General features: G+C 39.8%; 2 protein-coding genes and 1 long non-coding RNA gene across 3 annotated transcripts; 1 reads left to right on the top strand and 2 right to left on the bottom strand.

Annotated features, from left to right (window-relative positions):
* Positions 1–37,068: 37,068 nt before the first annotated feature.
* Positions 37,069–37,675, bottom strand: LOC140951061 (uncharacterized). The gene is made up of 2 exons (XR_012167236.1): positions 37,568–37,675; positions 37,069–37,531 (listed from the first exon to the last, which is right to left on the bottom strand). It is a non-coding gene; the product is annotated as an uncharacterized lncRNA (long non-coding RNA).
* A 5,845-nt stretch (positions 37,676–43,520) lies between these two features.
* On the top strand, positions 43,521–53,764 carry LOC140949453 (protein O-mannosyl-transferase Tmtc4-like). The gene is made up of 13 exons (XM_073398614.1): positions 43,521–43,688; positions 44,636–44,692; positions 45,367–45,438; positions 46,388–46,467; positions 46,933–46,984; positions 47,945–48,000; positions 49,068–49,131; positions 49,407–49,484; positions 49,639–49,753; positions 50,965–51,015; positions 51,869–51,981; positions 52,947–53,016; positions 53,613–53,764. Exons 2-13 carry the CDS (start codon positions 44,675–44,677, stop codon positions 53,762–53,764), a joined length of 921 nt encoding a protein of 306 aa, XP_073254715.1. The 5' UTR covers positions 43,521–43,688; positions 44,636–44,674.
* A 5,705-nt stretch (positions 53,765–59,469) lies between these two features.
* LOC140949452 (thrombospondin-type laminin G domain and EAR repeat-containing protein-like) lies at positions 59,470–62,748 on the bottom strand. The gene is made up of 2 exons (XM_073398612.1): positions 62,727–62,748; positions 59,470–60,497 (listed from the first exon to the last, which is right to left on the bottom strand). Exons 1-2 carry the CDS (start codon positions 62,746–62,748, stop codon positions 59,470–59,472), a joined length of 1,050 nt encoding a protein of 349 aa, XP_073254713.1.
* Between the last annotated feature and the right edge of the window lie 9,341 nt (positions 62,749–72,089).

Raw genomic sequence — 72,089 nt, 5'->3', positions numbered from 1 at the left:
AAGCCCCAGGGGGGTAGGCCGAGAAAGCCTGCCCCGTCTTAGGCTCAGCGATATATTGAAAGCCTGATTCATTAAATGAAAGCACTCTATTCTTTAAGCAGAAAACAAAAGCTTTTCATGGCTAGAACCTCACTAATTTGGCGCATGTTTTTCACCTTATATTTTCTTAGCTCGCAAAGACTTGTCCCTTTATTCAAAGCCCTATTTAGTTCTATTCATGGCTAGACCTTAATCATAATAAGTTGAGACAGTTTATGGTACAACTGTGCCTATTGGCCGTACTTTGAGACACTGTCTGACTATAAAGCTTTGCCGGTGCCACTCCTAGTCATTATGTCGTCAGCTTGCACGAAAGCAATCATTTAAAGTAGTTTTGTTATGGCTCGTCCACGTTCCCAGCCCGCGACATTGCGTCAAAGTACCGACCTCTCAAAGCTTTCCAGCGAAGTATTCCGGCTTCGCTTGCAACAACTGAATCTTCCTGTCACGGGAAACCACGCCCGCCTGGTCGAAAGGCTCCGTTCGGCGAATGGAACCTGCCAGCTCTCTGCGCCCACGCGAAACAAACGGGCTGATGGTCGAGTGGCTAAGAGGTCATCCACCTCGTCGAAGCGCTCCCAAAAGGCCGCACGGAGTCTCAATCGTCAATCCACACATCCAACTTGGCTTCCGAACCTCAAGATCGAGATCAAGTCTTGGACCACTTCCTAGAGGAGGAGGAGTCCGCGACAAGCGACCTTTTGGTGGATTTAAACGCAGAACCCATGCAGTCCATGGAGTTGATTGATGCTGTTTCTATCCCGGCTCAACAAGCGGCGATCCAGGACACGTTTTCGTCGACTGTTCAAGCAGCGTTTCAATCGCTCCCACACAACGACGTTATCCCGCCTGCTTCCGCGTTTTCCAGCACTCCAAGTCCTCGTGTTTCTTCTGTGGCGTCTCCGAACGGCCTCAATCGTCCCTTGGACAAAGCACTCGAGGATAAAATACTCCGCAGTGAGTACGTAGATTTCTCTTTACTTTTGCCAGAAACACTGTACCAGACCCAGACCCCCGCCCTACAATTGCGTTATGAGGACTCGCCCCCAGGCTCCTTGGGCTGCCCGCTTACTGTTGTTAAACGCAAGAAACCAATTGTAGACTCTTCAAAAGTGGTTGGACGCGTTTATGGCGTACATGCTGGTCATCGTCACGGCCTACCCCAACCGGGCGGTGGAGCTCATAAAGTATCAGGAGATCATTAGCTGCACAGTAACTAAGTTCAAGGGCTTAGCGTGGTACACATACGATGAGCACTTTTGACGCCGTGCAGTTGGCGATCTTACCATCGCATGGGATAGAATAGATGTTGAACTTTGGACGGTGACCTTTACGGGTACCGCTAAGCCCCATTGTTCTATATGCTCTAGCCCCTACCACTAATCCGATGACTGCCCCCACCAAGAACCCAGCAAAAAGCCTCGCCGGTCTGCCCTCGTTTGCTTCGATTTCAACAAACCCTCGGGGTGTCAGCGTCGTACCTATCACTTCCCGTACAATTGTCGCCGCTGTGGATCCAGTAGTCACGCACTCTTCAATTGCCCCAGCTCCAAACAGCATGCCACAAGCACCAAATCAGCAATCCCCGGGCGATCGCAGCAAAAAATAAAGTGGAAGAGCGCCAGCGGAAGCAGAGCCCAACAGTGTCCACCCCTCTTGATGTAGATAAATTAGCGCTTGAATTAGTTAATCACCGTAATCGATCTTTTGTTGATAACTTAGTTAATGCCCTCAGGTACGGGACTCGCCTGGGTCACCTTGGTCCTCAAAAATTCCGGGTATCCAATAACTTGATCTGCGCTTCCCAACACCCCGAGGTTATCACCGCGAATTTAAGCAAGGAAATGTCGTTGGGTAGGGTTGAGGGCCCCTTTTTCTCGCCCCCACTCCCCAATTACCAGTGCCATTCTATCGGCGTTGTGCCAAAACAGCACTCCACGGAATGGCGCACTATCTATTACCTATCCTATCCCCCGGGTGACAGCGTAAATGATCATATTATTCCAAAGGACCCCTGCTCTCTCCAGTATGTACAGGTAAACGACGCAATAAGCATTCTGAAGTCTTTGGGTCCCGGGACGTACATGGCTAAAACCGACCTTAAATCTGCGTTCCGTATTATGCCTATTCACCAGGATGATTGGAACCTGTAGGCTATTTATTGGCAATCACTTTACTATGTAGATCTGTACCTCCCTTTTGGTCTCCGCAGTTCACCCTTCCTCTTTAATCCAATTTCTGATGCCTTAGAATGGATCTTAAAACACAACTACGGCCTGGGTCATGTTATCCACATCCTGGACGACTTCTTCATCGCAGAGTCTTCTAAGGTGGTCTGCTTAGAGAACTTAAGTACCCTTTTAAAAGTGTTGAGGTCCCTCCGGGTACCAATACTAGCAGCCAAAACCCTGGGCCCCTCCCAAGACTTGGAATTTATGGGGATTGTGCTCGATAGTACCCGCATGGAAGACAGGTTGCCGGAAGATAAGCTACCTCGGATTAGTCAGCTCCTTGATTTCTTTAGCGCCTGCCGCTCATTCCGTCTAGTGGACCTCCAGTCCCTTATCGGCACCTTGCAATTTGCCCGTAAAGTAATGGTCCCCGGGCGAACCTTTCTCCAGCGCATGATCAATCTCACCAGGGGTGTTCCCAGCCGTTTTCACCATATCCGCTTAAACAAGCAATTCCAACGGGATATTACCATGTGGAAAGTATTTCTCACCCAATGGAACGGGTGCCTCTTCTTCCTTGATTCCTCTGTTACCTCTTCCCCTGACCTTGAATTGTACACAAATACAGCTAGCACCTTTGGTTTCGGGGGTATTTTAATGGGAAATGGTTCCAAGGGCACTGGCTGCCTCACCTCCTTATTAATAAGAAGACGGGGATTAGCATTGAATGGCAAGAGCATTTCCCTATTGTTATCGCTTGCGCCCTCTGGTACCCCCATTTTGCGGGTAAACGCCTTCAATTTTGGTGCGACAATGAAAGCATTGCGGCTGTTATCAACTCTGGTGACTCAAAAGCTTCCCGGGTGATGGACCTGGTCCGTTTTTTGGTTCTCATTTCCATGAAACACGACTTCTTGGTACGGGCCCGCCATGTTCCGCGGGTAAATAACGGAATTGCTGACTCCCTCTCACGTTTCCAGGTCAAACGCTTCCGGGATCTCGCACCCAATGCAAATCAGACCCCTTGTTTCATCCCTCCTTCGTTCATGACCCTCTGAAGGATGAAGTCATAAGGTAAGCTAACTGGGCCTTATCATGGAACACCAAACACACCCTTACATCCGGAGAAAAGCGTTTTATCTCATTTTGCCTTATGAAAAGACTTACATCTCCAACAGGTGATATTTTACCTGCCTCGGAGGGTACACTTGTCCATTTTGCATCTTATTTAGTTTGCACAGTTCGACATTGCACAATCAAGATATACTTAGCAGCCGTCAGGAATCAGTTTCAGGTTACAATGACCCCTTACATGGCAAGCTGCTTTTAAAAAAGATTTTAAGGGGCGTTCTTCGTTACCAGTGTTGTCCTCGTATAAGTCGTCAGCCGGTCACCCCCCGGGTCGCGTTAGTTACCCGTGCCGTCCTTGAGAGCTGGTTGGATGTTCGGGATTTTTCCACGATCTGGGCTGCATTTACGCTAGCCTTTTTCGCCTTTCTTCGTTGTAGCGAGTTTACGTCCCCTGGGGCACGTAATTTTAGCTTTTATTTTAACCTCACCGTTGATTGCGTGACTTTCTCACCAAGTCTGGCTCGCCCGCAGCACATGCTTCTCAAACTTAAATCGTCTAAAACTGACAGTTTTAGACAGGGGCAATCTCTCGTTGTAGCTCGGTGCTCTTCTTTATTGTGCCCTGTTTCCGCTATGCAACGGCATTTTATGCTTGCCCAGCCTCGGCCTGGGCCCCTTTTTTACTTTCAGTCTGGTCGCCTTCTCACTCGGTCCTCTGTTACGCATTTACTTCAGGATTCTGCTCGCTGTGCGGGACTCCCATACGCGAGTCTAAAAGGTCACAGTTTTCGTATGGGCGCCGCGTCTGCTGCGGTCGCTGCGGGCTTACCAGACTGGTTAATAAAAGTTTTAGGTCGTTGGTCCTCGGACTAATATCAACTGTATATTCGCACTCAAGAAACAGTCTCGCTTTCTGCTGTTCCCAAAATGGCTCGTGTGTCAGGGAACTTTATTAAGTTTTTTGTTGTTGCATGGGGGGGATGCATTGCATGCATCTGTGGCGGTTAAGTCTGCGTTGCGACTTTCCTGAAGCCTGTGGCATTGCTTGTGTCTTGCCATCTTTTGAGCTATTCCTTTGCCTTAATCTTGTCCGATCCAGCCTGTGCGGCGCTGGGAAAATAAGAAAGGCTCTGCCAAGACTCTTGTCCTACCCCACGGTAGTGAGGCGATAAGTAAGGCTTGTGTTTTTTTGTGCGCATAACCCGAAGTCGCTATAACCTGCCACAGGGCTGTGTCCCCCCCTTATTACGCCATCATGTAGTTGTTGTTTGTTTAGCCTGCGTGCGTCATTTACATGCGTGACGTTTGCATGCGTATCTTACAAGCGGAATAGTGACATTAAGTTATTTAAAATTGTTTATATAATAATATGTCAAGATTCTCCCTTGGGTCTTTCCTGTAGAGCTAATTAGTATTCTACTATGGGCTTGTGAATTCGCATAATTAACTGACTAACGGTGCGTGAAACTCTGAGACTTTAAAAGTTTTTCATTTCCTCGAGATACAAAGGAGAAAACGGTTCTGAAATAGCCACGTGTCTTCGGCCTTCGGCCGAACACGTGTCGGCCTGCCGCCGACGAAACGAAGCTCCCCGACGCACGCGAAAAAAACCCTTTGGTACCCAGGTTAAGCTACGGCAGGATCAAGGTAGGTGTGTTTCAAAAGTTGTTCAGTGATGGTACAGCGGGTTCTTCGTAATACACGGTAAGTCTTCGGCTATTTGAATTTGTGTTTACCAAATTTTAAGGTAACGGAGTCATTTCATGAGGTGTTTTTGCCATATGTTGTGGTTACACAAGTTCCTTTTTTTATGTAAATGCCTTCTCATCACGACTGGATCTTATAATTACAGAGGACACGAGTGTACAAGCTCACTTAGCCAGCTTTTGTCCTCGCCGAAGCGTAGTGGACAAGTTCCACTGTCAACAAGTGACAGTGCAGCAAGAGAAGAGTTTTTAACATTATATAAGCTTTAAAATGCCTGTAACCCTTTTAATCTGACCGCATATTATTGGAAAAAAATGTTCCACTTCCATTTATAGTACAGGCCTTTAATCACAATTTGATATAGTTATTTTGTTTGCAGTCATAGAAACCACGACTCCTACATCTCCACCAGAAAATTCCACTGGCATTAACAAAGTTATTTACATTTCACTTGGTGTCACGTCCGCTATTTTGCTGTTGTCGGTCGCTATTTTCGTTCGGTGCTACAGAAGAAAGAAGCTAAAGACTATTGAAAGGTTTGTGGAGCTCTGCTAATGCGTGGCTCGCGGTTTTTCTATTTGCTTCTTTTTTGACTTTTTTCTTTTCAGTGGTTTGTAAAGTAAGAGATTCAGGTGGGCGAAAGCTAAACCGAGGAAGAAAAAGAAATGATAGGGAAGGGGACGAAGGGAGAAATAAGTTAGAAAAACCTCCTATACTAAACCCCTTGAGATTTTTAAAACGCTCCTTCTAGTTTTTATGAAAGGATGACGTGACACGTTTTGAGGTCTGACGTCAGCCGACAAAATGTCGCGCCAAACTTTTTTTTGTTTACGATCGGTTAATTAACAATTAATGAATGGGGCTGAGAATCTTATGAAGAATTATAGGGATCGAGGAGGGTGTTATTCGTCGAGGCCAAAGGCCGAGGCGGATAAAACCCTCCGAGCTGTCCATAATTCTCCATCTGATACGAAAGCCGGCGAATTCAATAATTGTTTTATTATTTGTTATTATTCCTAGTTTAAAAACATAGCTGAAACATGCTTACCTGCATCGATGTTAGATTCACCTTCAACACTGTACGTTTAGGTTTCTCCAGCTCCGCAAATACTCTCCAAATAGCAGATGGCACCCTTCGAGTTGTCTTCTTGCTGTTTTTGCCATGTTTTTAGCTATTATTTCGCCTAGTTCCAGCTGTAGTTCTTACTCTTGAAACGAGTGAAATGTCCGCCTTTTTTTTCACAACCAAAACAACTCAATCTCGTCCCCAGGTCTTCTCGGTTGAAGGTACCTTAACCTGTAGAGGGCTGCATTTTTGACGTCATTTCCTCGTTAAACACAAAATTCTTCCAAATTTGGGCATCAGTAACTGGTTATGGTGAATTATGAGTGTACTTTTAGCCAATCAGAATCGGGGAAATATTTTGAATGAATAATTGCGCTTTTCTGATAATTATTCTCTCCCTTCGCCCCCTCCCCCATCGTTTTCTGTTTCGACCTCGGTTCAGCCGTGTTCGCGCGGCTGTCACTCTCACTTTCCAAGCCACAAAATAAAAAAACATACACCATAAACACTGAAATAAATGTAACACTAAGGAAAGCTTTTGTTTTGTCCTTTTATTTAAACGTAGCGATTAATCTTCGCTCCCCGTAACGTTATTGGCCAAATTACATCACGTGTCAACAAAACCGACGTAGTGCACCTGCCAAGATGACAGATAACATTAACTAGAAGTCAAAACCATTACTTAATTTGCAATTCTTCTGAAAAATAATCAAAGAACGTTTCCTTGTCGAAAGATGCATGGAAAAAAAAAATGGAAAAATCCTAAGAATAGTCTGATAAAGACGAATTTTGTTTTTAGATACGCCTAAAGTGAATTAGAATTAAATAAATTCTTTTTTTTTTTGTAGTCACTGTTTGTAAAGGATGGTGGCCTTGACTGGATCGTCCCATTAAAGAAAAAAATCAGTTTATTTTATCCCCACTCGGCTTTTCTGAACAAGCTCTCTTTTTCACGAGGAGAGCATCTCAGCCTTGGACATTATCCTCCGATGCACAAGTAGCCAGGTGCAATAATTTTTTGTTTTTGGTAAAGTTTACAGATATGCGAGTATATCTTACTCATGATATTGTGCTCAGCGTAGTAATCCGGCATTTTCCCCCCTTTTTCTAGGTCACCTTATTCACAACTGGACGAGATTACTCCTCCTGACATGTGGGAAATTCTGCCTGAGCAAATAGAGTTTGAGGAAGAGCTGGGGAGAGGAGAATTTGGAGTTGTTTACAAAGCAAAATTTAGACAGAGAGATGAGATGGAGGTGTTGGACAATGCGGAGGCTTCAAAATGGCCTTTATCATCCGCAAAGAAGGCAGCACAGGTGGTGGCTGTCAAAGTTTTACGTGGTAAGAAATACTGACTGTTATCTCCATTATGATAGACAAAGGCATAAAGTCTTAAGTGCCTTTCAGTCCTCTTCAGACTACTGTAAGAACCCTTTTGGATTAAAGTAACTCTCCGGGAACTTTAATATCTCAAAGAAAATTTAGCAGAAAAAAAAACTCGGCCCTTTTCAAAGGCGTGATCGCATGACGTTAAAACAAATCACACCACCTAAAGACATTACATTTTAAAAATTGGGATTGTCTCTCGTTAGTGAAGAGCACGGCAAAGTTGGAAATGTAAGTAATTTGTGGTTTCTTTATTCACTATGTAAGTGTGGAAAAAATAAATTAAGGCTGTTAAGTTCCAAAAAAGTAGGTTTTTAAAGCCTACTAGCTCTAAACAAATGCATCTCTTACGAATTTACATTTCCCCAAAACCCCCCCCAAAAACGTAAATTAATCTGCAGAGCCTGAATTAAAGCCAATAATGAAAATAGATTTAAAAAATTCAGCCTCTAGTCAATCCATGTATGACAACTCTTTCTGAAGGATCAGATGCACTTGATGATTTTGTCTGCCCTTTTTGTGATCCATGTTGCCCAGTTTACACCGCAAGTCATTTGATAATGAGGAGAAAAAAAAAATTATTAAACTGAGCCACGACATCCTTTATTTATGAAATCGGGAAAAGATTTCCACGATTTGGGAAAAACAGGAACAGATAAAACGTGAAACAGGATTAGGTTTTGCTCTGCCTTGTACCAGGTCAGTAGTATAGGAGGGATGTTTTACTCCACTTTTTTGATCAGGAATCTCATAAGCGTGAGCAGGAATAAATTAACGCCGATGACGTCATAGGCTATTGTCCTCATCTCATGAATAAAATGCGGTGGGGGGTCTATGTCTATGTCTATGTGGGGTCGATGTACGGTAGATGTGGTCGTGGATGAAAATTACAAATAAAGAGTAACATCAAAAAGGGAAAATAAATCAATTGCGGAAGAATAAGAGGGGTGTGGGGTAAGTAAAACATTGTATTTCGTGCTAAAAAGAGCTAGTTTGTCTTTGCCCTCATTAATATGCACGATTTGCCCGCCAAAAGTCAGTGAACCGGAACTAGGACAATAACAGCAGCGGGAAATAGGACTTGCATAATTACGTTACGTCTCAGTGATTTTAGGTCACAGACAAGTTTGACTTTACTACTCAGAAACTATGAATTAACCAGTGAAAACGTTTATTTTCTAACTAACCAATCGAAAACGAAGACGTTTATCGACCTTAGAATAACTAGAAAACCTAAACCAACTAAAAATAGCACACGACTTTATCTCAATGAGATTCCTGCGCATTTTATTCATGAGTTCAAGACAATAGGTTATTACGACATAGATACTAATTTATTCCCCCTTCATTTTATTCATGAGTACAAGACAATAGAGTATTACGACATAGACGCTAATTTATTCCACCGCATTTTATTCATGAGTTCAAGACAATAGGTTATGTCATAAAACAAAAATAAACCAGTTATATCAACCAGGCTAAAAATAGAACCTGACAAACCGGTCAAACCAGTATACTTAATTAAATCCACCGCATTTTATTCATGAGATGAGGACAATAGCCTATGACGTCATCGGCGTTAATTTATTCCTGCTCAAAAAAGTGGAGTAAAACATCCCTCCTACACTACTCAGGTCTGTATTTATTTTATTCTATTTTATTGTTGGTTTATTATTTATTTATTTATTTTCTTATGTATCTATTTTTTTTTCATTCGCCTTTTATGAACAGCGGTTAAGGTAGTGAGGGAAACCACATAGTCACATCACACCGCCACCCGAATTTTCCAGGAGTACCTCCCGAGGCTGCTGGGAGGGTGCAGTGGTAAACTAAAAATAATAAAAAAATGTCTGAATATTTCTCGATATTCTATTACACAGTAGAATCAGACATCTGTATATACCCTTGTGCGTTAGAGGATGAGTGGAAAGCGGTAAAAATGGACGAATATGTTTTTCATATAAAACACTTTGCACTGAATAATGCTGAAAAATAACTATAATAAAATCAATGTCATTTTATTTATTTATCTTTAGCTAATCCATCTGAAGTACAGAAAGCGGAGTTCACGTTTGAGATTGAACAGATGAAGCTCTTGGGTTCACATAAGAACGTTGTATCCATGGTTGGATGCTGCACACTTCAGGAGAAAATGTTCCTGGTTACAGAATACGTTCCGTGTGGTGACCTGCTGACGTGGCTACGCCGCAGAAGAAAAAAGGTATGAACATGACCAATTATACAATTAGCTTATAACGAAATTATCAAGAAACAGATATAGGGAGACAACATTACGAATATATTTTGGTACTATCAGAACATTTTGTACAACTTATTCAAGCAACTGCAGTTACTTCAAAATTATAAAAGCATTTAATGATAATACTAACAATAACAATGATATTTTTGTTACTTGCCTGATGTTTAGATCAAAGAACTTCAAGCTACCGAGAGATGTTATGCTGACAAAGAGGTTCTGAAAGATCACGGAGAGACCAGAGATCATGTAGGCTTGTATATAAACTGCACTTTAACTTTCATACTAGCTCTGTCTTGAAAACGTTTATTATCCAGAGTGCTTGTTTGTTTTATGTCTGGTTGACCTATTGTAGCTATCTAATCTACTCATCCGATTGTTGTTGAATGGTTTGCACGTAACGTAATCATAATTCAAAATAAAGAATTATTTATCCTTCTGAGTTTCAATTTAGTGAACTATTAGAGCAACTGAAAACATGTAATTCTACAAAGTTTCAGTTCGAAAGGGTTCTTCATTTTGTGACAGAATACGTTTGAATATTCTATTAAATTTAGCATATACACACTCAGTGATCTTGTTCAAGCAATCTGATTGGTTAGCTATTTCGGACTATGACGTTATATTCACCGCGCTAGGGCTGAAAATAAAGCAGAACAAAATCGCTGTCGTGAACTGGGTGTTTTGCCAAAGTTTCATAGTAAAGCCTTTTTGAAAATACACGAATATTCAAGTGCTGATGACTTGGAAGGCAAGAAAAGACTTCATGGTGTTTAAACAGCGTGATTTATTGTGAAGTGGTTTACTGCAGCTGACTTTTTGTACGCTGGAAGCAATCTTTACCACTACAGATGAAAACGAGGTCTCTTTGTCACTGTTTTGTGATTTCGGGATTTTCTCAAAAGACCAATTCTGCCTATAAATAGGAGTTAATTTATGGAGAAAAGAGGAAGGCAAATATTTTCGAAAATTGTACGTGCCAGCAAGTTAACAAGGCAAAGAACATTGGAGATAAACAACGCTCACCTTAATCGTAGCCGCTGTTGACAGCATTTGCAAGAAGCGACAAAGAAAACTTTCTCATTCACGGTGAGTTGACAGAAACAAATAAAGCTCTACTTTTCTTCTCAGAATTGGTTAGTAATTTAAATTTTGGGCCTTTCTTTTATACTGTTGATGCTAAAGCTTACAAAACTCGATACAAAAAGTTTAAAACTATCATTTGCCATGTTTGAAGATACTGTGAAGATCTAACTTTTTCGCATCCACTGTTTACGGCTTCGTGTTCACGCATGAATTCACCCGTCAATCAAACTAATCGTTTTTTAACGGTTTCCTTTCTGATTCTGTTGAGATCACTTCGTGTGAATATACTAAAACAATTATTCACCTCAGGCTCATTTAATATTGTTGAATAATCCCCTCGACTTCGTCTCGGGGATTATTCAACAATATTAACCTCGCCTTCGGCGAATAATTGTTAAATATTGCGTGACGCGACAATAATGAGGCAGCAAAAGCTGTCACGTAACTGTAAGTTAAAGAGTGACATCTTGTTTTTAGATTTTTTTATGTGAACAGTCCTTCTTTTTTGAATAAGTATTAAGTTTAATGTTTATGAGCTGTCTTGAGATGAGTAATCGCTTTATGGCAATGTTTCTGTTAGTTTTCGGTCGCCATATCTGTGTTACTCAGAAGGACGCCAACATGGCTGGCGTCTCAAAACAAAGCTCTATAAATTTGGGTAACACATCTCTCCGAATACCTCGCAAACGAAAACGCTGCACAGACCTGAATCGTACCAAGACTTTTTGCATATCCCTTAGATTCCTAATCGAATTTATTCATTTCCACATAGGTCAGTAAACTTGCTAAGAAACAGATAAAGAAAGCGAAGAAAATACAATTGAGCATGGAAATGACCCCATTACTACGAGATGACAGCGAGGGCACAGCGGCGACTTCTTATTATCTCGGTGACGAAGTATGAAAGAAGTCAGCCAGGAGAACTTAACGATTTTAGATGACGTTTATCTCTACTATATGTGGAAAAACTGCTCAATTAACAATTAATGAATGACGCTGAGTATCTTATGAAGAATTATGGAGATCGAGGAGGGTGTTATCCGTAGAGGCCGTAGGCCGAGGCGGATAACACCCTCCTCGATCTCCATAATTCTTCATATGATACGAAAGCCGAATTCAATAATTGTTTTATTATTCATTCAAAATTATTCCTAGATCAAAAACATGGCTAAAACATGCTTACCTCCATCGATCCATCGATATTAAGTTTATCTTCGATAGTGTACGTTTAGGTTTGTCCAGCTCCGCAAATATTCTCCAAATAGCAGATGTCGTCCTTCGAGTTGTCTTCTTGTTGTTCTTGCCATGTTTTTAGCTATTTTTCGCCTAGTTCTTACTCTTGAAACGAGTGAAATGTCCGCCATTTTTCAAGTTCACAACCAAAACAACTCAACCTTGGACCAAGGTCTTCTCGGTTAACGGTGCATTAACCTGCAAGAACGCTGCATTTTTGACGTCATTTCCTCGCTAAACACAAAATTCTTCCAAATTTGGTCATCAGTAACTGGTTATGGTGAATTAAATGTGTGCTTTTAGCCAATCAGAATCGGGAAAATATTTTGAATGAATAATAACTCAACTTAAGCGTGGACAAGGCTGGTAGCTCATGAAAGTAATTCTCGTATAATCCTTGTAATCCTGACTAGTGCAATCGATAGAGTCGATAATGAACAATTAATGAATGAGGCTGAGTATCTTATGAAGAATTATGGAGATCGAGGAGGGTGTTAACTGTCGAGGCCGTAGGCCGAGGCGGACAACACCCTCCGGATTCAATAATTGTTTTATTATTCATTCAAAATAATTTTTAGTTCAAAAATATGGCTAACTCATGCTTACCTCTATCGATCGATCGATGTTAAGTTTATCTTCGATAGAGCACGTTTAGGGTTGTTCAGCTCCGAAAATATTCTTCAAATAGCAGATGTCGCCCTTCGAGTTGTCTTCTTGCTGTTCTTGCCATGTTTTTTAGTTATTTTTTTGCCTAGTTCTTACTCTTGGAACGAGTGAAATGTCCGCCATTTTTCAAGTTCACAACCAAAACAACTCAACCTTGGACCAAGGTCTTCTCGGTTAACGGTGCATTAACCTGCAAGAACGCTGCATTTTTGACGTCATTTCCTCGCTAAACACAAAATTCTTCCAAATTTGGTCATCAGTAACTGGTTATGGTGAATTAAATGTGTGCTTTTAGACAATTAGAATCGGGGAAATATTTTGAATGAATAATAATCGATAAAGAGCGATTGATTAAATTGAAAATCGATAAAAATTGATAGGGGAAAGAGTTGTTGCTAATCGATAATTATCGACTTTACTCGGTTTTTATCGAAGTTGTCGATCTTAATCGGCCGCTTACTTAATTAGGTTAACATTGGCAAAGAACGTTGTTTCCAAACATAAGTACATTATTTACGTGGCTTTGGACGGTTAAATTTGTAGCGAAATTTATTTCACAAATTACACTCAATATTCTAGCTTACGAAACATTTTCGGCCAATCGACAGGATAAAAAAGAGTTATAAAAAACTGCTTCAGCTTGCTTGCACTAGAAACTGTTCAATTTGAACCCTACAGTGTATATTGTTCAAGTGGTAAGGATAATGTTCAGTGAACAGTTTTTCAGCAAGACCCTTAAATTGCTTCTTCAAAAAGCATATTGGAAAGGATCATGTAAATCGCTCTGTAAATATGCAAGACAAAGTAGATAATGAACTCCGCAACTAAATGGAAAGAGAAGTAGCATGACCATAAAACATGATAAAAATATGATAGAAAATCATCGTTTATTAAAAGCAGAAAACATCTGCGTATTGCTAATCTTATTATTTTTTAAATAATGCATTATTGGGTTTTGAACCTGAGAGGCAATCGATATCGTTAAAATAGTTAAAAACGATAGCGCTGACAAGTGATTCTCTAGTATCGGTTTTTATCGATTGCGCCAGGCAGGTGTAATATGCAAAAGCTGTCTCTTTATTGATCTGGGAACCGAGAAGCGCCTCTTTATGAAAGAATGAGTTAACTATAAAGACGTTTAGAAAAATCAGAGAGAGGTTTGGGGATCAAGTAGGCTTATCACAAGACTAAATTTGGTATTGAATATTTTACTGATCAGGCCTACTAAAGATCCAGCTGACCCTCTGGTTTGTCGTTGTGGTTGTGCCTTCAAAAGTGTTTCTTATACCACAAAACGTGATAGAGAAAAAAGTTGTTGCTAATCGATAATTATCGACTTTAATCAGTTTTTATCGAAGTTGTCGATTTAATCGGCGCTTACTTAATTAGGTTAACTGCGTGACGCGGCTTTTACATGGTATCCTGCGAGCAAGCTCTCCGGGGCGCTCTGGCGGCGGGCGGGAAAAGGGAGGAGAGCTTGCAACTACGTCTCTGGAATTTGAATTCTACCACCAATTCGCATGAAGCTCCCCGTCGACTGAGCTGTCAGATTTCCGCCAATCAGCGCGAAGCGGAAACGAGCGCGATTGTAAACAAACATTGAAAAGCACGTGCCAAGGGTAATGGCGTCATTGCTTATGTCATCTCCGCCAATCAGCATTTCGCATCGACTTATTCTTTTTCCAGAGACGTAGCTACAAGCTCTCCTTCCTTTTGCCGCCCGGCCGCCAGAGCACCCCGGAGAGCTTGCTCGCAGGCTATTTACATGGCGGTCGAGAGAGCTGCCATGAAGGCTGAAAAAGTGACTCTGTTGGGGGGATTTTGCTATCTGAATGGACATTGTATTAATGTAAATGTTAATGAGTTCTTCAAGGGATGAATTCACCCTTAAGAAGCACAACTCCGTGACACATTTTTCTGTTGGTTTGCGGCCACCATGTTAGTGACCATCCGGATGGGCACCAACATTGCGTCTCCATATAAAGCTCTATAAATGTAGGTAAAAAAATTCTCCGAATTTCTCGCACATGAAAAATTGCACCGACCTGAATCTTGAAAAGGGCCTTTGAATATTTGCCTTCTTTCATTTCTCAGATTCTAGACTTTATCTATTACACGGGTTTGATTTTTATTTTTAATAGCGTGACAGTGAAAACCTGCAATAGCGTTACATTTTTTCTACATGTAAATGTCATCGCCATTTTCTTTAATCATTTAGAAAAGTTTGGCTGATGAGTATGAAGTTAAGGAGGATCAACATTCTATACACCAAGACAAAGAAGACATTGCAGTGTCTCCGCAACAAAGCAACAAAGATGCCGTTCTTGAAGTGATTCCATCGACTTCCACCGAAGTAGATGTAAGACGAAAACAAAAACACCATAATAATTACTTATTCACTAATAAAGAAGAATTTGCCTCTAGGGCGCCTTAGTTTGCTTACGTTTCGCGTTAGAAGGACACAACATGATCTTGGTTTTCCTGTGCCACTAATGTGTTTCGTCGATAGTGTATCTTTTCTGCGCTGTCTTGGATTTACGTTTCAGCGTCTTGTTTTCATTCTCGTGAGCTATTTTCAGTTGCGGGCTTGTGACTTCCATCGTCTAGTAAAATGGTGTGTTTGTTGTTTTTAGTCAGTAGGACGTGTATCAGCAGCTGGCCGAGGCTTTCTGGGTAAAAATCAAACTGTGGGCATGGATTTTCATCCTAGACTTGAAAACAGTACCCTAGACCCAAAGTAAATTTCATCTACCTCTAGACTGGTCACTTTGAAGTTACTTTTAATAGATAATACTTATATATTCTGTCGCTCTTGTCTGGCTCAAAGAAATTATGTTATTTTTATCTTTTTATCCGTTAGTTACTTATTTACTAACAAGGAAAGTAATTACTTGAAAGCTGTGCTGTTTCAAGCTAAACCAAAAATTTGATAGTTTTTTATCAATTTAATTAGGATGAGGAATTCAAAGTGACTGACAAAGAACTTCTAACCAGGCCAACGACATCACTAGGAAAACCTCATGCTTCTGCAATGCCACTTTCAATTGAAAACCTAGGGGAGTCAGACGAGGATCCTTGTGACGAAGAGGAGAACTTTTCCCAACAAATGTTTTCACTTGCCTGGCAAATAGCTGAAGGAATGGTAATTATCTTTGTTTTCTGGATAATGTTGCTGGGATTCTGATTCTGAGTATAACTTGGAAAGAAGAATTGAAAAGTCAATATTTTATAAACATGAAATAGATGGGATAAACATATTGGCTGTTTTTCTAGATATGAGTACATTAAAACGGCTTATATGGAAAAAAAATTCTTTTTGGTCGGCCCAGTTTTGGCTAAATTCGTTTCGTTATGCATCTAAACGTAAATATTTGGATCAGATCAGTGCCGATATTTACTTTTCATTTGTATTTTTTCATCTATACTTAACTACTTAGTGTTCAGCAGGTGGCCAAGGCTTTCTGGGTGAACATCAAACTGTGGGCATGGATATTCATCCTAGACTTGAAAACAGTACCCTGGACCCAAAGTAAATTTTATCTAGCTCTTGACTGGTCACTTTGAAGTTACTTTTAATAGATAATACTTATACATTCTGTGACTCTTGTCTGGCTCAAGCAAATTATGTTATTTTTATCTTTTTATCCGTTAGTTACTTATTTACTAACAGGGAAAGTAATTACTTGAAAGCTGTGCTGTTTCAAGCTAAACCAAAAATTTGATAGTTTTTTATCAATTTAATTAGGATGAGGAATTCAAAGGGACTGACAAAGAACTTCTAACCAGGCCAACGACATCACAAGGAAAACCTCAAGCTTCTGCAGTGCCACTTTCAACTGAAAACCTAGGGGAGTCAGGCGAGGATCCTTGTGACGTAGAGGAGAACTTTTCTACCAAACAACTGTTTTCATTTGCCTGGCAAATAGCTAAAGGAATGGTAATTATCTTGTTTTCTGGATAATGCTGCTGGGATTCTGATACTGAGTATAACTTGGAAAGAAGAATTCAAAAGTCTATATTTTATAAACATGAAATAGATGGGATAAATATATTGGCTGTTTTTCTAGATATGAGTACATTAAAATGACTTATATGGAAAAAAATTCTTTTTGGTCGGCCCAGTTTTGGCTAAATTCGTTTCGTTATGCATCTAAACGTAAATATTTGAATCAGATCAGTGCCGATATTTACTTTTCATTTGTATTTTTTCATCTATACTTAACTACTTAGTGTTCCGTGTACCCCCGTTATGATGTTTTAAGATCATTTTAATAGTTTTTTCGTTGCTTATTTGTTATTAGAATCATCTCGCCGAAAACAATCTTGTTCACAGAGATCTTGCTGCCCGTAATGTTCTTGTTGGCCATGACAACCAGATCAAAGTGTCAGACTTTGGGTTGATGAGACAAATCTATGAAGATGTGAGCAGCTCAGCGAAGTCCAGGAAACTTCCTGTAAAGTGGATGGCCCCAGAATCACTTTATCAAGGGGTTTACACGACCAAAAGTGATGTGTAAGTGATGAGTTTTCCCGCTCCCTTGACAAGGGAACTATTGAAACTTTTCTGCTTAATCACTTCTCAAAATTGTAGTTGCCGTCAAAAATTACAGAAGCATATAACTCTGAAGCGCCTAAATCCCCTTATTTTTTATAACCATGCTAGGGTTTTAAGCCGTCCAATTAGAAGCACGGAAAATTGTTTGCCGAAATATGGAATCATAGTATTGAAGGCATCTCTGTCGAAATAAATAGCTGCTAAAAACGGATTCTTCCAGTCCTTAACAGTTTTCCAATTACATCCTAAACTCAAGAGTACACGCATTTTTGGGCTTCTCCGTGGGCAGTAAACAATCTAAATGCCGTGAATCTGTACATATTTATAACCTCTTTGATTTTTCTCATAGTTGGTCTTTTGGTGTTGTTCTTTGGGAAATGGCTACCTTGGGTGAGTGGACAGTAATTTTGTAGTTTACAGTTGTTATGTTAAATTTGAGGTGACTGACAAATCAAAAAAACATTTTTCATGGTCTATGACTCTTACAGACCGTAGAAATGATGTCAAAATGTTGATAACTCATGTACGACCCGCAGGATAATGGTTTTACACTGCAAAGTTTTGAGCTTTCCAAGGTAATTAAGGGGACCGTGCCTTAACCCACCTTCCCCGTTTTGTCATGGTGGGATGTGGCTTAACTGTTACGATTGTTATCAAGTTACTGCTCCCAGGAAAGGCGAAAACAATGTTTTATGTTTCATTTCCGGCAAGTTTGAATTTTGTTGTTTGATCTGGGCTCTGTTTTAATTGATTAAGTGCTGTGAGACAAGTACATCTCCTAGATGATAACCGTATGTGACAATACATATTTTAATATGTCAGATTTAAAAATTTGCGAACATTTGATGACTGGAAACGAGAAGCCTTATTGTTAATCACCCTGCCTTCTTTCATTACACATTTAACTGCATTGGCTATATACCAGACCTCCATTCAATCAACCATTTTTGCAAAATGGCCTTGTTGAGTTTATATGAGGAGAAGTGACAATCGACTAAGGCATCTTTAATAGAAATCTATCTAATGGAAATTGCATGTATTCAGTTGCTGATATGTAATCATTTGCTTTCTTTCTCGCAATTGTCAGGAGGCGTACCATACCCCACGCTGACCAACTCAGAGTTGTATCGACTGCTCGGTACTGGTTATCGCATGGAAAGGCCTGACATGTGCTCCGATGACGTGTACGTTTCTTGATTAGATTGGTCTTAGATTTAACAAACAGATTCGATTTTTCTCTGCGTCTGCTCAGTTACATTTCACACCGAACGGTGCAGCATACGAATTCGTCAAATATTTTAACGCTCTCTTTGATCATATTAAGTGCATTTGTCACAGTGAGCCGACCAAAGGCATGAAAATGAAAATAACCGATTTCGACGAAAACTGGTGTGAATGAACTACTTCTTATGGTCGTTAATATGACACAGTTTTAGATTCATCAAACCTTTCCTTGACAAAACAAGGTAAGGTCAAAGGTCAAGCCTAAATTGCCGGCAATTTATCGCTACAGAAAAGCAAATATTGACATTTTTCAAACATGTATTTCACAACTCCAAGACGTAGCGAATCAAAATAAAGTTAGTACCAGTGAAGAACTATACAAACTCTTTAAGGTTATTTAAAAATTAATTCTGTTTCTGTTGAATTTCATTTTAATAGTCTTCGGGAATAACCTGCTCTAGTTCGTAAGAGTGTTTTGCCATAAAAGCGGTGTTTTTAAAAATCTTTGAATTATGCATTCCAGCATTCTATTGATAAAACTTATGCTCTGTGACAAAGGCAATGAGCTATATATTGAAATAGGAAAGGAAAATGTTTGGGCAATTTTGTTTTCTAGGATCTTTTTGTGAGTACGTGTAGTCTATTTAGCCAGTTTCAAGTTGCGTGACACAAAATAAAACGATGTATACTTCATTGCTGTAGAGTATTATTATTTCGCTGTAACGGGTAGCTAGACCTAAAGGTGAGTGACATTCTTAGTCATCTTAGGTACTTAACGACCCTTTCGTTAATAAGCGTGCCAAAAAGGTACGGCGCACTTTTAAAAGGATGTCCTTCAAAAAGTTTTCAAACAACGAAATCAGAAAGTGAGTATTGTTCGATTCAACAGACACCGCATCTTCACGAAACTTATGGCTGGGGCTTTTAATTAATCCTTTGAAATTTTCAGTCCTTTCTCGATATTTTGTGCATATTTACTAAGGATGGATCCAGGAGTGGTATGAATCCTCCTTGTAACCGGCTAACATTGCAGACTTAGTTCAAGTTCAAGTTTATTAAGAAAGAAAGACTTACCGCGCGTGAGCCGCGGTTATAAAGCGTGGGAACAGAGATCTCTTATTGGCTACGGCAGAATGGCACATTTGATAAAAGGGAGATGTTACTTGAAGCCATTTGTAAGATATTTTCTAACGGAGCAGTAGCATATGGAGGAGGAATTATTTAGATCTATATATTTTTCAACGATGCCTCGGTGAATGCAGGAAAGATATGTTTTGTTCATTTGCGCGAGCGGCAAGCTCAATTCCTTGTGGCAATCGACAAGTGAGAGAAGAAAACAGCAAACTTCTGCTGACTTCGCTGGAGACTTTAACCCCTCAACATGAAACATGGAAAATTCAGGAAAAAGATTCTTCTCCTTGCTTCCTAAATTGACAATCAGGTCTTCTTATAGTATTTATTTATTACATTGCTTAAGTTCAATTACATTTTAAGTGTGAGTTCCTATTCACACTAGCAATGAACAAGAATATTAAGAGGCATCCTTTAAGAAATCCACTAGACATTTTCTGTAGGACAACGTAGTGTTTTTTTTTGGTAAAGAAAATGTCAAATCTGTTAACAAATTAATATCCTTTATAGCAGATAGTGATAAACACTTTCATGTGCAGCTTATGGCTAGTGATAGTTTTGGTTGTCTATAATATTTCAACAAAGTGGAATATGATTTGTCGGGGGAATGTACATTGTAGTCCTGAGTAGGACTAGTACTGTTGTTGAGAGCGACTAACGTTTTGACAACAAGGTGATCATCATTTTCAAGGGCATTGTCAAAACATCAGTTCCTGTCAACAGTCCCAGTTAGTACTATAGTAACCTGTATGATCATATACCACTTACTCATATGACCAGGAAATATAAGATAATATTATATTGTGTCAGGAAATATTCTTACTCTTCTGACATGGTGGTCTAAACTACACAATTTTCTATGACCAGTGCAAAGATTCAAATGCAAAAAAATACATCAACAAACAAAGTATGGCTACAGTCTTACATAATACAAGTCTGATAAAACCGTTTATGTGTTTCATGTATACATTTTAGGTCACTTCTATACTGAAGTCATTACTTAGTGTCTTTACCCATACACAAAATGCTTGACTTGTAGAGTTATGAAGAAGATACATGCATCAAGCCAATTTCATCAGGAAGCACAAACCATTATAATTCTTGGTGATTTATGCAGTCATAGCATTATTTTAAGCTTGAAAAAGTTGGCCAAGTTTCAATCCATGATCATCTTTGTCATACATAGCAAGAGGTGATGGGAAACAGTCCCAATGCCTCAATTAAAACTGGACCATTATTTTTGGAACTTAATTTATGCCAAGACACATTTAAGCCTCTCAAAAAACAAAACATAGCACAAGCTACCCCTTTCAAAGCAATATAAAATGCCTTTCTAATCTTTGGTTATTCAAAGAATGATCAGTAAACAAATCTGCTGGTTGCTTTGCAAGTTGTGGGAAAATTGTTTGGATTTCAAGAGAACTTATTTAAGGAGTACCCCACTTCCCCCTGGTCAATATGATGCTTGCATAGGGTAATACAGGATAAATAAAAGTGGTTTTACTAGTTTAACTCCACTGCTGGTTTTGTTGTCCACTGAAATGAAGACTTAAAGGGGCTGTGTCATAATATTAAGTATTGTCTGGATCACTCTGTTAATGCCAATTTCACATTATTTACCAAGCCACATTGCAGAGTTCGTTGGGAAATTGGGTAGCCAATTACATAGCAAGTTAGGGAATCAAATTGCGAACTTCAAGACATAGTTGTCAACTTTGGTGTGACTGAACTTCAAAAGTTTGCTCATCAGTAACTTCACTTCCCAGTTGTTTTAATCACTGAGCTCTTGTCAAAGAAGTGCTTATTCCTGGGATCACATAGCCTGCGAAAACATCCGTTTCTCCTCGCTCTTTGCCGCTGGGGAAATTTCGCAAGGAGGAACGTCTGCGACTCAGTGACAGAAATTCCATACTGATGACGTAAAATCTGTCCGGAATCCGGTCAGAAGCGCAGATTGGTTGACGGAGTAGTTACATTGTTTTAGCTTTTGTTTACTAATGACAGACAAAAGACAAAAGGCCACAAAGGTCAAGTGTAAACGCAAAGAATCTCTAACAAAACAGTCAATATTTGTGCAATATAGTCTTCTCTAGACGATGTATTTGAGTTTTGCTGGAGCTCGTTGGCAGATGAACACAACACTTTACCAAAACCGACCAGAAGACACATAAAACTGGATAAATTAATATTTGGAACCCCATGACTACCGGATTTATTATGTAAACATTGATTTGCGTCATCAGTACGGAATTTCTGCCACTGAGTCGCAGACGTTCCTCCGCGCAAAACGTCCCCAGCGGCGAAGAGCGAGGAGAAACGGATGTTTTCGCAGGCTAGGGATCACAGTTACTGAAAAAGAAAAAAAATTTCTTCAACTTTTTCTTGAGCGTTCTCAGTCGAGCATTATATTATTATTATAAGCTCTCTTGTGGAACTATTGTCAACTTTTTTGCACGAGTAACCAAAATCACATGTCAATACATGACTTATCGAACCTTTGCGGGTCAACAACCTGATTTTCGATTAAAATTTGTATTTCTGTAGCACACAAACTTGGTCTGCTGTTTACCCAACTCTGTGTGGGGGCTTCCTGGACGTATGAACCGATCAGCAATATTTGTTACCATCTTTCTCAGTAAATTAAACTGGTGCACTATTTGGAATGGTTTTGAACCCCAGTGATTTTGTTACCTCTGCGTCTTGCGTCCCTTACACATAAAATTCCCCAAAGACGCAAAATAATAATTTCATGGCATGCGTTCCGTAGGATGCAAAGGATGAACGATCGATTTGAAGATTTTTTGGTAGAATATCCTTTTTGTGTGATTTCTGTAGCTGTTGTTTAAAGACGTATACTTATTTTAGTCTTTTTGTGCTTTAAATATATAGAAGGACTATATTTTGATTTCAGTAAACTGTAATTAAGAGTTTTGGTGTCTGTCTCCAGATTAACTGTCTGGTTAAAAGGCCCATACCAAGCATTTTCAATTAAGGACTCCTTGTTTTCTAACTGGGACTCACTGGCTATGGACAGGGACTCTTGACTATTCACAAGATGAGTCCCAGGACTCACCATATACACTATTTGTAACAAAATCACTGGAACCATCTAACCATTTTTCTACAATCATTTCACAGACCTCACAGTGCAGCACCTTGCCCTGTTTAGTAAAAGGATTCAGGTTTATTATGTTGCAGTTTCCTGCTTGGGAAATTACTGTACTTATCAATCACAGCTTTGTGTCAACAAATATGACTCCCAAGCATTATATCAAATGTTACAGACCACAAAAATGAAATATGGAAAACTGTTAAGCTTACCTCGTCTTACTATCTGTATTCTCCGTCACAATCCTCCGCCTTGGATAGCCTTAGCACGGTAAAACACCCCAACTTTTAAATCATACTTTCGCATCACGAGGTTTTTGTCTCACATTCTGCTCAACTATGTCAGAACGTGGGAAGCGATCCATTGCTGAAGGCCGATCTGTCGCTAAATATACATAACAACCCTTAGATGTCTTGTGGCGTCATCAAAAAGCAAAAATATACCGATTCCACGCTCCTAGGACCTACAGAAGCTGGAAAATTTGAAGCCGTTGCAATCACTTTCAAAATGGACGCCAAAAAGAATGACCGCAATGAGCATGAGCAAAAGAAACGTCCGCTGACCAGCACTCCGCTCTGTTCTAGGCCCCATTCTCTCGGCTCTTGTTTTCTCCGTCTAAGAGCATTTTATTTTTACGCCGGTACTGATTGACATCAATCTGGCAAATATCGAAAGCTGTTAGTAAGCTCTGTCATTTTTATCAATTAGAATCGAAAGCAATGGCAACCTCGCACACTTCACAGTCTTTGCATCAATGCAACGCGCGCGAGTAATGCATTAGAACCGTTTAATGGCCCGATCTCGAGAGTAAATTTACCTTTATTCACTTGATTGTACGCAAAGGAAAAGTTTCAGAAACATTGATCCTGCGATTTTGGACATGGGTTAAGAAACCTGAAACGTAACGGAAACAAGAAAGAACGGAAATGTGATAACAGAAATGTGGCGGAAACATGATCGTTCGTTTCCGACGCGGAAACATGACGGAAACGCGTCCCGTCCATGGAAAACTAGATCACCATGTTTCCGCAGCGCGGAAACGTGACGGATATAAGCAACTTCCCGTTTCCGTCGAGTTTACAAAATACGGAAACACGTTATTTCGTCCTGTGAAGGTTTCAATTCCTGATAGATACATCACACCAGATATGGCAAAAGAAATCATGTTAATGTATGGTTTACACCGTATTATTGGATCTCGTAAGTGTTTCAAGTAATATCTTGTCATTAATCTGTTTATATTTGTTCGGCGCTGATACACTTGCCAATGTTTCGTGTAACGTGTCCCGCATTCTTGTTGCGCCTTTGCGACAAGTTACAGGAGGCGTTACTTAGTGTAACATCCCTGGACGACACGTAAAATATTGTTACAGCGTTGCCATTTTGTGCAAAAAAAGAGGCCTTGATTCTGCTTCGTGCAAGGCTTGCTATAAAACCGAGAAATATTCCAGTCGTCAGTCGACGTCAGGTTCACTTCAGTGCGAGTCAAGTTGCAAGAAAAATTGCCTCGTGCTATAGTGCCTAAAAGTTGCACACGATAAACCAGCACCCAGTGGGAAACAGATCAAATACTTCCCTTTGCCCTCACACTAATTACTGTCAGTACACTCACAACACGATGCCTCCCCCTAACTTACTTTCTTTCTTCAGCTACATTCTTCACACACATAATGGGTGGGGGGGGGGCACTACTTTTTATAAATTTATGCTATAAGGGTGTTTTCCACTGGATGTTGTCGTGGTCTGTAAGGGGAATAGGGTAGTGGCTGGGTATAAACACTTCTGCCTTTATCAATTTCAAGTCATGTTGGGCTATCTCTTAAGGGACTGGGGTCAAACATGAGACCACATGGTCTAGCCGTCACAATCTGGCAGTGTGCCTTTTTCAATGTTTGTTTCGCATTTTGCCTATTATCTCCTATGGAAGCAAGGAGATTTTATGCGGTTTCTGATCTCCAGTTAGGGCAGTGAGGAGTCGTGTTATCTGCTAGGGAACTGGGTCTGAACGTGAGACCACATAGAAATATAACAAGTCGTATCTCATCTGGTTTTGCATTCCTGGTTACTAGACCCCCAGCAAAGCACCCCAACCCAAACCTTTTACAATTCCTCCGTGGGTTTTACCTACGTGAGTACTGACAATATTTAAAAAAATATTTACATGTTATTACAGGATGTGCAATATTTAGTATGAATAGGTATGGAAGGGAGAAGGAGAGGGATATGATGCTCTTCCTTATTTGTCAAAATCTTAGCTGTTAAAAGAGGGTTTCATTCCTTCCCCCACTTTCTTGGCAATTTTGAGCAATTGGTTTTGTTCGTGCGTTCGGTTTGTTTAGAATTTTAGGGGTTTGCCTATGTTCATCAAAATGAGTGGGACAGGGTCATCTGAACTCATTGTTCGTTTGTTGGCCCGGTCATGCAAACAGTACGAGGAGATAACATAAGGAAAAAAAATAAGGTTTCTCATGAAAGTGTGCTATTATTCACTGAATAAAAGGTAGCGTCAGCGAAGCATGTACCGCTACCCTTACGGCTTTTTGGTCTGTTAATATGAAGTATGAATCTTTTACACGTACTTTGTATGCATATTAGGTGTGTGCCGTCAGTGTCGGGAAAAGCACGCTTGGCATCTGAAACAATTTCAGTCTTCACAGCAGCCAACTTCAGAGAATATTGCAGCTAAGAGCAACCCACCCCGTAAAAGGTTCCCTATTCCACCTGAGATGTTTAGCAGCCCTTCTGGTATGAACAATTCCTCAATTAGTGATGAAGATTACAAACAACCACTTACACCAGCGAGTGCAAAAACTGCCTACAACCAGTATGTGTACAAATTACATGAAGCGACTGGGATAAGTGAGCCATTTAGACATCTAGATTCTGTTCTGATGAAAGAGTGGAAAGACTTGCATCCTCGTACTAAACATTATTATGCGTCGTTCGCTAAACAAGGAGTTAGACCAGTGTTGGAATCAATTGCCCCTGGCCAAGGTAAAGAGCTTTGGAATTACTTGAAAAACAGTTCAATAACGGGTCTTGGCAACAGCGATAACGACTGTGATGAAGATGAAGAAATTTCCCCTAACACCTTCTCGGACATCACTTTACGAAATCTTATTGATGCCTATAACAATGCACAGTCTTCAAAATCGAGAAAAGAAATTTTGTCAATATTTGCTCAAAATTTTAAGAGAAAGCAATTGAAAGACCTAATTCCTGGTCTGACAGATTTTCGTATAAAGGAGGCTAGGAAGCATTGTAAAGAACATGGACCAGGCACTGCAGTGCCTACAGCTCCAGTTCACAGGTTCTTTCTCAGTGAAGACAAAGTTGACCACTTTTTAAGGTTCATAACAAGCGACATGATTTCACAAGACACAGCATACGGTACTTCCAAAATGAAACTCGAAGGTAGAGTGGAACTGGTGATTCCAAAGCCAATACGAAAATTGATCCCAGCTCGAATCATCGCACAGTACTTGACGATTTGTGACGAAAGTGGTTTTAAACCGGCCAGTACAAGAACTTTGTTCAGAATTCTTGAAGTCTGCCCAGCTTCGACAAGAAAATCTCTTCAAGGTCTGGACAACTACACGGCGGACGGATCAGAGGCATTCGAAAATTTAGAAGAAGTTATCAGCAAGCTCTGTGACGGAGGGATGCCCGATAGTAAGGCTGACAGGCTGCGTTCAATGGCCTTGTCCTGCAAACGTTACCTAAAGCAGGACTACAGCACACATGTCGTGAACGATTCAACGAGTGATATTTCCTCTGCGTCTCCTGACCATTGTCGATTCTTTGCACTAAGTGACCCCAAGGAAGAACAACTTATGCAGAGCTGTTTACATAGCCACTTAATCGAGTGTGATAGATGCCAGGAACTACGTGATCTATTTCTCTCTTTAGAGGAGGAAATAGGAAAGATTTCTGAGCGGTCCCCCTTGGCTAGTGACGACATATGTGATCTTCGTTTCCTGCTGGATGACAGTAAAGACAAGATAGAACAATGGAAAGCTCACATTTTGAGAAGTGTGAATCAAGAAGAGGGAAAGAAGGAAGTCCTCGATAAGTTAGAACCTACTGAAGCCCTTTTGGTGGACGATTGGGCGATGAAATTTTTGCCACTGCACTTCAGGGAAAAATCAGCCGAGTTTTATGGAAAGCGTGGTATAAACTGGCACGTCACAGCAGTGATAAGAAAAACGCCAGAATCCTCTTTATCAGTAGAAGTTTTTGTCCATGTCTTCGACAGCTGCGATCAGGACCAGATCGCAGTGGCTTCAATTACCCAGAACACACTGTCCACACTTAGAAAACTGTACCCAGAGCTAACAGGAGTTTATTTTAGATCAGACAATGCCGGATGTTATCATGGAGGATATCTTTTGACTAGCCTCCCCAGTATTGGTCATGAAACTGGGATCAGAGTCATTGGCTATGACTTCAGCGAAGCTCAACATGGCAAAGACATATGCGATCGAAAGACAGCAACAATGAAGCAACATGCAAGGCGCTTTGTGGCAGAGACGAAGACCGACATTCTGACAGCGTGTGATCTAAAAAAGGCCCTGGAAAGTAATGGTGGAGTAAAGGGATGTCGAGTGAGCGTTGTAGAAATGCCACAGAGATCCAGCCAAATTGACACAAACGTGAAAATAAAAGGAATTAGTCAGATTCACAACATTCGCTACGAAGAAGGTGGCATACGCTTTTGGAAAGCATTTGACATTGGAAAAGGAAAACGCGTGGTACAAGACAATATGCCGTCAGCTGAAATTCCAAAGGTTAAGGTAGTACAGGCCTTTCCGGAAGCATGCCTTTCCAGTGGAACAATTGCAGGGAGTTCCAAACACAATGAAGAGGAAAAGGCCACACCTAGAGATACTGAAAACGTTGAAAGTGATGCATTATTTGAGTGCCCTAGTGACGGGTGCCCTTGCTCTTTTGATTCTGAAACAGAGCTCCAGAGGCACCTGGATGTCGGAAATCACGTCCGTCGCTTACACAGAGAGTCTCAGTTTGACTACATAAGGCGTCGCTATGCTGATGTGGTAAATGACGAACTATCAAAGCCACTTTTCGGGGCTAATTATCCAAGTGAGTCTGAGCAGAGTAGAAAGAGGATTAGCAATATCACCATGGGATGGGCATTAAAAAAGCACAAGTCTACACGTTTTTCTACAGCTGTTAAAGCGTATCTAAATGACAAATTCCTTATTGGCGAGGAAACGGGAAATAAGGCATCGCCAACTCAGGTTGCCCGGGAAATGCACAGAGTACGAGATGATAAGGGTAATCGTCTATTTGTTGGAGGTGACTGTCTCAGTTCTCAACAGATTGCAGCATACTTTTCTCGCCTTGCAGCAACAAAAAAGAAACACGGTTCTTTAAACGCAGCTGCCAGTTCGGAGGAGGTAGAGGAATTTTTGGCTGAAGAACAAATGCAGGAACACGAAGAGGACATTTCACTTAGAAAGAAGGTGGTATTCGGCAATCTGCAGTTGGAGCATCCCATCACCTGCAAGTCCTACAACCTGTGCAAGTTAGCTACAGACGGGAAATTAACAAAGAAATTTAGCATTGCTGATCTAAAAGACATCTGTGACTCACTTGGCATTGAAACCGAGGACTTTAAGCGCCGTAAAGCTCCGTATAAAGATGTTTTAACAAATGTGTTAAGCAGTTGTACTTGCAATAAGAAGTAGCCCATAGGGCACTGAAATATGTAACATGATACTGGACTATTTTGGCCACATTCTGTCTAAACAGCTTAAAGTTAAGTTCAACTAGTTCAGTATCATTTAAGACACGTACGATGGCAACGACAAAATTGCATTTCTCAACTATTTAAGACTTATTCTTAATTTTTAATCCTTTTTTGCCAGTTGTTGGAAATTTTGTCACAATCTAAAATTTCGAAAGGGCGGATTTTGAAGTTGATGACGTCATGTGACGTAATATGACGTCACGGCTAAAACGTTGCTATAATGAACTTAAGAGGTTCAGGGCACTTAACATTTCAAAAAGGTTGCTACTCAATAGCATATATACTTTTGGAGGTAAAGAGACACCTTCTGCCTTCCCCCCACCCCACTTCCCCTCGTCGAATAAATTCCAAAAACTCAGTTTTTTATATTATCTGCAAAAAAAAAGTAATAGAAACAACAACAAAAAAAAAGATTGTGACAGGAAACGTCTTCTTAAACGTTTAGGATGTTTTAAATCTCTTAAAACTTCTCAAGGACGACAAGTTGTTAAGACATTAAAATACACCTTTTTTCCTTTAGTTTACAAAAAAGAGGTAGAAGACGCAGCTCATGAGACACATAATATGCTATTGCCCATTAAGTTCTTGGTACCTTTCGGAAGCTGGGGCCATCTACTTTAAACCCATATATAAATAAAACCTCTGAATTACTGGAACATATAGTTGTGGCATTTTAAAAAAAAGTGGAAAATGTTGGTATCTGAAAATTAACATAGATATTCACTTTTGATCACCTCTGAATTTTTTACCTTTATATGGTAGGTGATTTTAATGATATTGCCTTGGAGCATATACGACGCCATTTTCATATATTGTCAAGGAAGGATGTCATCTTCTTTTAACTATGTAGAAAAAAAAAATGAAATGTGCCCCATTTTTGTTATTTTTGATGATAAAATTTAGTCCTCGGATTACGGAAAAAAGGCTGCCCAATTTCTTGGCTTAATAAGAGCAGCTTGCCAAACTTTTATGTTCTGTGTAATCAGTACATGTAATGCTATCATTCCACAAAAAATCGTGAGAATGAAGGATTTCGAATTTCATGGCCCCCATACATGAGTGGTCGGTTTTTTGTGACAGATGCACTTAAATACTGGAGATGGAAACAAGGAAACCCTCCATTGGCTTTATGGTCAATAAAGGCATCGTTAGTAGTGATTAGGTTAATCTCTTTCCTGGGTTCGGGGGGAGTACTCCATGTACTAGGGAGGCAACCCCCAAAAGGGGTACCTCTGTCAGTCTTCTGGTATAGGAATTTTGCTAGTCGAAGTATATGAAAGGGTAGGGAAATCTGTCATTTCGGTCTGTAAAATGACTTAAGAGGACCAGATAAGATTTTCTGGCTGTGAAAAAGTCGAGGCAATTTTCTAGTCTGTTATTTATTCGTATTCAAAAGGAAATACATTTTTCAGCAATTAAAAGGGATAAAGTTAAAGTTCTTTTCTGTGAAAAATGATACTCAAAAGGATAAGAGGCTGGACCTCGGGGCAGAGCTTTACATAATAATGGCTGGATGAAGGAATAGGGAATCGCGTGATAACCAAAACGTTCCAAGAGCCCATTTTAATGGGCTTTACGTAGAAGCTTCACCCAAAAGTAGTACCTTTTTAGGCCACATGTATATGGAAAGGTAGGAATTTCACGAGCTAAAATGCTTGAAATGATAGTTAATTTTTTAACTTCCGTAATTCACACTAAAAGATATTTTAAACAGAGGTGCCTTTATTGTATGCTTAATGTTAAGGGCTTAATGGCTTAAAAAGTGAAGTAGTCGTACCATTTTTTCAGGGTAGGCAGGAAAGGAATGTATACGAAAGGGGTACCTTTTCTGTCATGAAAAATGCTGTATAAAAGGAGTTAGACCTCAGGGTGGAGCCTCCCTGTAAACTCATGAAGCTAAGAAGCCTATACATTCTACTAAAAAAATTTCTTTTATTCCAAGAGGTTTATTGACACTGTCTAATAATTGACTGGAGCTCTACTAAGCATTGAATGGTTCTTTTTTTTTCTCCATTCATAACAGATATGAGCTGATTACTGAATGTTGGAACGAAGACCCTTACATTCGTCCCAGTTTCTACCGTTTGATCGAAAAAATGGAGGCGATAATGGAAAGGGATGCACCATATTTGAATGTAAACAAACACAATGAATATCATCCGTATTACAACGTGCCTCCTGAAGCTAGTGCTGATTGATATGGAGAAGAAGGAGCATCCCCAATAATCGGACAGTTTAAGACGGAACGAGTATAAACAGTAAATGCATAGTTATTGACTTAGAAAGTAAGCTAAGAAAATACTGAAAGAATTAAAACAAACATAAAAAGAGCTTTAAGCATTAAAAAAAAAAAGAAAAAAAAGTGTAACAGTAAGGCCCTTCAGATGTTATCAGGAGCCCATCACCCAGGGATGTAAATCTCTCTTATAGCGTTTTTAGATTTTAACTAGGCTATTTATAGATTAATCTTTCAGGCCAAGAAAAACGGGACTGAGTAGGACTTCCAGCAATCAGCGGAGGAGATCAAAGAAGTATAAAGCAATTAAGGTTTTAACTGAATGACAAACCTTAACAGTTAGCCACTATCTGAGAAGATCAACCGCCATGTTGGATTGCACCGAAGTTGTTTTTAGTACACAGCCAATTTTTCGTAAACGAGTGACGTAATATCTTACCCTTTCACCGACAATGCAATGCAAAAGAGGATGATATCTGGTTGCTAAAATACTCGTCATTCAGAACGTTGAAAACTTTCGGGCTGAAACTGAATTTACAGATTTATTAAGCACCCACAGATTTATCATATAATAACCATTTAGTTTCTCTACGGGCTCAGATTTGCAATTAAAACAAACTTTTTTTAATGTTTTTAGAAGACAGTTATCGGGTTAAGTACCCTTCTTAAAATATAAACTAGCATTAGCTCTAGCCTTTGGATGAGATAGTTCCATGGCAAAAAAAAACGTACCTTAAAAAAGAGAGAGAAACAGAGAACGTCAAAAAAGGAGAAAAAACTTTAACGAAAGGGCCTTAAAACATCCAGCTTGGTAATTTAGGGTACACAAAAAAAGCTGTGATCCTAGCCCCAACATTTGAAGATGAAATCTCGCTTATAATTAGATGCCCCTGGGTTTCAGGGCAGTTTCAGGGAAAAAAGTGTTTCTTCAGTGGGCCTCCCGTGGCTTTAAACTCTCAATAGAGTGTAGGGTGACTTAAAGTCAGTATATACATAAAAAAACCTTGCAATGCCGGGTTGGAATGAAGAATTACCCGTCTTCTATATTCCACGGACTCCGCACTCCCATGCTCCGGTGGAGTTTCGAAGGATTTCTGACTACAAGTTACCCTGTATTTATTACTGTCAGTAGTGTACATTATAAACAAAGGGGTTTAAACAAGAATCTAGGGATTGCATATTTAACTATTGTTTTAACGCTTTGCAAAATCCTTACGACATATATAGAGTGGCTCAAATACCTGTAACGCTATCAGTATGATTAAAATAACATTGTTCCGCACTTGGCTTGCTTTATAGTTCAGCATTTCTCATTTCAAATTAGTAATCATGTACATGGTTTGACCAATGAATGATTGAATGACCTGATAAGTCATTAACGTCGCGGTACTCCTTTGTTTGTCCGTCAGTTAAGCCATGGTGGCCTAGGGTAATTTTTTTTTAAAAACTAAAACGTCCTTTGTCATAGTTATATTTTTCATTACATTTGTCGGCAAATTGCAAGTTACAATAACAAACAAGTATTCGATACATCCTTACTATTGTTTCCACGTGGTCTAATTGATTAAAACAAGAAACGCCTAAGACCCTTGACCTCGGTGGCCATGGAAGAGCGTACAAACTTGTAGGCATTACTCAAATGTAGTGATTTTACTGGCTGATCACCAATCGCGTCTCCATAGATCCCTTTTGGCCATGTGTTAAGTGTCCTGACGCGTTTTTTGGTGCTGACTAGAGAGAAAACGGGCTCTTGAGACGAGATTGGCTGATGACAACAGCCGCAAAGAATCCAACAAACCAATCACAGCTGTTATAACAACTCCAAAACAATCAACTTGTGCCATGAAAGCAAAAACAAATTCCGCTTGGGTGCAAGAAATGTTTGAGCCAATTTTAAGCGCAGTGATGTCAAATCAAGCACACGGTCAATAGAAGGTTCCCTGGATGCCAGACCTCTTCCCGCTCATCAGCGGCGATGGAGAAGCGTAAAGAGCGAAGTGCTAAAGTGCTGGCCCCAGTTGTTCAAAACGTGGATAAAGCTATCCACTGGTTAAATCTTTATTTAGTGGATAACGCAATCAGTTTCCCTAATACTTATTCACTGGATAGTAATTGATCCGGTGGATAGCTCTATCCATCGTTTGAACAACCAGAGCCTGGTCGGCGAGAGATTATTTCTTTCTCTTCGCTTCGCGACTCGCTTTCGCGGGTTCCAATGGGAAAAAACCTGTACACCCTGTGTGGTTAAAGACCAAATAACGTTTTGGAAGGGCTTTCTGGGTTAATTGCTGGAAGAAGGAGCTCCAACACGTTAACTATATTTACCTCTTTAAACTATTATTTCAAGTACGTAATTTTTCGCTATCATCTCCTCGGCTCTTCCCTGCCAATGCACATATGACTATATATTGGCTGTCTCATGGTATGACGGAAACTTTAAGAATTCAGCGTAGTCTAAGAAAATAGACTCAACGGAAAGCTTAATTATTTTCCCAAGGGATTTTTTCTTGACTAGGGCAGGGTTGTTGAAAGGTGGGTTGAGATAACCTAGGGTTATTGCGAAATGTGAATTCAGGTATGGAAACTTTAAAAGTAATCCAGTTTAATCTTTTTTGCATGTGATTTGCTAATTAACTTATGCCACTGATTTGTTAATTGGATGCTCTAAAAAGAATAGAGAAAATCATCCCAGAAAATGCTTTTTGGACTTTCCAAAAAGCCCTTCGTCCTCTCATGACTTCGTCGCTCGCTTGGCCACTTCGCGGCCTAAAATTAAGTCTAAAAACGGTGGCCCATATCTGCAAACACAACAAACATTTCTTGAAACACAATATATTCCTGGAACACAACAAACATTTTTCCAAACACAACACGATATTAACCAAACACAACACGATATTTGCAAAACACAACACAAAAATCTCCCTACTACGTAATGCAGGATTTGTTATAAGCAAAGCATGAACCCACATTTACTCAACCGCTGAATGGTTATGCGCCTTTCCCGCATGTGTCAATCTGTCGCAAGAATGGATGTGTTTTTTAAGCGCTTAAACTGATGAGAAGAGCTCGAAGGAAACTCACCAACACTACTCTAGATGTGGAGAAGCCGTAAACAAAGAGAAGGTTCTCATATGTCATTATTTTCAGCGTGGGTTTGATTACCTCGGTTATATTCCTCTTTCTAGAACAGTACCATGCAACGGAATGTCTATGCGTACTTGAACTATGGGCTTCGCGAGTACACGGATTAGAAGAAGGAATACGAACAGTAATGTTGGCGAAATTTATCAGGCCATTTAACAAGAATTTGGTTTTGTGTTTTGCAAATGTTGTGTTGTGTTTCACTGAATAATCCGTGTTGTGTTTCGATAAACTTTTGTTGTGTTTAGATAATACCGTTTTGTGTTTGGAAAAGTGTTTGTTGTGTTCCGGGAATATTTTGTTGTGTTTCAAGAACTGTTTGTTGCGTTTGTAGACATGGGCCACCGTTTTACGCTAAATGCTTTTGAACAAAAGGAAAAGAAACGCGGATTAAAATATAACCCCGGATTAGCGCTAATCGGCCTTCGAAGAACTGGGCACAGAAAATTAGTGACGGTTGTTTTTATTGACGAAAATTAAGAGTCCTTTTCCAATGGTCGTCGCTTGTATACGTTCCCCATAACACGGGAAATTAGACAATTAGTTTCACGTCATTGTCGCACAGGGGCAGCCAAAGTTAAGATTTACAGGAATTTACAGGAGTCTTCATCTTTAAGTTTTAAAACAGAATTGAAAATCGAGAGTAGTCGTTTAACTTAACCTTATTTAGAACAAAGCGGCCTCGGATTAGTAAATCAGATCAATTCATATTTCAACACTCGAAAACAATGCATTTTCTAATCTGCATAAGGCATAAAAGTAACCTTACACTACCTTATGTTTTAATTACATCGCTTCGAGATCAACTGCCTTAGAACTTTCGCACATGCAAAATGGAATTTTGAGCATAATTCAGGCCATAAACAAACCAAATTGTTGACAAGAAGCCCTTATTCTGTATTTGGTAAGTGAAAATGAATTGTCAAAGCCAAATCAGTTTCGTTGTTTAGAAATACACCGACTCTTACCTTAAAATTGATCTAAAACGGGTCTCTGATTAGCACAACAAACACATGATTTAGCAAAAAAGGGTGATTTTTTCCTTTGAAAACCTAGTAACCATCGTAGAACACAAATGATGATGTTCTGACCTAGATATAACGATCTTTTTACAAGATGCTTAAATTTTTCTTTGATTTATATTCAGTTTCATGTCATATTTTTAAGCATTACTCCAAGCATGGAAAGTCTCCATATTTTGTCAGGCCCATTTTTCAGTTCGTTAATATATATTATTATTCATTCAAAATATTTCCCCAATTCTGATTGGCTAAAAGCACACGCATAATTCACCGTAACCAGTTACTGATGATCAAATTTGGCAGAATTTTGTGTTTAACGAGGAAATGGCATCAAAAATGCAGCCTTCTATAGGTTAATGCACCGTTAACAGAGAAGACCTGGGGACGAGATTGAGGTGTTTTCGTTGTAAAAACTAAAATGGCGGACGCTTCACTCGTTTCAAGAGTAAGAACTACAGCTGGAACTAGGCGAAATAATGGCTAAAAACATAGCAAAAACAGCAAGAAGACAACTCGGAGGGCGACATCTGCTAATTGAAGAATATTTGCGGAGCTGGACAAACCTAAACGTAAACTATCGAAGATAAACTTAATAACATCGATGCAGGTAAGCTTGTTTTATCTACGTTTTTAAACTAAGAATTATTTTGAATGAATAATAAAACAATTATTGAATTCGGCTTTCGTATCATATGAAGAATTATGGAGATCTCGGAGGACGGCCTCGACGGATAACACCCTCCTCGATCTCCATAATTCTTCATAAGATACTCAGCCTCATTCATTAATTGTTAAATCTTCGTTTGACTTTATAATAGCCTGAATTTTTGTTGTAAATACCGATCACCAAAGGAGCATGACCATACATACAGTAGATTACCGTATTTATTCGATTAACCGCCCTGGGCGCTTATTAAATTTTTGGACCTTGAGAGTGGGCGCTTATTCGAGGCTGGGCGCGTATTAAATTTTCACCATTTTCAGCAAGTGTAGTATGTTTATTTTGCAACAAAACAGTAAATGCTAATAACAATACTATAAGGCTGCAAAAATAATTTTAGATTTGCCTATTGGATCATCTGCTAGTGAGGCCCTGAATAAACTGAATTGGAAAACTCTCCCAAGACGTAGGGCCGAGCATAGGGCAACTTTTATTTATAAATGTTTGAATAACTTATTTTCACATCGTTTTAATATTGAATTCAATAAGGATAAACATGATTGTAATACTAGATGTAAAAACAATATCCGTAAGAGTGCATCTAATGGGAACTGGGGCCATTGGACCTCGACAAACTTTGCCTCAAACGACTGGAATAAATTGGACCTTTCAATCAGACAAAGCCCATCACTAGCTAGTTTTAAAAGAGTGTTGAGAAATGTAAATAGTTTTTAGTTTAATTTTTATATATTCATATATTAGTCTTTATTTTTCCTTTTTGTTCTTTTTTAATTTTTGAGAACTCTTTTGTAAATCACTTATCAGTGAAATTGATATCCTCAATAAAGATTATTATTATTTATTTGTTATAACAAAACGCGAAGAAGTAACAACGAAAGGTTTCTGTAAAATACTCTGAAGAAAACGCCGTCCACGGGGAGTCTCTCATTAGTACTTATTCAATTTCAATTTCAATCTCATTGTCTCTCAAGTGAGTGGGGTGGGGGTGGGCGCTTATTTGAGTTTGATTGGGAGAGGAAGGGAGTGGTGGTGGGGGCTTATTCGAGGCTGGGCACTAATTCGAGGTTGGGCGCTTATTCGAATAAATACGGTATATAAACAAATACGAGCTTCAGTGAGCAGTATCGAGGTGACCTCTGATTTTCCGAGTCCTTAAGAGCTGAAAAAATGAAACCATCCATCCACAGTTAAGAGAGCTGGATAACAAAAACGCTTTTGTTGCTTTTTTAAAGAAAACAACCCAAACAAAACCTTGCATTAAGATGATGCAATTGTTATTATTATCAAATTAACTGGCGCGCCATTTTGGACTTGGAGAGTGTGGGGACTGGACTGTGTTCCTATCCAATCCTTCTCCCGTTTCGCGGGAACTTTTTGTGTTTTAGGTATTTAGGTATTTTATTTATTTGCCACACGATTACAATAATTGCAAAAAGATGCCAAAAAAAAAAAATGTAGGAAGAGATGGCGAGGAGGCCTAAAAGAAACTGTAGAGCTTATTGTAGTACCGCGGTTAGGTTAAAACACACTTTATTCACGACCGTTACACTCCGAACTCAGAACGCTAACCGACTCGAATAAATTACAACACACGCTATCTATAGTACATGCAAATTACGTAATCCCCGTGTGTATCACATCACATTCATTCTCTCGCTTCTACGCGCTTGCATTAGCATCGTATACACTACATTCCCTTCTTTGATCAAATTTAGCAGGAAGGCAGTTTTAAAAGGCTGCAAAACCCTAAATGTTCAGCAAAACAAAGTCTTTGAATTAAACTAGACAAAACAGGAAAAGAAGTCCTAAACATCCAGGACAAAGTCTTTATAGCGCGCAGGCTGTCTTATAGTTCGGGTCGACCTCCGCACAGGCCTTTCCGCTGCGTTATCTTCCTTTTCGGTAGAATGCCCAGCTTGTACTTGGGAATTTTCAGATACTCCTGTAGTCCCTGGAATTCCGCTTGGCCCTGATACCTCTGTCGTCTCCGGAACTCTGCTTGGCCCTGATACCTCTGTCGTCTCCGGAACTCTGCTTGGCCCTGGCTCATCTGTCTGTACTGTAGAACTTGCTTGTACCACTTGGTCTCCGTTGCCATTGGATACACCATCGTTGTAGTTCTTTACGAATGCAGTGTTCCTTTTCAGTTGCACACCAGCTTCGTTCCTAAGCGTTACCTCTGTTCCTGTCCTCTGAACCACCTTAAAAGGAGCAGGGTTGAAGTTGGTAGACAGCTTGTTCGTTTTTTCGGCTTTCAAAAGTACTGTGTCACCAACACGTATGCTCTTGGGCGTGGCACCTCTCTTGAGATCTGCATAAGCTTTGCCCTTTAATTTACTTGACCAATCCCGCTCTCGCACTTCTTCGCCTGGCACCCCGACCGTCTCTCTCCTTAACTCTGGCAATTTGGACCTAACGTCGTGGCCAAACATCATGTAACAGGGGGTAGTCCCCGTCGACGTTTGCGGAGTGGATCTGTACGCCATCAATCATACAAGCAATTCAGTTCTCCAGTTCTTTCCTTCTAAATGTGCAATCTGTAGACATTTAAGTAACGAACGATTTTGGCGTTCCACCTCTCCATTAGCTTGAGGCCACAACGGCGTCGTCTTCCTGTGCTCAATACCATTTGCGCGTAAATATGCTTCAAATTCTTCGGATACGAACTGGGGCCCATTATCTGTCCTTAAAGAGAACGGAAAACCGAATCTGGCAAACATGGGTGCAAGTGCTTCGATGACCTTGGCACTTGTAGTAGACTTCAGAATAGCAACTTCTAAGAAACGACTGTAGTAATCGATCACCACCAAAATACTCTCTCCTGTGGGTAGGGGTCCCAGCAGGTCTGCTCCACAATCCTGCCAAGGAGCACTCGGAGGAAGAACGCGGGACATCGGCTCAGGAGGGTTAAATCCAGAAGTGACCTGGCAGCCATGACAAACTTTACAAAATTTCTCAACTTCCTTGTCCATTCCCGGCCACCAAACTTTACTACGGAGCCGATACTTCGTCTTCACTATACCCTGGTGCCCTTCGTGTGCCAGCCGCACCACCCTGTCGCGCAGGAGCTTGGGAACCACAATCCTTGTGCCGCGAAGCAATAGCTCACCATAGACGCATAATTCGTCTTTGTCCCAGTCCCCTGACCTCACGCAACTCTTTACTATCGTCAATTCTTCGTCAAAATAGGAAGCTTCTTCAATTTCTGTAGGTGATAGAGCAACGGGTATACAGCTTATAGCAATGGCTCTGACAAAGTCGTAGTCTTCTCCATGGTCCACTTGATCCAAGGAGTTCAAACGGGACAACGCGTCGGCTATATTTGTCTTCCCTGGGCTGTACACCACTTTAAAATCGTACCCTTGTAGTCTTAAGACCCATCTCTCTATTCGGGCGCAAGGCTTTGAAGTGCGCGAGTAGACACGCTCTAAAGGCTTGTGATCTGTTTCCAACTCGAAGCTCTGTCCGGAAACGTACATGTTGAACCGTTCACACGCCCAAACCAAGGCAAGTGCCTCTTTCTCTGTTTGGCTGTAGCGTCGTTCCACGTCAGCTAGGCTCCTCGACGCGTAGGAGACAACTCTCCACATTCCCCCCTGCTGCTGGGTGAGAACCGCTCCTAATCCAACTGGAGATGCATCGGCAATGATTCGCGTTCTGCAGCCAACCTTAAAATAAGCCAGTGTCTCTGCCTGGGTGATTAGACGCTTCAGTTCCTCAAAGGCTGTTTGTTGCTCTTTACCCCAGTGAAACACGATGCCCTTCCTGGTTAACTCTTGAATAGGCTTGGCCACGGACGCCACGTCAGGCATGAACTTAGCGGAATATTGGACAAGACCCATAAACGATCGCACTTCACTTGCGTCTTTGGGAGATCTAGCATCTCTTATAGCAGCAATCTTCTCTTCGGATGGGTTTATGCCGTCACTAGTCAGCTCGTGACCAAAGAACGTAAGCCTTGACAATCTAAACTCGCACTTGTCTCCGTTCACCGTCAACCCCACTTCACTCAGCCTATCTAACACCGCAAAAAGACGCTTGTCATGTTCCTCCACGTCACACCCATGAACAATGAGATCGTCCGCAATGTTCGCAACCCCAGCACAACCCCTTAACACATCTCTAATGATCTGCTGATATTTCTCCGGCGCCGACGTTACGCCAAACATCAACCGCTTGTAACGATAAAGCCCTCGATGCGTGGCAAAGGTAGTGATGTGGCGACTTTCCTCACTGAGTAAAATCTGGTGAAAACCCCACTTGAGATCTATCTTGCTGAACACCGTACTGCCATTCAAGTCGTGTATCAGCTCCTCAACGGTTGGAATTGGGTGACGCTCTCGGACGATTGCTTCATTTGCACGACGCATATCAACACAGACTCTTACGTCGCCATCGCTTTTGGAAACCACCACCAACGGCGAAATCCATCCTGACGGCCCCTCCGGCACTTCCTCTATAATGTCAAGCTCCAAAAGTTCATCCAGCTTTGCATCCACCTTCTCGCGTAACCCGAACGGTATCCTACGTACATGCTGCGCTACAGGCTTCACCGACTCATCATTGTGTAGCTTAAGCTCGTAGCCCTTCAAAAGACCAACACCACTAAACAAGTGCTTGTATTTCTCTCTGACATCCCCGTCCGATCGCCCACCGTCAACACTGTTTGTCTGAAAAGGACCAATACGCAACAGGTTTAGCGCCTCGGCAGTCTCTCGGCCCAACAGCGTGCGACCATCGCCTTCAACCACCACAAAATCAGCATTACTTCCGTTTTCAAACCCAGCCAGCGTGAAATCTGCCGTAAACGTTCCTAGGGTCGGTAAAGGTTCTGTACCACCATAAGCAAAAAGTTCCTTTGCAGATTTGCGAGATTCACAGTTAATCCCCTTTTGCTTTAACAACTCCAGGTCTGCTGGTCCATAACATTACATGAAGCTCCCGAATCAATGAGAACATCGGGTACGTCTACACCACCAATGACCAGCGTTACCAAAGCGCCCCTTTGTTCCTTGCGATCATTCACCTGTTCCACTGAAAAGGCATAATCGGGTCTTTGCGAATGACCTGATGCAGCGAAATCTCCTTTGTCTTCCTCTCCAGGGCTAGGTCTTCCAGTCACGAGGTTCGTCTCTCGCCCTCCGCGTCCGCGGAGGCCTCCTCAATTACAATTTTTCGAAGATAGCATAAAAATTACGGCGACGGATACAATATAATATCAGGTGAAAAATTAAACTAATCAATATTACGGAAGTTTACAAATGTTGAATATTAAAAGGCTTTTTCTCAAGATTTTTGTTGGAGTATACTTATAATTATTACAAAAAATGCCTTAAGTGCTCTTTTAAAGGAGAAAGGTGAGGAAGCGTTGATGATGTTTAAGGTGTTGTAAAATTTAGGTCCTTGATAAAAAACGGAAAATTGTTTGGTTCGAGTACGACAGAAAGGCAGACGAAATTTACACGAGTTTCGTGTATTATACGAATGAATTTGACTTTGAAAGGTAAATTTACAATGAAATTTTAAAGGTAGAGTATGGTTTTGATAGGAGTACATGAATAAGCCTAGTTGTAGTAAGTATATATATATCATGAAATTTTAAGACACCAAGATTTTGAAAGATTGGATCAGTATGTGCCTCGAAAGTGGTTTTAGCTATAGTTCTGATCACTCGTTTCCGTAAAATCTCAAGACGAAGAAGGTTAGTTCTGTATGAAGAGGCCCAAACTAAGTTGCAGTAGAAAAGGTATGGATAGACTAGAGAAAAATATAGTGTTCGTTTTTCATCAGATGTGTTGGAAATTCTAGAAAGCGATCTGTTTCAGGATAATTTTGCGATGGCACTTTATTCCTTTGGAGGGGTAAATGACCAGTGCAGTGCCACGTCACGTCATCGCCTTGTCCAGTGTCGCGGGAATTTTTTTTGTTTTTCGTCAGGCCCCGGTTGTTCAAACGTTAAATAGCGCTATCCACCGGATAAATCAGTATCCAGCGGATAGGTATGAACTAATTGCATTATCCACTGGATAGAGATTTATCTTGGCTGGTAGGAATGCAAAAAAAAAAAACACTTTTTTTCAACGTTTTTATTTTTTTGAATTCCTACCAACTAAGAGAGGGCTCAGTCCACATATATGCTACAACACTGTCTAGAGTACTGTCCACTGAGCACAACAAATCGGCAGTTTTTCATCAGAGTCATCTACACTTCAACTTATCAGCGGTTAAAATATTTTAAAGTTTTTTAGGGAATTTTAGAGAGTTTTAGGAGATAACACTAAATTATCTATGTATTTTAGAGAGTTTTAGGAGATAACACTAAATTATCTATGTATATTTTGTCATTAGTTTTTTAATTGAATAATTAACATTACTTTATATACTTTTAAATTAAATAATTAAGCAACTTTTTCTACAAAAATACACGAATCTCATTCCCATTCAAGTACAACACGTGTGTTCATAGCCCATGCATTATTCCAAGCAAATCCAATAATATCAACTAATTCGGTCGATTTTGCGACGACGTTTTACTGACATTTTCTCGCTGAAAATGTCAATTTCATCGAAAAGCTTAGATGCAACATATTTTTTATATGGGCAAATAATGGAAACCGGTAAATTGTGCATTGCGTGATAAGCATGTGCACGTGACAAGCTGAATGTTAACAAGCAGCTCGAGCTTTTTGTTGTTGTTTTTTTTTAAGAGATTGCTGCGATAAATTTGTTGAGTGTTTAGTGCTCTTCTTAAGGACCCAGGAAATTAACATGGGAATCAACGAACCATAAACAAACAATTTGAGAAGACAAAAACGTAAATTATATATCGTCGTCTCTCTGATCTTCAATCAGAAAAGTAATAAAAGCATGAAAAAAAAAACTGCAAACCTATTTACAGTAAGAGAAACAATAAGAATATATACACTTCCACCATAAAAATCTAAAATATCGATATGTAACAATTAAAATTTATTCAACCATAAGTAAGTGTTTTGACTGGTCAATGGGTTGTGTGCCAATAATCAACACATATAGTGATCCACGTATACTCTGCATTGTTGCCCTGTGGACTGTGCTTCTCCTGCTACTTGCGTACTGTTTATGTGGGAGGAATTTGCAAATAAAACGGTAAGGATCTTTTAGGGGCTATTCACAGAATACTTTAATTTTGAAATGAGTGCGTCCCATCTCCATAACTTTATTACTCTGTATATATATGTTTACTTAATAATACAAAGACAAAGTTTCATTCCTACACAAGTCATTCTGGAATGAATTCATTCCAGTTTTGAATACAAATTTAATTCATGTGGTGTGATATTCCATTCTGGTATTGTGTAACCTGAATACAAAGTTAACTTTGTTCTGATAAGAAATGTGATAGCAGACCATGTAGTTGTAGGCCACCAGCACATTTGTATCACTTTCAAGTTTATCTGGCACAAACACCAAGGGAGGGAGAATGCCTTAATTAAGCTGAGCCAGTCAATTTTCTGATGTGAATGCAAAGTGAATTAATTCTTGGACCAACATATATCAACATCTTGTTTTTTACTTAACTATTCAACTTGTAGGTTGTTAAGATTCACATGCATTTACTTAACAGTACTTTGGTCCTGTGGCTCTTAATTTTTTTCCAGTTATAATTGTCTATGTGTTGGAATAATTATTAATAGGCCTCCCAAGCATATATTCTTTTGGCTCGTAATGCAGTCCTCCCCAACAGTCATGGAGCAAAACTGTCAATGTGTGATGCAGTCCTTAGAATGTCTGTGTGGGAGAAATGGAAAAATAAATTGGTCTAAATTCTACAAACATGATCATACCAACTTTAAATAATACAATCATGCAAGCATCAATTTTCTGTGCTTGATAACACATGTACATCGTGCTACATTGCATTTGCAGTTCATATTGCATGTTGTGTTTGACAAGAGAGATAATCTTCTTTTTTTCAGGATTCTAACCATGTGACTTGCTATCCTTACTGTTCCATTCCTTCCAGCATCAAATATCTTCTTCACAGTTGGTTTTGTTGTAGCTGAAAGGGTGCTGTATCTCTCCAGTATTGGCTCTTGTCTGATCACTGTTCTTGGATTTGCCACACTAAGCAAGAAATACTTTGGAAAAAAGGTGAGCAGAATGATGTATAGCAGTATATATTCACTTGTCACTCTTCAAAGACGTGTAATATGCTGGTTTGAAATATGTGTTATTTAGGTGCCATGTTCTTTTTAGCAATGTGGCTTGACCTTGTTGGAGGAAGCGATTGTTTTTCTGCAAGGGAAACACTCCATTACGCAGATTATGGGTAGTATTTATCCTTTGAATTTAACTGACCAAAAGAGGAGCACAAGGAGGGGAAGTACCTAAGAGGCTGGTGGAGCCAAGAACTGCAGCTGAGTGTACCTTGTAACCATGACAACCCTGTCATAGTGTGCAGGGTCCAGGCATCATCACATTGCGTACAAGTACATGGATTAACCCTTTAAGTCCAGATGGTGACCAACATCAATAATTTTCCCCAAACGACATCCATACATAATTTGTCAAGAGAAATGGTTATTAGAATTAACTAAATGATCACCAAAGAGAAAATGCTTTGATCTTTTATTTAACTCTCTCAACGTATCTCTAAGTAAATGTATGAATATCAGTGTGGAGAATTTGTATGTGGATATTGGGGCTTAAAGGGTTGAAGGGTACGCTGGGTACACAGTAGGGAGCCAAAAACTTCACCAGCATAAGCAGTGTATAGCAATATACATGTGTAACACGCACAGGGCACAGAGGAGTTATTTGTGACCTTGGTTGTTGATTGTAGTTAAATTTTACAGTTGATACCGCACATTACCTTTGACTTTATACTGTGGAATCAAGCAAACTGTCATGCGATCGTCTTACAAACCTGGTTAAATATTATCCAATGCTCCGGAAAACCACTGAAGGTAATGACTGTGGACGAATAACAGCAGCTACACTGTATGATATAATAAAGAGACAAATAACACCTCTGCGCCCTGTGTAACACCCCGACAAGAATTAATTATTTGATATTTTCTGCTGCCCTGCACCTGTAGGTTTTAGGATTTACTGTTGGTGCACTGATAGCTTTGTACATGGCTCCAACAGTACAGGTAAGAAAAATGACCCTTCTGCTCGTAGAGCCTCAGATAATCATATCAAAGGGGTGCCTGGAATTAAGCCTGATGTTAGACAATCAGAGAGTGAGGGTGTAATTGCATTGCAGTCTCCCTTTCATCCATGTTTTTACCATCTATATCACCAGGCTATATTCTGTACCAAAAGTTATTACGTAATTTGCTTTGACTTGCTTCCTATGCAGACGTTTCCAGGTTAGGCAAGGGACTTGTGGCAAATTCCTAAGAAATCTTCGTGGGGGCCAGTTCTTGCCTCAGATTTCATGGACTTAAAGTCTTGGTCATACCCTTTCCCCCTCTGATACTACTATGATACAGGCACCCCCTGTCAAAAGATACTGAGCTCAGGGTTCTCACTAAGTTTTAAAGTATACAGCTGGGATGTAAATGTAGGTGGCTTAGCAATCAAGTTCTGTAGTTAATTTCAGGCTTGCATTCGGCCTTGCTTTACCCTTTTTCCTAAAAAGTACGTGGCTCAAACCTAGTCGGTTTTTTAGCCAGTTGCCAGCACTTAAACAGAACCCTGTAAGTTTAAAAAATATGAGCTTCTCCATAATACAGACACATTGATTTGTCCCTCTGGTGTTCGCCTGAAAACGTTCTTCGAGTTATGGCTGTTTTTATAATTATTGCCTTCTTCCTTTTTTCAGAGATCGGCAGAATGGGTTGATGAAGACACTTTATTCACTTCTGGACTCACTGTCTGTCCACTCAATGCCAAGGTAAATGAAATAGCTGAAGGGATGTTCTCACAGTCATGATTGCAGCTAGCAAGACCTCCCATAAGGGACCATTTATCCAAAATACTGTTAGTAATCAGTCTTGCCAGTCAAGGTGGAAAACTCTAGGAAGTGACCTCCTCCAGAAAAAGGGGCTATGTCAGGTGGATACTGTTGGACCCTGTTGGGTCAGGGCAGAAGGACAATTCTGTGCTTAAGTCACAGGTCGAAGTGACTGTGCCTACCACATCCACTTTCTTGTATTTTTTTATTCACTTTTTTTGTTAACGTACATCTAGGCTTTGAATTAATTTTTTTCAAGGGTAAAATAAGCTATTCATTAGCATTGTAATTGAAATTGTAATTGTAAGTAACAACAGGGCAGTGCCTTGCATGGGCCTAGGGTCCCGTTTGCACTTGCTCTGTCGGGGATCAGCAATAATTCTTGTGATTATAATTAATTATTTTTATTGTATTTCTTTAATCATATATCTTCTTGTTAATCCTTTCAAGATTTCATGATTGCAGTTTTGCCTCAATAAACTGCCCCCCCCCCCCCCCGCCAAAAAAAAAATACTTAGTTCCCTTTCCCATACACAAAATGCTTCTTTAAAATTATGACGAGGCACAAACCGTAGTAATTTGTTGTGGTGATTTTCGCGGGCATGTCATTAAAACTTGAAAAAAGACAACAGGAAACAGCTTTGATGCCTTAATATAGTCTTAAACAACAAAACGGGACCTAGTTAATTTTGGAATTCAATTGATCCGAAAAACGTTTATTAGCTTCTTTTTTTAAAAAAAAGAATAGGAAATAGCGTGAACTACACTGTAGCCCCTGTTCCCTGTAACCACCTATTCCTGGCATTTTGACTTGGTTGCGTACAAGAGAATTTCGCCGTAGCTCTTTTGGACCTTAGTATATTTATGATCATTTTTGTCCCTTCAACAGGTTCACTACAACATTGGCAAGCTGAGAGCTGAAAAAGGACATGCAGTGATTGCTGAGAAGTTTTATAGAGAAGCAATCAGGTACCGTGTGGAACTGATAAACACGCATTGTACTGGTTTATTTCTTGATAATTGACGTGGAGTCAAATGATAGTTCTTCCCTGTACCTGAATGAAGTTTCCTTTGAGCGGTTTTAACAATAAAAAAATAGGCTGCAGTTTTATCCAAGCATGAAAAGGTTTTGGGAACGGCCCTTGCCTGCGGAAGTTCCACGTATAGAATTGCGCCAATACACAGGATGTACTGTGTTTGATTCTTGGAAGAGCTCGTTTTTCTTTTCCTTTCTTTTTGTTTTGTTTTCTTTATATTTTTTTCATATATTTTCTCTACCCTAATGGCTTTTTTCCCCTAATTTTCCCCCTTGCTTCGCGAGGATATGCGATTCGCGTATTTCTAGTAAAGTTTTGTTGTTCTAAACCTTGCATGTCTGAAAAAAAAAAAAAGCCTAGAACGATATCAACTGATTTTAATTCCCTTAAATGCTAGGTTAAACCCAACATACGATCAAGCTTTAAACAATTTGGGAAACCTTATCAAGGTATGACGTCCTTGTACAGTATGTTACGTACATGTATTTTATTTTTGACGCACATGAGACGTTCAATAACGGAGAGGTAGTAAACATGTGAATGCTCCAAAATATGCGTACTTAGTTTTTGTGGCAGTGAACATTTCAATAAAGATTCCTTTCAAAAATGATCCGCTGACGAGAAGCAAGATCACACCAAGCTCACATTTGTCATTGTAATTATCGCAAAAAAAAAAAACCCATGGCGGATTTTTGCATCGCAAATCAATTTTTGGGATACAAACCCTGCAAAAAGAATGCATTCTCTAGGTTTTTGAATTTTCGGCTTTTTCTATTCGACCAAAATGAAATGAGAATAAACAGATAGGAAACTCATCTAAAACCCGAAAAGCTACTAATGATCGAAGGCGATCGATTCAACCAAAAAACTGGGTACAACTCGCAAGGTTGTCCTTTTTGAAAAGTTTTCCATTCATCAAATGAAGAATGATTCTCGCAGTTATGAACGCAATTTATGCGATTGCGTAAGAAGCCTGAAAAAATTCAGGACTTCAACGGGATTTGAACCCGTGACTTGGCGATACTGGTGCGATGCTCTAACCAACTGAGCTATGAAGCCACTAATGTTGGGAGCTGGTCAATTATGTGTTCAAGAGATGAATGTGGTATCTGTATGTGAAATAAATCATATAAGAACTGCGGAAATGAAATCAAATTAAGAGTGGTCCTCGCAATTATGACAGCAATTTTTGCAATTGCGTAAGAAGCCTGAAAAAAATTCAGAACTTTTGGAACTTTTTAGATCGCTCCGTAATAATCACGATTTACTCGCGTTGCATTTAGAAGAAGGAGGCTATTTCTTGATTATATTTTTTGGTTTTGCAAAATTGCTGTCTGAAATTGTAATTTATTAGTAAACTTGAAATGAGTTAATTTTAAAATTTTAGTGTAAAAAACATGTCTTTTAAGGATGATGGAAGATATATAGAAGCTGAAGCACTGTTAGAAAAAGCTGTAGAAATAAGGTTAGTCTTTTTGCAATGTTATACTTAAGCGTTTTTCTCTCTAATTTGAAGTCATTTGAAGTTCTAAACGCATTAGTGACCTTAACATTTGACTAACGGGGGAGGACAGGGGGTGGGAGCCTGGAGAATTAGGGTACAGAAGGGGTGCGGGCGGCGGGAGAGGAAAGAGTGGGAAGTGGGTGTTTTAAAGGGCGGGAAGGGGAAAATATGAGGAAATTATGCAACAATACTCAATCTTTCGTAATCGAAAAAAGAGCTGGTGGGAGAAAGCCAAGAAAAAAAGGGGCGGGAGCCGGGAATGCAAGGTACAGGAGTTGGCAAGTTTGGACCCCCTATCCCCCAAATTGACTATGAGTAAGAAATCAAGCATGATTACGACTTAGGAATTTTGAGGTAATTATATCCCCCGGACTGTAACTCTTCCCTGTTGCTGACCTCTACATTAGTAAACTTTAGCCGGGTTCAGATTGGTGTGATAAGTAATTGTATAATGCACACGATTTTGGTTTGAAAACTCGAAGTGTTATCCAAAAGTGCCTATTTGAGACCCGTACATTGTACAAGGTGTGCGAGATCGTGTTCGCGCGAGTACTTACTAGAACCTTGCTTAACTGTAGCCTCATTATTCCCGCGCGGCCTGTTCGTTTCGGCTCATGTGGTTCTTTCTTCTCGGATCGCCAAAATGCATTGTCCCAGAAGGCTAGAATCCTTAACTTTGCCTGTTCATTGTTGAAAAGCTGATAGAGAGGCCCAATACAATACGATTGGTGTCATTAGTGGAATTGGATTTAATAGCGTATTTATTCGATTAAACGCCGGGGCGTTTGTTAAAGTTTAAGCCTTTTCGATGCTGCGCCTATTCAAGGGCGGCGTTTATTCGAGAGCGGCGTTTATTTCAAATCACATTTCCTAAAGAATGTTAATATCATGTAAAACAGGAAGTTGTCTTAAGTCCTAATGTCTCGCTTTTTTGCTGAGATGGCACATACCTATATAGCTTATGTAAGGGAGTACCCCCGCCCCCCCGGTCTGAGATAACTTGTTAACGCAGCCATTCTTGTTTATAGGAATAACTTTGCGGCGGGCTGGGTGAACTTAGGCACCGTAAAGGCAGCATTGCATAAAGAAGATGTGAGTTTGATAGCTTTATTCATGTTTCCACAAATTATTGATTACGATTTGTCCTTCCAGCAAGCTTTGTTTTTCTGTGTAACAACCGGAGAGCGGCCAGGCGCGCAGGTGGTGGTGAGCCAAGCTAGCAGAGAGAGAATTAAAGGTATACTCAAATCGAACTTGTACCTCGTCTTGTGCCAGTTTTTCTTATCTCTTACCTTTGATTTTCTCTGCACGATTATTTCTTCCACACAACTTCGAACTCCACTGATCCTACAAAATTTGTTTCTTAGGAGGCCGAAAACTGCTACAGCAACGCTATAAAATACAGACCAAGATATCCAGACGCTTTTTTCAACCTTGGAAATCTGGTAAGAAAAAAAGGTCAATAGTTTTTTAAACGTTCAAAATGCACATTGCAAGCAGTGCAGATACAATGATAAAATCCTTTTACGTGAACCCTGGATATTTTCCCATTCATTGCTTTTTCATGCGTATTACTGACCTTAAAATCTTCTCCTCCAGTATATCGATCAAGACAAAACTGTAAAAGCCATTGCCGCATTTAAAACAGCCATCAATTTAAAAAACGATCATGTGGGTGCCTGGATGAATCATGCTCTGCTCTTAGAAAAGTCAGGTAAATGTCTACAAGGGGCCTTTTAACGGATGGGGAAGAGGGTTTTACGGTAACTGAGCGATTTTTTATGCTGATTGATCGAGAGCTATGGTCGATTACCGTCGATAACGGACTGACTATTAAAACAATTATGGGGTTGGGGGAAGTGGATGGGGAATTTTCGAGCCACATAATTTTTTTTTGAACATTTCCTTTGCTTGAATTTGTTCTAGGCCAGTGTGGGAATATTTTTGGGGGGTACTCGGCGTGCATGGATTTTTTTCATAAGATTTTCCCTTGCACGAATATATTTTTATAATGCTTCACCCCCCCCCCCCCCCCCCCCCTCAATAACTTTTCCAATGATCTGACGTGATGGAAATTACGTGATGGTGGCGCAATTTGTTTTTCTCTTTCTCTTGCGGGCAGTTTGTGGAGAATTATTTAACGAGTGGACGTCAAAGACTCTTAATGTTACATGGGCACCCAACGAGAATATAGTTCAAAACCACTTAAACATAACATTGTTAAACGTGTTTTAGTATTTCAACGGTCGATATGGGCATATTTTTATCCCCTATAAATTTTTCATCTGTTCGGATTTCCTAGCTGAAAGTCTAGTGATCCGAAAATTATAGGGATCAAAACTTACCTTTTCGAAAATTTCAGCCAGAAAAAAAGGCTCCCGAAAATTCTAGGCGACCTTTTTAGGGTAAAAATCCGTTGAAAATGGCCGATTTTACCATTTTTAGATGTTCGAAAATCCTAGGAGAGGCAGGGAAGTAAGAAATTTTACAAAAAATGTTCCGAAAATTTTAGATCTCAAATCGTCTTCCGAACAGATATTTTTTCCGAAAATTGTCGTTGGGTGCCCCTGATGTTATTGTACAAGACAAATCGACGATAAATTTCCATGGTCCATACTGTTATCAGTTATAGAAATGACACGAAAACGTTCAAAAATTTGCATTGAAACCATTCGCCTGCTGATCGTGATTTCACTTGAGTTCCGACCATGGAAACTTATTTTCGATTTGTATAAGGGAAGGGAGAAAAAAAATCAATTTTTTAGGAAAGTGAAAAAGAACTCAAGCAAACGTTTTTCGAGCGCAGGAGCAAGGATTCAGCTTAGTTCATGTTGGTTAGTGCCAGGACTTCTATGCTAGAGGTCCTGAGTTCGATTCTCATTTATGACTTCCGATCCTTGTTTGACTTCTGTCCTCTCCGTGTAGGAACTGAAATACCCGTAAAACTAAACGTAGCACTGGTGGACAGCGAGAGAGGTGTGGGAGGGGGGGATAAAATGAGTGCAACGTCGGCCTCAGGTTTTTTATTCAGATGATGACTATTCCGAGCAACTGACGTTAATTTTGGACCCATTAATCGGGGGCACCCAACGAGAATATAGTTCAAAACCACTTAAACATAGCATTGTTAAACGTATTTTAGTATATGAACGGTAGATATAGGCATATTTTTATCCCCTAAAAATATTTCATCTGTTCGGATTTCCTAGCTGAAAGTCTAGTGATCCGAAAATTGTAGGGATCAAAACTTACCTTTTCGAAAATTTCAGCTAGAAAAGAGGCTCCCGAAAATTCTAGGTGATCTTTTTAGGGTAAAAATCCGTTAAAAACGGGCAATTATACCATTTTTTAGATGTTCGAAAATCCTGGGAGAGGCAGGTAAGCAAGAAATTTTTACAAAAAATGTTCTGAAAATTCTAGATCTCAAATCGTCTTCTTAACAGATATTTTCCGAAAATTGACGTTGGGTGCCCCTGATTAATTATCCTCTTAACCCCTAAAGAAAACAGTGAAGTTATTGTAAGGTGTGGGAAAACTTGCAAGGGTTAAACTACAGTCTTGAAAAACGTTTTTTCGCATAGTAGGGTATTTTCAGTTAATTACTCTCCTCCTACCCCTACTTAGGTCTTCAAATGAGTCAGTCTCTTTTCTGGCGGATCCCCAGTAACAAAACTCTCGCAAGCCTCCACGTCACTTACACAATCACACGATCCTGGCATTTTAGTTGGTCGCTCACAGCTAGGTGTACTAAAAAAATCTTGTGCGGAGTGACGTCTCTTGACAGACGAGTTAAATTTTAAGGTAACGCCTGGCTGGTTTCCCTTTCTAGGTAACCGAGATGCGGCGATAACAGTGATCAGAGAGGCCAAAAGCCACATTCCTAACGAGCCGTCAGTTCATTTCAACCTTGCTAACATGCTCGGACAGAAAGATGAGTTTGTGGTACGTGATTCGTTACAGAATTACACTACGATCAGACAAAGATGCCGGTGAAGGGGATTTAGGCCTGATTCTCTGTTCTCCGTAGAGGCTTCCGCTCTTATTTCAAGAATAAAATAAACAGGACATCATGGGAGGAGTAAAAAGGCGGGAAATCGTCCCCCGTGCGCTTTCTCCCCCCCCCCGACCCCCTCCTCAATAAAGTTGCCTCTGCGAGGAGACGGTTCAGTTTAAACGCAACGCCTCTCGGGCTTAATGAATTTATGTGCAGCATAGGCTGTGAACACGCTCCCGGGGAGGGTGGAGTGGAGAGAGAAAAAGGAAAGAGATGGGAGGGTGGAGACCATAGGTTGGCATCTGGTTAGATCGCTGATTATTGACTGCTGCACACGATGAATGATGGACACACGTCTATTTCTCAATGTTCTCCCCATAAAACTCTCCAAGGAATTGATTCTCTTTTTTTCAACATGTCGAGGAATATTAAATTGCATTTAGTCAGTATAGCCTGCGTCACATATGTGATCTTAACCCCAGTTAGTAACCAGACTTAACCAGAGTTGAGTTAGACTGTTCACAGTCCGCTATTTTTCCGTGAGATCGTCGAGATATAGCGCGTCTCACAATTAATGGCGGCCATCTTGATTTGCAAATGTACCGAGGGGGCGGGCGTCAGGGATTATAGCTCTTCCTCCCAAACCGCCCCCGCCCCCTAAGTAGTTTTGACACTCATGCAAGATGGCAGCCCGTAACGCAAAGCGCTCGATCTCGACAATCTTAGGGAAAATAGGGGACTGTGAACAGTCTAGAGTTAAGTTTCGTCTGTGGCGCAGGCTAAAGTTAGGAACGCGAAACCCTAAGCGTATTCAAGTTCGCTCATCCTGTTAGCCTGCATTTCTTTGCATACTGTACGAATCTTTAATGAGAGAAATTAAAGTAAAGTTGAATAAATATTTGTTCTGTTATAGGAGGCTGAGAAACACTTCCTAATAGCTTTGAAGCTAAAACCTAATTCTGCGGAAATTTATGGAAACCTTGGTAAGAATTCCTCAAGTTGTTACTCTTTCTGGTTATTTTGCTGTAAACGTGGTTCTAACTGGGGATGAAATCCTACTATGTGACCATACAGATAAAAGCTACTGAGCAGTTCTTTGCTGTGGTGCTCTTTAGTAGATTGTTCAAGATAATACTAACTTCTGAGTCTGTGAGTCAAATCCTTAAGTCTGACCATTCAGATGAAGTTTCTGAGAATTATTTTCCTGTTGAAGTGTTTAGTATGCTGTATAGGTCGATTTACCCTGCTATAAGGCGGTCCTTCTTTCTTTTACTTCTTTACCTGTCCGCCTAATTTTGCGCTTCCCCGAAAAAAAGGAGACCTGATTGCAGCTTAAGGTCGATTATAAAGTGTAAGCATTGAAGTAAACGCTACTGAGCATGTTCGGCTTTCCCTGGCAAAGTTTATTATGCTTTACAAGGTGTTACAGTAATAGCTATTAACACTAATTAAATAGCTAGTTGTACCGTTCGGTTGTTATCTACTGTTGCTTTTATAAATAAGTAACTTGTATCTGTGCATTAATGCAGTCTCAAATTTATTTCAAGATATAACACTATCGTTTTTGTTTACTTGACAGGAGTGTTATATCACAGATGGGGGAAACGCGAGCAAGCCGGTATATACTACAGAAAGGCTCTGAAGCTGGATCCGCAAAGTGAAAATGTCCACGAAAACTTAAAAAAGCTTAAAAGAACCACACGGCAGGTCTCCAGTGACAGGCCAAAATAGAGAGTAAAAATGATGGAAATATTTTTAAGACGGTGTATATAGTTTTAATAATAATTAATAATAAGAGGAAAAGCTGGGAGGAACAAACAAGTTACATTGTACGAAAAAGAAACGTTGTAAAAAGAAAGATTCGATACTTTTCGATTGAATAAGCACTTTTAATCCTATTATTTTTTAACGTTTACATTAGGGTGGATATTTAATTTTTTTCCTCAGCGCGTTTGCTCCATACTTAATATTTTTTGACATAAAGTGCTAGTTTATTTAAGAGTGTGTCCATGAGAAGACCAGGCAGAACCAGGCAGGGGGTGATAATGCTCAAATCACCGATTTCGCTCAAACTCGGCACAAATGTTAGGTATCAGGAGTTAACTTATGTGACAGAATGTCAGGTCAAAATATTAAATTCCCTGGGAGATCCGGGCTCCCCCTGTAAAAATCGCCATTTTGCCCGTTTTATGCATAATTAATTAGCTATCTTTACGATGCCAGTGCAACAAACAGAAAAGCCACCCTGAACTTAAATGCACTGAGAGATAATCTGAGTTCATAAGACTTTAAGTACGTTAAACTGTTTAAAGTCGCCGATTCAATTTCCTCCCTCTTAGCCCCCTTAGGTTGGGTCATCATTTTCAAGTTTTGAGTAAGTCGTAAAATTAGGGTATTTCATTCCCAAATATCTCTGATGAGCAACAGCTTATCTTTGTAACTTTTGCATGAGTAGTTAAAGCCATCACTTAAGTTAAGAAAAAGATCATAAAAAGTTTGGGCAATTCACTTTCTTCCATGTGTTGACATAAACTGTTCATGTGACTGAACGACTGTTGCATATTTCATCAAAATTTAGGCCCTCACAGAATTCGTGTGTTTGCCTTTGAATGAAGAGAAATCGAAAAAAAAAACTCATCAGACAATGATTTAACATTAATAAGGGTAGAATCGTTGAAATTTTTGTGCAAGAAACTCTAACGATGAATTTTGATAGCTATATACGCGATCTTTTCAAGTAAAAACAACATACAAAGATTTAATTCACAGTTTTACTTACTTTAACAATTTCGCCCTAAAAACAATATAAACGGTCAATAAAATCCATATACGTATCTCTTAGATGTCTCAACTGCTAGTTTGTGCACGCTTTGATTTGTTCCCCATGCCACCTTCGATGTCCAGTTAAGCGTAGTTCAGCGTCGTGACTCGCTGTGCGACTAAAATTCCTTAGCCATCAGTTTACGCACCAAAATCCAAATCAAGTTTTTGTAGGAGAAAACAATACGAAAAGTAGAAAGCCGATTTTTAACCCATTGAAAGAATTATTTCTGCCACTGTTGTAGCTCAATTCACATGTTACAAACCCGGGTTACAAACGTCCGCCATCTTTGACATTAACTGGAGCCCGCATTTTTAAGCAGCGGTTGCCACCATACGGAAACATCGTATCGGGAGTCAGGAGCCAGGAGCCAGGAGCCAGGAGCCAGGAGCCAGGAGCCAGGAGCGAGAGTCCAGTGAACAAAATTCAGTCGAAAATATGACTTTCCAACATTCTTTGAGATTATTTTATTGTTATTGTATGCTAATAAATAATTTAGAATTCCAAATCTATTGGCAACTTTATTCAGACCATGATTATAAATGATCCAATGTCCGGAGTCTCAAACTCGAAGATAGAAGTCGCTTTGTCTTCGTGTTTTGGAAAGAACTATTTTTTAGTTGCACGTGAAATAGCAGCGAAGTGAAGCCGGATGTTGGTGCAGACCAGTTCAAAGAGACAAATAAAGCGTGAGACACGTCCAGATTAGCTTGCGACAAGAATTGCATTTTTTTTTCATACTGGAGTCCCTTCTCCCCGGGGGAGTGGCCAAATTGCGTACAAATGCCCTACCCTGCTGGCACCAGATTTGACTGTTCTTTATCTAGCACGGTCTTTTGGGGGTCTTATAAAGCCTAACTGTGGCAGTAATGTTCCAAGTAGAATTCAAAATACACCACACTTTCACATTGAGTTAGATATTTTTCTCAAACAACCGCTTCCATATGTTTAACACCCTTCCCAAATTGTAATACAGTGGAAGCTCTCGTAAGAGGACACCCTCGGGACGAGAAAAAGGTGTCCTTAACTGGATCTGGCCGCTTACAAGAATGAATCTCATACGGTAACTCTGAAACGGATATATAAGAATGATTCATAACAGTGACAAACAGCGATATGACTGTGGACATGATATGAAAAAAAAAAAAACAAACAACATTCAGAGGCGGATAAGATTTTCTTTCGAGTGTCTGCTTACGAGAGCTTTAAATCAAAGCTAACATCTAATTCGCCGGTAAACCCTTTAAGTGTCCGCAGCCGCCTACGGGAATGTAAAAATCCAGAGTTTGAGTGGGAGTTGAAACGGGATTTTGTGATGGCGGTCGTAAGTAGAGCTATTCGCTATATACGAGTGTCCGTTAAGAGAACTTAATCTACTGTATGAATCCGCAAATGACAGCTTAAATGAGAAGTGAATATAGTGTATTAGTCTGTGTTCAAGAAACTGTTCTTTAACACCTTCCTTGAATAGCTAAAGAAGTCATGTCGACTTTTTTTGCAGTGTATTAGTGCCTTCTTTTGGGTCTTTTGTATTCCTCAGAAGTTTTTCCTCAACACTGTTATAAACGATTATTATTATATTTTTGTAGTCAATAATATACCCAGATACAGATACCAACCTGTATAGTTGTAAGACTACGAGGATTAAAATACAAGTAAGTAAGTCAGTATACCCAGTGGCAAGTCATTAATTGTCTAAAAATTGCACGGCACGGTCTGACTACAAAAAGAGCTATTATGAACGATTATTATCATGGTAATTAATGTCAACACCGAATAAACTCAAAATTTTAAGTAACACGACTTTCACAACCTATTTTCAACACACCAGTTATAACAAGATATTGGCGCGTATAACGATAGATAGCGTATTCCGCATTCCGGAGTCCGGTAGTCCGGCGTCGCAGATTCCCTCGTTTAGGCAGAGTCCAAAGTCAAAGATGGTGGGTGTTCGAGCAGGTGGTTGTTTTCCGTAGATATAGAGGGATTGTCAGTGATCCTTCTTGTCCTTTGAGAATGATTTTGTTCATTCTGACTACAACTTATTTCAAAGACTTCGAATGTTCGGTGAAAAGCCGACACTGTTTCAAGATGTTTCGATTTCATTACCCCGTCACGAAGTAACGCCACAGAGGACCAGACGAAACTGGAGCAGCAAATCTGGACTAAAGCATCTGAGAGACGTGTATGTAACATTTATTCACTATCTTTTATCCTTGTTGGGTCTTGTTTCACCTACAAGTTGGACCGATCGAAGTTTTGAACTAAATCTTTTGCTCCTTGTGTTTACTCAAGCGTTCCATAAAATATCCATCCAAACGTCCATAAAAAAAAAAAAAAAAACAGAAAACATGCCTCAGGTGACACTTTCTAACAATTCGGCTATTAGTATCGATAATGAGGCATCTGATTTGTGACTTCTCGCCAACTTTGTGCTATTTTTGTTTAAAAAAAACGAATGTTACGTTTCTTCGTATTTTGGTCAAATGACAAATAAGAGTCAAGTCAGATGTACATAATACGTCATTATTGATAAAGTATGAAGTTGCCCAAATATTTTATGATTGATTTGATAACCTTAAAGATGTCTTTCAAAGAATATGTGAGAATTAAGTACATAGGTTGTTGCTCATGGGAGATGTTAGCCACTAAAATACCTTAAATTTAGGGTTTCGTCAAAACAGTGAGAAGATGTCTTTACTTTAGGCTAAATAATAGCAAGAGATGGAATTAGAGAGTAAAAATAAGTTACTGAGCATTAAGTCTGATAAACATAGAAGACGATAAAGTTGATTAGATTTGAAGTTGTCTTTTCTTCTTGTTGAACAGCCAAACCAAAGTTAGCTAATTAATTATGCAAAAATGAGTAGATTTTGTCGTTTTTAGGGGGGGTCCCTGTAAATCACAGGGAATTCAGTATTGCGACCTTATTTTTTTGTCGAGGTTAATAACTCACCACACCCATCAATTGTGCCAAGTTTGAGCGAAATCCGTGATTTGAGCATTATCACCCCCTGCCTGGTTCTCTCATGGACACACTCTTAAGTGCTTTTTCGAATAAATTGAAGTAAACAAGTTGCTCAGGCGCGAAGCGTTTTCAGCGATAAGAAGCTCGTTATTTTGAGAAAAAAATATTAAAAGATAGTTACAAAAACAAAGTATTTGATACATCCTTGCCCTTGTTTCCACTTAGTCCAACTGATTAAAACAAGAAACGCTTTAAACATTTCGCCTCGGTGAAAGAGCGCACAAACGCGAAAGCACTACTCAAGCTGCCTCGTACCTAGGTGGTTCTTGGGATTTTCGAGGGAAGTGGCAGCACAAGGGGTTATGGGAAAGACGAAACACGGGAAGCGCTCTTCGCTTTTCACCTTGAGCCTTCCCTCGTACCTTTGTGTTTTTGAAGCTTTCCCATGATCCTTAACGCCGAGACTACCAACGTAGCGTCTGGGTAAGAGACAGTTACTCAAGCTGATCACTTATATCGTCCCTATAGATTCCTTTGCGCTAAAACTACGGTAAAATTAATCACAACTATAACAAAATTTTCTAACCTGAGTGGTTATCAGCTGCCCCGATTTCAGAGTTAATAGGACAGTGTAACTGATCAAAACGCTTCATGACTAAGTAATTGGACAGTGCGCGCCATCGTGTGCACACACTTGAAATTTTTTTTCACTTCTGGCGAAAAAAACTCGGAATATCTTGTGTTTTAATTTTAAAAATGAAAAGCTTTAAATATCACAAAAAATCTTCGTGTTGTCCAGTTCGGTCTGTGATCATACTCGGAATAAACAAATCGAACTCGCGCTACGCGGTCGTCCGATTTTATTGATCACTCGTGTGATTACAGATCAAATTGGATTCCACTCAGTTCTATAGATCGTTTTGACATGACGTCACGGTGGCTATATTGCTGTAGCATATGCTTCTCGTTAAAGAGAACTTGACGTAAAAAAAAAAACAAACAAACAAGACTATATCTGGAAATTCAGTACAAAACTTTTCCATTTTTTTGGTGAAGAAATATATTGGTCATATTGTTCTGTTGTTCTTCTAGTCTATTATCGTAAAGTTTTGAGTTCTTCTCCGAACAAACCGTAGCAAAGTTCTAATGCTTCTTGTAGAAAGGAATAGGAATGTTTTTTACTAGGTTCATGGCGTTTTCATTTAATCTTTCATGTGATCTTTTGTCTTTGGTCTTTCATTCTAAAACAACAGCTGAAAGAATAAAACTACTACGTCGACGAATCAGCGCTCGTTGACCAGAAGCCGAACAAATCTGCGCCATGAGTATGGAATTTTCGGGGCCGAATCGCAGACGTCTCTCAGCTCCCCGCGAAACGTCCCTAGCTAGTGGCAAGGAGTAAGCGAGACGGCTGTATTCGCAGGCTATCTTTTGTTTATTGATATCTTATGTTTTATCTTGTATCAGTTAAGGCTGGTGCTGACTAAAATGAGTTATAAAAAAGCCTTAAAATTCAGCTTTCCTTTGTTACTTTATTGGAGTTTTCTTATTTAGTGATCAATTACTACAGACCTAACGTTGACATATCCATGTTACACGTACAGTTTATTCTTTGCTGTATAAAATTAATGTTTTTTTAGGTCACAATTATTTAAACTTGTATACTGTGCTTATATTATTTGCAACAACGAGGTAGGTGTGACCACCGTGCACAAATGACGTCATACCATGAGCCCCCTGAGTGGAAAGTTCTTGAAGCTTGAAGAACCGTGACCCAATGGCCCGATACACAAATGACTTTCCATAAGCATCGGCTACACCCAGGAAGGTTTCACTGTACATCACAAATGGATGCCAGTCAATGGCTTTAGTAGTAAAAAGTGACTGGTATGGGACAAACTTATTTCCATTCCACTTCAAAATGTTGGGTTTCTTTCCATCGTAAAAGTTTGCAATTGCAAGGAATACTTGACCATTCATTTTAAACGACTTCACATCTCGTGCTCCATACGTTACTTGTATAGGTCTGTCATGTGATAATAGGCGGAACCCTCCCCTTATCCACTTGAACACATAAAAATGATTACCTGCGGCAATAGGAAGAAACGTTTCATTCTTAATTACAAATTCCGTGGAAGCTGCATAGGGCGCATATGCTCGTATTCCTAGGCTCTCATACATATGGAACGAGTTGTTTCTCCACTTAAGGACATCTAATCCTATCCAATGCTCATAACCATAATAGAACACATTTAAAATCGTTAGAAACCGTTCAGTCCCTATTTTCATGAAATTCAACTCTGATTTTCGATTTCCAACGTTCGACGTTATGTTTTGAAATGCAACAAAAAATTGTCCGTTCCACTGATAAATAACTAACTTTGCTCGCCGTGTAGATCCAGATTCGAAATTGACAAAGGCAAGGTAATGTGTATTAGCAATTGTAAAATATTCCATATCTGTTCCTCCCGTGATATTGATGGTTTGGTAGAGAGAGAATTTTTCAGTAAAGTTGTTCATCTTGTAGATGAATGGTTCTGTGTTGAATCCATCGGTATCATTTGTAGAGTTGGCGAAGGCAAGAAACTGGTTTCCATCAATAGTGAATTGCTCAACATCAACAGCTCCACTGGTTCGTAGATCTTGGTATTTTTGAAAGGAATTACTGGAAAAATCTTGGAGGGAAAAATAAAATATCAATAAAGCGTTGACATTGTGCAACAGAATCAATACAGGAATGGTTGCTTCTCAATCTTGAATACATTTTGGGGATCAGGCTATAATGTAAGGGACTTTAAGATGCCACGAAGGCGACGACAACGAGAACGTAAGAAAAGCAATAGTTTGAATAGACAAAACAACAATTCTGCACGTACAGCACGCTTTTTTGTACATTTCTTTGCCGTCACTGCACGACTACGACGAGGAAATGCCTAATTTCACGTTTTATGGAGGACTTAAACAAGCGACGACTAAATTTTCTTTTTTTTTTTCTGAACTTGAATATGGTTCTTAGGAATTCGGCTCAAAAAGAGTTTGCTTACATTTGACAAAGTAAATGAGTTAAAGTAATCGCGATAGAGATTAAAAGAACGCAAATTCACTTTTTGAGTGACTTTTTCGTGGCCGTCGCCGTCGTGGTATCTTAAACTCCCTATAATCAAACTAAACACCATCTTTTTCCTCGCGAAGCGAGTTTATAATCTTGTCGCGCGCGCAGTGCGCGCAGTGCGTGGCCCGCTCGTGGATCAAAGCGAGTGTCCGCCATGACGTCATACAGTAGTTGACGTCACGGCACATTTTTTGTTTCTAGGCAACATTCGACTGAAAGCGATTTCTCATCATATCAATAACCAAATTGCTTGGTTTTTTGCGGTCGTGCTTTTTGCAACGAATTTCGAATGCAAAAGTACTTTTAAGAACAAATGGAAGCGATAGTGGATAATTAACCTCAGGGTATGGCGAAAATCGAGGTAACAAAACACGTTTTGTTCGATTCGTAGGCGAGTTTTGACCGTATCGGCTTAGCTGGGCATCTGTTCTTTAAATGCGATGAAATGCGTTTACGTTAGGTTTCCACCGTCAAAACAGCAGTCATTCTTCTGAAAATTATCTCTGAATTCGTGTTTAATAGGGCTCGATCAACTTTGAACAGGGCGCGCTGGCGGAAGTTCTAGCGAAAAGGCGTTTATTTAACGATTAATTCATGCGTCAGCGTGCGTATGTCGAGATATTGAGCACGTGGGAAGTTTGGCGAGCACGAAAGAGGCGTAAGAGTAGCTCGAGGTGCAGTTATGTCCATTCTCTCAGACTAACTCCGTATTTCAACAGACAGTTGCCTCCCCCTCTTCCTCCCCTAATATATAAACAGACCCGCGAGGGTTGCATTTTTTTACATAACGGTTAATTGCCTACAAGGCATGACAAGTCCAAAAGTGCAAAAAGAAAGAAAATACCATAGATAAAGTCCTTGCCCTTTTGTCTCAGACAATGGAGGAGTGACTTTCTAAATCATCGTGTGGCCTGCTTTTGATCTGAGACCATGCGTTTCGGTCCTTTTTTTCAACTTTCCATAACTTGAGTTGTCATTCATTCAATCTAGATAAATTAATGCACTCTCAAAACAAAGCCCGAGTTATAACATTTTTTGTCGCCTTGTAATAACACCTCCTGTACCAGGAAGTCCCATAGTACGACATTCAAGCCTTTACCCGTTTTCAGTTGATGTCCATAAGTACTCTATTTTTAGACGATGTATTCTTGAGTGGAACAGTCTTCCATCTACTCCTGTTACGGCTCTATCCTTGCCCGTGATTAAGTCCACAGTCAAAACCTATCTGTCGTCACCTACTTCCCAGCTAGGTGACCACCCATTGCCACGATTAGCTATGTCATTTGGCAATTAACTGATTAAAGGTTAAAGATTTAAGATTCTAAAGACCGTACGAACCATGAAAATACCCATCGCATGGCGCTAGCCTGCACGCTGAGGAGACAAGGGGCCAACAGAGGGATGGGAGCCAGAAGAACTAGAAGAACTAAAAGAACCACGAGAACTACAAGAACCAAGAGAACCACAAGAACCACAATAACTACAATAACTACAGGAACCACAAGAACCAGAAGAACCAGAAGAACTAAAAGAACCACGAGAACTACGAGAACTATGACAACCACAAGACCCATCAGTAAGAACCAAGAGAACTATGAGAACCACCTGAGAGCTAGTCTTGATGTTTATTTAGTAATTTACGTCAGTTTCATTCAATTTTCTATGACGTCAGTTGTGAGGTTTTTACACCGAGGTCAAGCCCATGATTTAAGTGATAACCAACTCGAATGCCTTGTTATCGAAATTACTAGACCGCATTCTAGACCCTTTTTAGTAAGTACGTGGTACCGACCTCCAAGTTCCTCCCAGGACATTTTTAGTCGATTTGAAATCCTGGTGGATAAAATTGACTCGAAAAAAACAAAGATTTCTACCTGCTGGGAGATCTGAACTGTGATATGTTGCACAATCGGTCAAACTACCACATTTCGTCCAATTTAACGAATATATTTGATATATACGGATTGAGCCAAATGATCTCTGAACCAACCAGGATTACATCAACATCACGCACATTAATTGACCTTTGTATAACTAATTCTCCCGAAAAAATTGTTAACTATGGTGTTGTTCATCTTGGGATTAGCGATCGCTCAAAAAATACGTTATGAACGTGTTGGCACGCACCGGACTATCGAAACTCGTGATTACAAAAAAATTGACAGCGACAAATTTTTAGCGGGGCTCCCTCGCGCGAGAAGCGCGCGTGGGACAGAGCCCCATACTCATAGAATATGGTCAACCTCTTTGCGTTTGGTTGTCACGTGACTGACCGAACGTACGTACGCGTCTACAGATTGTACGGGTAGGGTAGGGGAGACTATCAAAAGGAAGGGAGGGTGTCTCAGGTGTGTCTTGGCAAACCCATATCTTTTATATTGGCCATTCACAATATGGTCAATTGACAGCTGTCAAAACAGGATAGCCACTGACCAGTATCAGATTGCCATATCAGGGGCTCATGTGACAACTCATCAAGGTGACGTGATTTATTTGGAAGCTGTCCGCTGACCAGTTGTTTTACTAGCTCGCAATCAATGTTTAATCTCATACTTTCTAGCTAAATTGAGAGCACAGGAAAAACTGATAATGCACACATCCACTGGACATCAATGTTGTGATCAATTGACAGCTGTCAAAACAGGGTATCCGCTGACCAGTATCACTTGACCGTATCGCGGGCTCAGGTGTTGACCCATCGAGGTCGAGTATTTTTTTGAAGTTATCCGCTGACAAGATACTAGTTTTCAAATGATCGCAGGCTCAAGTTTGATTGTTTTTTAATTCATATGAAATATGTTTTGTTTTTGTGCCGCACAATTAAAATTTTGTTTTAAAACTGACGTCGGACGCGAAAAATCAGCCAGCTATTACAGGCAGGGAAGACAGTTGCTTTTGACTTTGCTCACCATGGTCACGCGTTGGTCACGCTCTACGTCCAATTTTTACGCTCTGATTGGTCAAAATTTGACAGGTGAGCTCATGCGGAAAATTTATGCAGCATCTTGAATCTTGTTTACTTTGACAGCTGAAGCTGACAGAGTTTTGTGTAAACTTGTGATGTTTTTAACTGTCTTTTTCCACTGGATGCACAAAATAAAATTCAGCTGCTATCAGGAGTCTTCTGTTATTCATGGCTAGTTGGTTTTTGGTTGAGAAATTAATACATTACTTGTCAAAGTCGGAAATCCGATTTCGGATGACATCGATTTCGCCTTTCACCTTGCTTGATGCGTAAGGGTTGAAAAGTCTGAAGCGATACTGGCCTTCCTTGATACCTTTCAAGAGCTGCATCTCGAATGGTAAGCCTCAGTAATTATTGTGTTTGATGTTTGTTTTTTATATCTAATTTAATGAAGTCGAGCGCAGTTTATGCGGTTATGTAGTTTATGCACGTTTGTAAGATTTGAGACAATTTGATATGACCAAGAATCAGGCTTGATATAAGCTTACAGAACTTTAAAAAGCCTTTAGACATTTTCTCACCGCAAATAGAAAGAAAACGTTCCAAAGAACATTTAGTTATAATTCTGGCTGTAAAAGAAAGCTTTGAGCGATTTTCTTGCCTCGAGTTCATATTTGAAAAAAGTAAATACCGGGAAGCCGGCTTAAAACATAAACTTAAGCTTTAAGCTTGAAGACTCAGGATTTTTAGAGACACTTTAATACTTGTCTTCGTCAATGAAAAATGTTGTCTTTCACCGAATTATATTTCTTTTATTGATTGTTGGTAGTCTCTCTTGTACTTTTAATCACCGTGCCGTTTGTTTTCAATCGTTCAGTGAACATCGCTTGCAGGAGTACTCACAGTGCAGCGGGTATCAAACCGGTGCTTTTAAAGATTACACATCGATAAAACAATTTAATAAAACTGAATAAACATAATAATTTCTTTATTATGTTGTAGCTTAACTCTCAGTATGTTCGTTCAAACACTCGCTACAGTTCGCACTGCAAAAGTGAGAACCGGCTGGCCGTATATGATTTTGGAAATTTTTTTAACGGTTTAAAAAGCCCACGCGTGCTTCGATCGTCCTGAATATTGAATGAGTGCAATTTGTGTTGCAAAATTGTGAAATACTGCATTCTGTCCGAGGTCTGTATGATAAAAACGGTACCTCTGTTTCACCTCAGATGTGATGTATAAATCGTGTAAAAGGTTGGTTTACATGTGCACGCACTCGGATTTGTTGGCAAGATTTTGTAAAGTAAACCTGTCGAACGCAAAAAAATTCGGCCTGATTTTTTTCCAGGCTTAATTAATCTTACGGTGATCAAGAGCCATTATGGCTCCTAAATGTGATCGAAGATGATTGCTATTTTTTGGGTGTACATATGAGGCTATCAACTTGATGTAAGATTTTGTTCACTCTTGGGCTGTTTGCAAATTATTTTTCTCTAAAATCACTTAGCCTTTCCCTCAAAAGTCACATGAATGTGCTATGTGCTCTAAAGTTAACTTAGCTGTAGAATAAAGTTTATTGTTTGATTTAAATTATAAATATGTTAATGGGAGCCTCGCTTTTAGCCCTGGCTAAATCTATATATTAAATGACCTTGTTCAACAGCCACGGGATTTAATTCGCTTAGAGCCAAATCCAACTGCTATGTGGGATGCGTGGAAAACCCTGTTCATGGAAATTGTCGATAAACATGCCTCACTGAAAACAAAGCGGATCTCAAAAAAGTAATTCTCCGTGGATTACATATGACCTGATGCGTAAAATCTATAAACGAAATTATTTAAAAAAGAAAGCTATTATTGAAAACAATGCGGCTAGTTGGGAACAATACAAGCAAGCGCGGAATGAAACTAACAATGCTATCAAATCAGCCAAATGTCAGTATTGTTTGCACAACTTAGAGTTGAACAAAAAGAATTCTTCCAAAACTTGGAAGCTAATTAACGAACTGAGCGCGCGTAAATCTTGCACAAACCGCAATATCACTGAAATTACAACAGATAACGAAACTATAAATTCTGCACCTGAAATTGCAGAAGTTTTTAATAACTTTTTCACATCTATTGGACCAAATCTAGCCAGTAAATTATCACCTTCTAATATCGACCCTGAAAGTTATTTACAGCCGACCGAAACAGCCTTCTCCTTAAGGGCTCTTAGTGTCACAACTGTGTGTGAGCTACTAAGTCAGCTTGACGAAAAGAAAGCCATGGATTGGACGGAGTTCCTTGTAAACTTCTGAAAGTAGCCAGTTCCATTATTGGACCATCATTAACGAATTTTTTTAATAGTGTATAGAAACAGAAACCTTTCCAGATGAATGGAAAATCGCCGAGGTGACTCCTATCTTTAAAAAAGGATCAAAATCTGACCTGAATAACTATAGACCAATTTCTGCATTGCCAGTTGTCTCAAAGCTATTCGAGAAAATTATCTATCAACAACTCTACGATTACCTAGATAAAAACAAACTCTTGAATACTTATCAATCCGGCTTTCGATCGCTCCATAGCACCATGACAGCGCTACTTGAAACAACGAACAACTGGTCTATTACTGCGCTTTTCACAAACATGCGAACTCTAAAGTTCAAAAGCCGCCTTCACAATCGCGTTTTTTGCTGCCGTCAATCATAATTATGATCACAAGCAACGAACCTTGAAACACAGAAACACAAAAAACGGATCGTAATCCACCAATCGCAAATCACAGGCCATGACCTTTTGAACCCGTTAAAGTGAAGTTTTGTTTACTTAGAGGTCCGTTGAGATGATTGATGGCAGCGGAAAACGCAATCGTCAGTTGGCTTTTGAACTTCAGAATCCGCATGTTTGTAAAAGCGCAGTAATATAGATAACGGCCTTTTTTAAATGGTGTGGTATATATCGACCTTAAAAAGGATTTTGACACCATTGACCATGCAATTTTGTTACGTAAACTTGCAAACTATGGACTTGATCTGGGTTCCCTACGATTCTTTGCCTCCTACCTAGGTAACAGGAGCCAGAAATGTTATGTTAATGGCGTATTGTCCAGCTTAAGCGAACTAAGATGCGGAGTCCCACAGGGTAGTATTCTCGGTCCTTTTTTCTTCTTAATCTATATAAACGATCTTCCAAACTGACTTAATACAGCATGCGCTAAAATGTTCGCAGATGATACAACTATTAGCTGTTTATTAATCTCTAACTGACCTTGAACAAGAGACTAACTTAGAACTACTGAACCTTCACTGTTGGCTAAAAGCCAATAAGCTTAGTCTTAATGTTGCGAAAACCGAGTTTATGGTTATTGGCTCTCGCCAGAAACTTCTTGCGGAAAGCCATAACGAAATAAACATCAAACTAGAAGACCAAGTTATCAGCAATGTTGATCACGCAAAATCAGTAGGTCTCATTACCGACAATCGGCTTTCCTGGTCTAATCATGTTAACGAATTGTGTAAGAAGGTAACTTCGGTGCCCTTAGACGTATCAGGCCCCTTATCTCCCAATCTACAGCGGTACTAGTCTATAACTCCTTAATTCAACCTCACTTTGATTACTGTAGCCTCGTTTGGGATGGCTCAAGTGATCAACTGAGTGACAAATTATAAAAGTTACAGAACCGTGCAGCTAGAGTAATTTTAAAGGCCAACTATGGGACCAGCTCGAGCCTGCTTCTTGATATACTCAAATGGGACAAATTAGTTATAAGGAGAAAGAAGCATAAAGCAATAATGATGTTTAAATCTCTAAATGAACAAGCTCCAGTGTACTTGCAGAACCTATTTCACGAATGAAGCACCAACTATGATTGGCGCAATTCCTTTCATAAATTGACGTTGCCTAGGCCGCGTACTAACTACTTGAAACGAAGTTTCAGTTACAGCGGTGCTTTGTTGTGGAACTCTTTACCCGAAAATGTGAGAGAAATTAAATAAGTCAGGAAATTTAAAGAGCAAATCAATCATCTATTTGAGTCGTCGGACTCTCACTCGGCAGTCTTGTAAAACAGTAGGTCGATAGTTTTTAGTCTAATTAATTGTAATTAGATTTTTACTCTATTATTACTGAAGATTTTACCGAGTTTTAAATAAAGAATCTACCTACCTACCTCCAGAAATTATGATTAATGTCTAACAATTCTTGCAACGAATATTTTGTTGAGCGAGAACAAATCAAGTCGACACTGCCACCTACTCCAAACTTCGAATGTTTGGCGGCAAAACATGTGATGTATTGTTTGCACCCAATTAGAACATGTTTTCCCTCACGTTTACACTACTTAAACAAATAAGCGAAGATTCTTTGAGATTCTTGACAGATTTATTATTTATTTATTTATTCATTCTCACGTGAACAGCAGTAACTAACAATGCATTTGAAATATGCAGAAATGTTAGCTGTAGCTTAGCTATTGTTGTCCACGAAAATACATCGAGGACTCCCACCGTTCGCAAATAGATTTAACGTAAGATAACAGTCATCTCGCTTAAGTTTCTTGGATTTCGCCAAGGAAAACGTGAACATCGTAAAGAATCCACTTATTTGATTAGCATCTTTTTCTTTTTGTTTCTTTTTTTCTTAGGGCCTGTTTACATGGAGGTGGACCCCAGATAAAAATGTGGCGGGTTACCCCTCCTATCATGTAAACGTGATCAAATTAAAATGAGAGATAATATGGACAGGCGGGTTACCTCATCTACCTGGGGTCCCCCAACTCCATGAAAACAGGCCCTTAAGTTACATCGAGCGGAAGTATTTCCTTTTGTATGATATTTCTGAAATATATTGCCAGCGGAGTCTACGTTGGAATACAGTGTAATCTAACTAGAACTACATAAAGGGGTCTAACATTACTAGGTGAGAGAGCTCTTGTTTTTCGTTTTTCTTTTAGGAACTTTGCTTTTGGTGGGATTGTTTTTCAATGTGATTGTTCCAAGATGGTCTAAGGTGTATATCTTTTCCGTCAATTCTGTTCTATATGGACACCGTCCAAACTGGCACTAAGTGTCCCAGTTTTAAAGGAATTGAGGAACCACAGAGAAAAAGAAACTGCAAAAGTGTCTGTTTGATGGTGATTTCTGTTACGAAAGAGTTGACCGTACCTTTATCCTTCAAATATGCTCTAGACGGCAAAACAGTCGGTTTTTTTTCTCAAAATCAGTAAAGAAATCGGTAAAGCGTGGCGGAAGAGTCTTACGCTCGCGAAGTCTCGCTCTCTGTTTTCAGCCTCGTTCCAGACCTTTTGTTTGACTGCTCGCGCGTACTTGAATACGCAAAAATACGGACTGCTTTGCAGTCTAAATATGCTCTCATGTATCACAAAAATTGCCAGTAAACACACCAAGCCTTGTAATAGTTGACACTACAGCTGCCCCCGCTCTGTATATTGTCGGTCAACAGCATTCTTGCTCGTTGTGTAGCTCTTTGAAATATACCAATTCATATATACCAATTCATATATACCGTATATTTCAACTGTAAGCACTTTCCTTAATATACGCGCGAGTTACTAGAGTGCCTCCTCGGGATTTCCCCTTCTGGGCGAAATCCCTGCGGGGGCAATAAACCACTAGTAATAGTTAACACTACAGCTGCCCCCGCTCTGTATATTGTCGGTTAATAGTATTCTTGGTCGTTGTGTAGCTCTTTATATACCGATTCATAATGAAGATTTTCACACATATTCCATACAATAGGTGAGATAAATACAGGAAACGTAAGGTTCCATGCACAGTTTCAGTTCGATTTACACAGCTTTGATCAAAACGTTCTCAGTTTCCGAATAGTCTATTCTAAACCATAAGAAAAGATTTAATCAGAAGTTGAATTTTTCGCTATTTCTCTTTCACTTTTTACATTCAGTTCATTTTATTTGCCGGAAAGTAAGCCTTAGAAATTAAAAGGACGTTTGATCAATTCACACTCGCGCATTCTACAAGTCTTATTTTAAACCATATAGCAGAAGGACATCTGTGAGCAGGGAATAAGTGGGTACAGAATTTGATTGTCGGCGAATTTCTGTAATCATCCATCGCTCTGCTAGTGATAAGCTAGCCGTTGTTTCAGGACGTTGTTCACTCGTCTTGCTTGTTTGTGGCTGAGTCTTATTCCGGTCAAAGAGAGAGAGAGAGAGAGTGCCTGGCAAGGTTTCCAATCAAAGATTTGTGAACTCGTTTCTTGCAAACTCTCCAAGTGTTTGTATAAACACAGTTATACGCACCTTATAACTTCATCTGCGCTTAACGAGTGTCTATTGGTCCATAACTCTCAAAACAACTACTCCACAGAATGTCACTGATAACACGTAACGCAACAGAGTATCGAAGTATGACTGCACAATAAATGTCACAAAATCTACCTAAGCGGTCCCCTCGGGATTTTCTGTCTTTACGTCATCCTAACCATTTCGTACTTGCGGGCGCAAAACAATAGAAACGTCACATTACCTACCGATTCCTCGCGGCCCCTGTTCAAGCAAATCGAGATTTTTTCTGGCCGACTGGCTGTATATTTCAACTGTAAGTACTTTCCTTAATATACGCGCGAGTTACTAGAATGCCTCTTCGGGATTTCGCCTTCTGGGCGAAATCCCTGCGGGGGCAATAAGAGAGTTGAACTCTTAGCAGTTCGCAGAGGCAGAAACTCGCCAAATTGAAATTAACAACAACAAAAATCATAAAATACCTCTTGTCCCAAACACTTCTACCCTGAGGCAGCTCCGGTTATGACGATTTGTAGGATGGAAACGGATAAATCTTGCATGAATTTGCACTGACAAAATGTATTTGTCAACATCATCGCTGCGGCCTTTCCTTTGAAATTCCTTAAAAAACAATCACGATAATTATTTTATTTAATATGGGGGTTATTGACAAGTGCAATGATAGTAACAGTCTAACACCGATTTGATGTAATTGCGATTACTGTCGATCCGACATGGCCTAGCCTTGTCGAAAACACTAGAAATGCCGTCAACTCTCTCCGAACAGACACCTCCATAAGACGTTTACCTCCATGCAACGAAAAGTAAGAGTTTCGATCAAACCGTTTCTTGTTCCTTTCCTGATTAGATTTTCCATATGCAGGAGCCCATAACCAGCAGCGAGCAACTTGCATGAGCTCGTGTCTCGGTGTTTTGACGGACCAGTTTATTTTTAGACACATTGTAGGACACTTTTTCCCGCGAAAATAGAATTTCCGCCACGTCTATGAGGGCATTCGAAGTAAAAGATATCAAAGGTCTGTAGGTTTGTGGAATTCAAAAGATATTCAAAATTCGCGCCAAAGCGTTCTAAAAATAATTTCAATTTGGGGGGTTCTTTATTTTTCGAACGCTTTGGCGCGAATTTTGAATATCGTTTGAATTCCACAAAGCTACAGACCTAAACATGAGATTTTTTGCCTTTTAATAGCGTTTAGTTTTCCTTTTTGATATCTTATACTTCGAATGCGCTCATAGAGATGGTGGAAATTCTAATTTCGCGGGAAAAAGTGTCCTAAAATGTGTCTAAAAATAAACTGGTCCTTAAAAACACCGTGACATAGGCCTAGTATGGGAGTTGCTCGCTCCGGTTTATGGGCTCCTGCCATATGACGGCCACCTGCCTAGATCTGCCTAAGATGCAAACTTAGTGCCGGTCCCTACAATGACCGTCGAGTAGAAAGAGTTGAGTGTAATTCTTGAATGTCATGTCTTCGAGAAAAACGTCAATCAGGTGTAAGATTCTAAACCGTAAGCATTACAGGTCAAGTGTTCTTAGTTTTGTATTTGCTTGGCGTCTTGGAGCTTTTCTGCACTAGCATACAAATATTAGGGACTTTAAGCAAACCGCTACGGCAACCTCTACTACGGAGGACGTGGATGCGGAGTCCTGGGGAGGGTACGTCACCGTAGACCGTCAAATTTCAACTTTAAACAATTGGCGTTCAGACTTAAAAAGAACGGACAAGATCAGGCGGTGTTGGACACGGTAGATAGATACATAGATAATCTTTATTTATCCACGGTACAAAATTCGTCAGCTTTAAAAATGCCTAATACTAATATAATAAAAATATTTAAATAAAAAGCTGTTTTCCACGAATGCCGTGCCTTACAGTTCTTTGAGTAATCGTTTAAATTGCCCAAGGGACTCTGCTTCCCTTAAGTTACAAGGAAGACTGTTCCAGAGAATTGCGCCACTATAGCTGAAGCTGTTCTTGTAA

The sequence above is a fragment of the Porites lutea genome, chromosome 10 (genome assembly GCF_958299795.1).
Source record: "Porites lutea chromosome 10, jaPorLute2.1, whole genome shotgun sequence".
Taxonomy (NCBI): Eukaryota; Metazoa; Cnidaria; class Anthozoa; order Scleractinia; family Poritidae; genus Porites; species Porites lutea.
Note: the sequence above shows the minus strand (reverse complement) of the source record. Positions and strands in the feature narration are given on the sequence as shown.

Coding starts and splice junctions, on each gene's coding strand:
- LOC140949453 (XM_073398614.1), top strand. Junction 46,468..46,932: donor TTTTATAGAGAAGCAATCAG/GTACCGTGTGGA, acceptor CTTAAATGCTAG/GTTAAACCCAACATACGATC. Junction 46,985..47,944: donor ATTTGGGAAACCTTATCAAG/GTATGACGTCCT, acceptor ATGTCTTTTAAG/GATGATGGAAGATATATAGA.
- LOC140949452 (XM_073398612.1), bottom strand. CDS start 62,748: ATGTCCTGGGAGGAACTTGGAG. Junction 60,498..62,726: donor GTCCTGGGAGGAACTTGGAG/GTCGGTACCACG, acceptor TTTCCCTCCAAG/ATTTTTCCAGTAATTCCTTT.